Source organism: Thamnophis sirtalis, unplaced genomic scaffold (genome assembly GCF_051295495.1).
Source record: "Thamnophis sirtalis isolate CommonGarterSnake01/CBP01778 unplaced genomic scaffold, rThaSir2_p1.2 scaffold_15, whole genome shotgun sequence".
In the NCBI taxonomy this organism is placed as follows: domain Eukaryota; kingdom Metazoa; phylum Chordata; class Lepidosauria; order Squamata; family Natricidae; genus Thamnophis; species Thamnophis sirtalis.
Window position 1 is genome coordinate 15,018,576 of NW_028261395.1, and position 72,089 is coordinate 15,090,664.

Consider the following 72,089-nt stretch of genomic DNA (forward strand, 5'->3'; position numbering starts at 1 on the left):
AGAAACTATATGAACCGGACAAAATTAGTGAACAAGACATCAGAAAATACCTAATAGAACAGAAACTTCCAGTCTTGCCGGAGGAGATGAGAGAGATGCTTGATAAGGAAATTACACAAGAGGAATTGAAAAAGGCCATTCAAATACAAAAAAACAATAAAACACCTGGTCCAGATGGGCTTCCGTCGGAAATCTATAAAAAACTCCAAAATACCGTAGAAGACAAATTATTAGAATTATTTAATGAGGCACTGCAAAACGGTAAGGTTCCAAAATCATGGGGGGAAGCTTTCATTACCCTAATACCAAAGGAAGAGGCGGATAGTAGTAAAATTCAAAACTATAGACCTACATCCTTGTTAAATGCGGATTACAAAATTTTTATATCAATTTTGGCGGAAAGATTAAAAATAATATTAAATCAAAATATCCATTCGGACCAAAACGGCTTTCTCCCTAAAAGACACATTCGGAACAATACAAGAATAATAATTAACACCTTGGAATTTTATGAAACAAGATCTGAGAAACAATTAGCATTAATTTTTGTCGATGCGCAGAAAGCATTCGATAATTTAGATTGGAATTTTATAATCACACAACTAAAAATGATGAAATTCGGCGACAAATTTATTAAGATTATAGAAACTATATATTCACAGCAATCAGCAAACATTATAATTAATGGAGAATTAACAGAGAGGGTACGAATCGGAAAGGGTGTTAGACAAGGGTGTCCGCTCTCCCCATTACTATTTATTATGTCGTTAGAGGTTCTCCTAAATCAGATAAGATTAAATCAGGAAATTAGGGGTTTGACCATAAAAAAAGAACAATATAAAACACAGGCCTTCGCGGACGACATGGTCTTTATTGTGGAAGACCCTCTAATCTCAGGACCGAAATTAATGAAGGACATTGAGGACTTTGGGCGTGTGGCCGGATTAAAAATAAATAAGGAAAAAACAAAAATGATTATAAAGAACTTTCCCAAAAAACAGATAGAAGAACTAGAGAAAGCAATGGAATTAAAGTAAGGTGACCAGACGTCTTGCTTTTGGCGGGACACACCCGTCTTCCAATGCATTTTCCCGCGTCCCGCCCGCCTTTTTAAAAGGCATGCTTTTTTTGGCGCTCGCAGCTCCCGCCCATCAGCTGCTAGCTTGCTGGGCTGGCTCATCGTTCTGTTCTCTATCCTACCAGATGAGCCAGCCCAGCAAGCTAGCAGCTGATGGGCGGAAGCTGCGAGCGCCAAAAAAAGGCGTGCTTTTAGCCTTTTACCTACTACCTACAAATTTAAGCCAGCCCAGCCTCCCGCTCAATGATTGGATTGGCCTGGACTCCAGCCAATCAGTGAGCTGGCTGGGATGGGAAATTTTCAGCACGCTTGCGCGAATTTCCATTTCCTTTCTACAAAAGACGAAAGAGGTTGCAGCTGCGCTGACTGGTGAGTAATCTAATTCTAATCGAATTTTCCGCTCGCCGCAGCAGGAGGAGAGGGTGGGGGCAGCTGCAGCCGCCCGCGGCAGAGAAGTTCCACGCAGTGCAGGGGCTCCCGCCACCCGGCAGAAGCCCCTGAACCGCGTGCGGGCGGATGCCCCCTCCTCCTCCCTGTCCTCCTGCGGCCGCGAGGAGTAGTCCGTTCGTGCAGAAATTGCCCGCCCTGGCTGAGTGAATTGGGATCGCCTGCGGCCGCGAGGAATACTCTGTTCGTGCAGGATTCCTCGCGGCCGCAGGCGATCCCAATTGAATTCACTCTGTGCGGGCGGCTCGGCTGCCCCCCCTCCTCCCTCTCCTGCGGCCGCGAGGAGTAGTCCGTTCGTGCAGAAATTGCCCGCCCTGGCTGAGTGAATTGGGATCGCCTGCGGCCGCGAGGAATACTCCGTTCGTGCAGGAGTCGGACGGCTCGGCTGCCCCCTCCTCCTCCCTCTCCTGCGGCCGCGAGGAGTAGTCCATTCGTGCAGAAATTGCCCGCCCTGGCTGAGTGAATTGGGATCGCCTGCGGCCGTGAGGAATCCATTTGTGCAGGGGTCCTCGCGGCCGCAGGCGATCCCAATTAAATTCACTCTGTGCGGGCGGCAGGCGCTGCGCCCACGAGGAGCTGCCTCTTCGTGAATGGGATCGCCGCCTCCGAGAGCATGGGCGCAGCGGCTGCCGCCCGCACAGAACGTCGTGCGGGGGTCCCGCCGCCCAGCAGAAGCCCCGGGACCCAGTGCAAATTCGCTGCGCGAGGTGAAACGGCCGGCAGCAGCCTCGCTCTCCTGCTGCGGCTTCTGTTTCAGTAGGGAAGAAAACTTCCTTTCGCTTCCCGGGCTTCTGCCGCCCGGCAGAAGCCCCGGGACCCAGTCAAATTCGGGAAGCGAAAGGAAGTTTTCTTCCCTACTGAAACAGAAGCTGCAGCAGGAGAGTGAGGCTGCTGCCGGCCGTTTCACCTTCAAGGTGAAACGGCTGGCAGCAGCCTCGCTCTCCTGTGGCCAGCGTCCGTTTCAGTCGCTTCCCTTGTCCGTCTTGATTGCTGGAAGCAGTAACAAACGGCGCGTCCTCTCCGCATCGCCCTGACAACCACCCCAGCCGGCGGCTACCGGGCCTCGCTGGAGTCAATTGAAAACTGCGTTCAGCGCTTTGAGGACCTGAGGCATCTTGGGAAATGTAGTTCCCTATCAGAAAGAATGGAGTAGCTGCGAATTTGTAACAACATAATATAACTTGGTGCTTCGCAGGTTACGAAAATCTCGTTTGATTTGCACACTGTTTTTTAAAAGTTAGATAAAGAAATTATGCTGTGAAAGCGACTAGATAGCCCCCCTCCCCTTCCTGTGTGTGAGAAAGGGAAGGAGAGGAAGGAAGGAGGGAGGGGGGAGGAAAAGAAGAAGGGAGGGGGGAGAAGATGGAAGGAGAAAAGATGGATGGAAGGAGAAAGAATGGAAGGAGAAGGAGGAAGATGGAAGAAGAAAGGAAGAAAAAGAAGAAGGGAGGGAGAAGGAAGGAGGTAGGAAGAAAAGGGGAAGAGAGGGAAAGAGCAGAAAGACAAAGAGGATGAAGTTGATAGGCAAGAGGAAGGGGGAAGGAAGGGAAAAAAGAGGGAGAGAGGAAAGAAGAAAGGATGGAACTAGAAAGGAAAGAAGGGAAGGAGGGAGGAAAGGGGAAGACAGGGAAAGAGCAGAAAGACAGAGAAGGTGAAGGTAGATAGGCAGAAGGAAGGAAGAAGCAAGAAATAGGAAAGGAGGGAAGGAGAAAGGAACAAAAGCAAAGAGGAAGGGAGAAATGGAAAGAGCAGAAAGACAGAGAAGGTAGATAGGCAAAAGAAATGAAGCTGAAAGAATGGAAGGAGGAAGGAAGAGAAAAAAGGAAGAAGAGAGTGAGTGAGGAAAGGAGATGATGGAAGGAGAAAGGAAGGAAGAGAGGGAAAGAGCAGAAGATGGATATGTTGGCATGAAAGGGATCCGGGCACAATCTCACCTGTTCCAAGTAAAGTTGCCTTTTGCAATTGGCTACCGGTAATCCTCGACTTACGACCAGGATTGATCCCCCAATTTCTGTTGCTAAGGGAGACGTTTGTTAAATGATTTTTGCCTCATTTTGCGACCTTTTATTGCCACGTTAAGTGAATCATGGTGGTTGTTAAGTCAGGAACATGGCTGTTTAGTGACCAAAATTACACTGGCATTGAAAAAAGTGACTGATGACCATTTTTCACACTTAGCGACCATTTTCACACTTAGCGACCGTTGTGGCATCCTCATGGTTACGCGATCAAAATGTTGATGTTTGGCAACAGATTCGTATTTCTGATGATAGTTTGAAATGGTGACAGTATAAATTATTGCTGGTGTAATACTTAACAATGGTTTTTAAGGATTTCTTTTATTTATAGAATACCTTTTTTATTATTTTGGGGGGATTTTTACTTTTAAATTGTTTATAAAATGTATTTACTACAAGAAATGTTCCTTTTTGCAAATGTGATCTTTGCACATCTTTGTGATGCAATATGTTCAAACCAGGTTTATGTGTCTCAAAGTGGCTGCTATTCTATGGGCAGGCCAGGTTGGTGCAAGGCAGCTTTGCCAGATTTTGTGTGTTTCACCCTCATTGAATTTTATATCGTATAAAGAATGGAAGGAGGAAGGAAGAGAAAAAAGGAGGAAGGGAGTGAGTGAGGAAAGAAGAGGATGGAAGGAGGGAGGAAGGAAGGAAGAGAGGGAAAGAGCAGAAGACAGATAAGGTGAAGGTAGATAAGCAAGAGGAATGAAGGAAGAAGTGAGGAGTCTCGAGGAGGGGGAAAACATTTAGTGACCAAAGTTACAATGGCATTGAAAAAAGTGACTGATGACCATTTTTCACACTTAGCGACCGTTGCGACCATTTTTCACACTTAGCGACCATTGCAGCATCCTCATGGTCACGTGATCAAAATTTTGTTTGGCAACAGATTCGTATTTATTCTGGTTTCAGTGTCCTGGGGTGACCTTTTGACAAAAAAAGTTTTTTTAATCAAGCCCCCCCCCCCCCCCCAGTCAAGGGTGTCCCTCTTTTCCAATCTGAAAATCTGGTCACCTTAAATTAAAGGTAACTAAAAAGGTCAAATACTTAGGGATTTGGCTATCTGTGAAATGCTCTTCTATAAAAGAAGATAACTCTCTAGGCTGTGTTTTGAATCCAGGTTTGGTTGAGTTCTCAAATACCATTTGGCGAGTTGGGTAAAAGAACCAATATTATCAAGCCTTAATCCCATCACTCTGGAGCTGAAGGGGAAAACTCTTTATTATATAAAGTGGACTAACTCAGGCTTTAATGGCTCATTGACAAAGGGGGATGGGCAGGAAGCTGCAGGCAGCTATTATGTCTTATAAAACATGTTTCTTTCTTTTCACATCCAGAGAAATATTCTGCCCTTTCAATATTTCCGAAGATATTTCATTTTTCTGGGAGAGAGCTGGGTGATAACTTCCTACAATTTTAAGGAGGTAAGAAAAGATCTGATGGACCAGAAGAAGATGGGTCTAAGATTCACAGGGACCACACAGAGGCCACTGGTTCCCCAACAAGCAGAAAGCTGCAGAGACTTATGGCTTTGCTCAACATGGAACAGATATTTTTGCACAATTTCACTTTCTTCCATCACACACCACAATATTGGACACTCGGACATCTCACACTCCAATTCTCTTATCGCAAATTAATCTGAGAAAATATTTCCAACTTTCACAGCCCCATTTAATAAGAACTGTGGGAAGTTATCATCCAGCCCTCTCCCAGAAAAAATGAAATATCCTAGGAAATATTGAAAAGGAAGAATATTTCTCTGGATGTGAAAAGAAAGAAACATGTTTTAAAAGACAGAATAGTTGCCTGTAGCTTCCTGTCCACCCCCACTTTGTCAATAGGCCCATTAAAACTAGCCAGGCTAGCCCACTTTACATAATAAAGACTTCAGCAGCAGCTACAGAAAGGCATGATAATATTGGCCTTTTACTCAACTCTCCACATGGCATCTAAGAACTCATACCTAGATTCAAAACAGCCTAGAGAGTAGCCCCCTGCATGGCACCATGGTAGTCTGAGGAACAGGAAACAGAGAGGTGGGACTAAACAGGGTATAAAAAGCCTAGCAAGCCCCTTCCTCAGCCCTTTTCTCTTCTTCTCCATCAACATTGAAACATGTGATCACTTTTTCTGTTCAGGGCTCAAGCCATATGGCCCTGTCCAACAATAAACCATCTTTCCAAGCAGCTTCCATGTCTCCAGTGTCTTCTTCCCCACTTGGAGCTGAATCCAGAAGGACATTTCTTTCATCACCACCCCTGGGACAATTATTTTTCATAAGTTGTCTGGTTCATTGGTAGTTGCTGAATATTACATTCCTCTGAATGACTTTCACAGAGTTCTCTTTAGCAAGATTTATTGGGTTGAATAGGGAGATACAAGAAGTACAGCCATTCAATCATTTCCCATTCTGAAGCAAGTAGATTTGATTTTCTTTGGCTCCTGCCTACTATCTAAGTGGAAAGAATATATCCTTTCAAATAAAAGAAACATTAACAATTCTTCCAATATCATAATGGTGTTATATCTCATGTTTTTACATTTATTTACCTTCAAATAAAAGCCAAAGTTCTAATCCTCCCTTAGGCATGAAAACTTCCTGGGGAACTTTGGGCCAATCACCAGGAGACTCCTGAGTTCCAGTCCCACCTTAGTTCTTATTGAATGGGGCTGTGAAAGTTGGAAATATTTTCTCAGATTAATTTGGGATACGAGAATTGGGGATTCCTAGAGTGTGAGATGTCCGAGTGTCCAATATTGTGGTGTGTGATGGAAGAAAGTGAAATTGTGCAAAAATGTCCGTTCCATGTTGAGCAAAGCCATAAGTCTCTGCCGCCTTCTGCTTGTGGGAGAACCAGAGGCCTCTGTGTAGTCCCTGTAAATCTTACACTGACCTTCTTCTGGTCCATCAGTTCTTTTCTTACCACCTTAAAATGAAATTGCAAAGGGATCCTATTCCCAATTAGGAGTCATTCATAGACCTAAACATTGATTACCAACTGATCAGCAATCTCTGTGATGGGGAGCAGAGCAGCTTCCATGGGTGCCTCATCCTAGAAACCTCAAAGTCCCCCACCCCCTAATTCAGCCCCTTCTTGGACCTGGATGGATATTATACAGCATTGAAGGTTTGTGACCTGGTCAATAGCAGTTAGCAATAGCAATAGCAGTTAGACTTATATACCGCTTCATAGGGCTTTCAGCCCTCTCTAAGCGGTTTACAGAGTCAGCATATCGCCCCCACAGTCTGGGTCCTCATTTCACCCACCTCGGAAGGATGGAAGGCTGAGTCAACCTTGAGCCGGTGAGATTAGAACCGCTGAACTGCAGATAACAGTCAGCTGTAGTGGCCTTCAGTACTGCACCCTAACCACTGCGCCACCTCGGCTCTATGTCAATGATGTGGCTGCCTTTAGACAGGATCCCTTCAACCTCCTCCTGGGGAGAGTCTCAAGGTCCACTTTCGCTGGACATCTTCTCCAGCCCTTCACAGACAAGACAAGCTAGGAAGAGGACCAGAGAAAATGCTTTAGGTAGAAATTGTAGAGTGGGAAATTAAAGGGTGTGAAAACTGCTATTTTAATTCTCTGGTTGATCAAAGAAAAAAAAATACAGTGAAAATTTTACACATTTTTTTATTTTCTTTCTTTTTTTTTTTTTGGTGTGAAGTTCATACCAAAACAAAAACAATCCCAAACTGAAATCCCAGACAGCTGTTCTGCTGAACCCTTTCTGCAAAGGAGTTTTTATCAGGAAATCAAAAAAGAATTATATATTCGATTTCCCCCCCCCAACTGACAGCCAGTCAAACATGGGATTTCACATCATTCTGGCATTCTCAGGGAGAGGGTGAGGCAACCAGGCTGGTTCTTGGTTCCCACAGCTTCTTCCTGAACTCTTTTCTTCTCTTCTCTTCTCTTCTCTCTCTCTCTCTCTCTCTCTCTCTCTCTCTCTCTCTCTCACACACACACACACACACACACACACACACACACAAACAAACAAACAAACAAACAAACAAACAAACACAGACATACTTTTAGCTGTAGGAACAAGTGCCTGAATTATTTTTAAAAGGTGTCAAATTCAGTAGCTGTTGCTGAACAGCAAATTCCTCTGAATGACTTTCAGCAAGGTTTATTAAGTTGAAAGGGAAGGGAGCTAAAACAATTCAATAATTTCCTATTTTGAAACATATGAATATTTTCTTTGACTCCTGCATATTGTCTAAATGGAAAGAATATCTCCTTTCAAATAAAATAAACATTAACAATTCTTCCAATATCATAAAGGTATTATATATCATGCTTTTACATTTATTCTGGCTGTGAGATGCTCCTTTGTGTTCAGGTCTGGCCTCAGAAGGATAATGTAGCACTTGGGGATGAAGATGCAGACCAGCAGACCAGCACTGGAGGCCAGGATGGAGAAGACCTGAACAGCCACCATGTATTTCCCTTTGGTGCTCAGGTAGGTGGGCACAAAAGTCACCCAGACACTGCAGAAGACCAGCATGCTGAAGGTGATCAGCTTGGCTTCATTGAAAGCCCCAGGCAGATTCCTGGCCAGGAAAGCCACAGTGAAGCAGATGGCAGCCAGGAAGCCCATGTAACTGAGGGTGATGTAGAACATGACAACAGCCCCTTCATTGCATTGCAGGATGATCTCTCCAGGCTGGGAGTGGAGGTCAGAGTCAGGGAATGGAGCAGAAACTCCCAGCCAGATGGAACAGATGACAAGTTGGACAGCAGATGAAGAAAGGATGATGGAGTTAGCCAAGCTCTTCCCCAACCATCTCTTCACTCGATTTCCGGGTTTTGTGGCCAGGAAAGCCAACACCACCGTGATGGTTTTGGCCAAGACAGAAGAAATGGCAACTGAGAAAATGATGCTGAAAACCGTTTGTCGGAGAAGGCAGGTGGCTTTCCTTGGTTGACCAATGAAGAGAGTAGGAGACAAGAAGCAAAGCAGGAGGGAGACCAGGAGGATGTAGGAGAGGTCCCGGTTGTTGGCTTTGACAAGGGGAGTTTCTCCATCTTTAATGAAGATAATTAAAACAATGACTGTAGTTAGGAAGAAGAGCAGGGCAAAAGAGACCAGTATGATGCCCAGAAGTTCTTCATAAGACAGGAAGGCTATAACTTTGGGGATACACTGGACTCTGGCTTCATTTGGATATTTGTCATCTGAACACTTGATGCATTTTTCTGCATCTGAGAAATCAAAAATCGATTTTCTTTAATATTTTGTTCCTTTTATTTTTCATTAAAAATAGCATAAGAAGGATGTAATTTTTTGAAAAAGTAGCTACAGTAGGCATATGAAGTTGAGGAAAGTCCTACTGTGTTAATTATTTCCGGTGCAATGTGTAGTGTAATTCATAGGAAGCTACATTATTACATGTTAATAATAAATTTCCTCCTAAATATTTAGCTGGCCTCCAGAAGTTGTGGATGCTTCAACATTGGATGTTTTTAAGAAGAGACTGGACAGTCACGTGTCTAAAATGGTATCAGGTCTCCTGCTTGAGCAGGGGGTAGCACTAGAAGACCTCCAAGGTCCTTTCCTGCTCTACTCTGATTGATTGATTGATTGATTGATTGATTGATTGATTGATTGATTGATCTACATGACTGGCAGAATATTTGTGCAATGAGTTGCCCCCATAACTATCCACAGCACCACATTATGGACCAGTGACACCTTTTCAGAGAACCTCAAGGGGAGGATCCAATATACAGTGAATTGCAAGGTCTTTCAGAAGGTAGACCTAAAACAATTCATCAAGTTTCAAAGAATTCAGATCTTCCGAGAAAGGTGAACTTAGCAGCACATATGCAGACTAGAAAGCACGAGAGATATTTCTGCTGTTAGTAAAACTTGCTCATTCTACCATCCCCTCCTCCCATCTCTTCCCAGCCCCCACTTCAAAGACCTTTTGATTTACTTCCTTTTAGATAAGAAATTGTGCATGTCAAAAATTAAAAAGGTGAGCTTGTGTCTTTTAACTTGCACTTTCATGAAAAGGTTCTGGATGGATCCAGTTCAGTGTGACCCACCTTCCTGAGTGGAGAAGGTCCCCTCCGGACAAGGAACGCAGTCATAGCAGCAAACTGGCTCTCCTTCTCGAGCCCTCTTGACAAATCCAGGACGACAATTTTCCGCACAGTTGGACTGAGGCAGGGACTGAGCAGAAAAATGAAGAATGCCAAAGAAAATGTGTTAGTAGTCAACATTCATGGAAAATAGAGATAGACACGGACATTAGCCAAATAGCCTCTGGTCTTCATGTAAGTAAATATGAAATACCTGACTACTACTAAGAAGATGCAGGAAGTATAACTAACTACTGGCAGATTCTTCATTTAGTTCCTCCCTTTTGCTTTTGGCATTTAACATTACAATAAAGGACTTTTCTACTTAATAAACTCAGCGGAGATGGAATTGAAAAAAAAGATTTACATATGATGATATATTCATATTAAAACAGAGAATAAAATTTATTGTAAAAGATTTAGGAAATTTCTATCCCATTGGATTTTTCAATAAAGAATACAACTGTGATGAAGAAAGAAACCTCTGACCAGTAAGATCTTGAAAGATTTCCATAAAACATGGCAAAGCCCCTCCACTCACTGTAGGTCCCGTCTGTTGAAGAACTACAATCAGATAACACCAACTGGCATGGGATGCCAACCACCCTGGAGACTCTCGGCTTTGCCCACTTGAAATGGGACCTCAGTCTTTGGAAAACAGAGAAACGACACCAAAATTTATCTCACCTTATTGAGAAACTTTAGCCCTGAAAGAACATCTTGTTTGATAGAAAGTCTCTCTTTTTGAAAATATGCCAGAGTCTCTTCCCTGGGATCCTCCTTGGGGAGAACCAAGAAGCCATCAATGCTCAGATCTGCTTTTATCTCTCCATTTTGGCCCAAGTACAGTTTAATATCAGAAATATTCCAAAAATCATTCTTCTTCAGAAAGGGATGAAACTAGAATGGGAACATCCAGGAATTTGAAAAGCAGAAAACTTTGTTTCTTATCCCACATTGAATCTTTCTTCTACAATTGTCTAATCTCCAAATATTGTTAAATATTAAATCCTACCATTGTCTTCATAAGTAAATGAAAAAGTTGGAGAAAAAATTGTCAATCATTTAGTGACAAAATATAAAGAAAATATAATTGACACAATTGGTCAATTATTGGGAACATTCTAGAGCAAATGGCAAAGAAAATGAACAGAGAAAAAAAAGATGATCCAGAAACTCTTTGAAAACAACAGGTTTCCCAGAAAGCATGGGTTGATCAAGAAGAAAGTTGTCAACTTCTCTCTGGTCATCCTGATGGAAAACTTCTCTAAATGTGCTAATTCTACTTGATTGTAATACGATATTAAAAAAATTTTTTGCAGATCCGAAAGAACAAATCTCCCACCAGCTCTTTTCTCAGTCTGAAAAGTTAGTGAGGATCCTGAGTTTCTTTCTCTCCCATTATGCAGCTGCAGGATTCTCCCCTCTTCTCTGATCCTTCCCTAGGCAGCCTCTCTTCCCCTCATCCCAAAAATAATTCTCACACATCATTACACTTCCTAAATAGATTATGGGGACTCAGGTGATAGAACTGGATTTCAGTAAAGGACTCTGAAATAATTTTGCGATAGGATTAGAAACCTGAGGAGTGGATGGTATTATAACTAAGTGGATTAAAACTGTCTTCAAAATGATACTCAAATAATTTTTAACCCTTTTTAATCTTTCTTATGAAACCTAAAAGTGATGGATACAAATTTGCCTTTGGTCATCAATTATTCTATGTTGTCATTAATACGGTAATTAATAGGATCTTAGAGTAAGCTAATTTGATGTGATTTAAAGAATATCAAGTCTTTCAATTTAGAAGCCTTATTTGAAACTTCATTTTAAAAGTTTGATAAAATAACAATGGATTTAAATCAACTTAAAGGCGATAATCAGAAGCAAGCAACAATTGTTGAATCAGATGGATTGGAAGGATGGACTGGAACTTAACTTGCTGCTGGCATCCCTGAAGGAGGAGTCTGGTTTGAAGGCAGGCTGCTTGGAGATGGCTGGAGAGGCCATGGATCCTGAAGACTCAAAGTGGACAGAACGATGACTGATGAAATGGATTCTTTCAAGAAGAGTGAGGGAGATTGGAGAATGGACTTGTCCTATTTAACTGGAAAACAAGTCTTAAGAGTTGTCTTTGCATTTACAGGACATCCTATAACTTTGGGGAATGGAAAGCAGTTGTTGGGAAAGATTCTAATTAAAATTTTAAGGAAATGTATTTTTATTATAAGAATCAAACAAAGATGTTTATCCCTGGACAGATTATGAATGTATCAGAGGTAGTGATTGTGTTGGTCTGTGATAGAAATTTTCTGTGAGTTAAATACAATAGCAGATAACAGACAAATTTGAAGTTTTGAAATTTAACTTTATTGTTGGATTGCCTGTTAACTATGTTTTTTGTATAGATAGTTTTATTTTCCATTTTCATTTTCGTACAGTCACACATATACTGTACAGAACCAGGGCCATATAACATTAAACAATAAACACAGCCATTCCTCTTGTCAATAATACCCCCAAAATAGAAACCCAATGTACCTCTTCGACCCTCCATGCACCCTTTCTTTCGCCCCCCTCCAACTTTCCGTCTTCCCACCATCATTCCCCTCTACCCTACTTCCCCTCCCCCTCTACCACACCTCTCTCCCAATACACTCCCTCCCTTCTCACCCTCCCTCCATTCCTCTCTCCCACCCTCTCTACCCCTCTTTCTTCTATCCCTCTACTCCTCCCTTCGGTGTATTCCTACTATCTATTAATATATTCAGCTTGTCCGATTTTTACACTGGAATTAAAGAGCAACAGTATACAAGTGCAATCGTGTTACTTTAAAATCTAGCACATACTATATATCCCCCTCCCCCCTCCCCCCTAAGACCCCACCTCCCTTCCCCCCCAACTTCCCGGAGCCCATACATGGTGTAGCTTTTTAACAAACACAGTCTAAAATATATTAAGACAAAGGAAATTTTTTAAAAAAGAAAGTCAATAACATCTCTGTGTTGAACTCAGCTTCTTGCTGTTGCACAAACTTTAAGCAGTTTAAATTATTCCTAATCTTAAGCATAGGCTATCTGGAATTTCTTAGTCCCGTATTTGTTTTGTGTATAGTCAATCCATTTTTCCCAGTCTCGTTTATATCTCTCATTTGAGTGGTCTTTAAGATATGCCGATATTTTAGCCATCTCGGCTAGGTTTGTAACTTTCAATGTCCATTCTTGAGTTGTAGGCAAGTCTTCCTTCTTCCAGTATTGCGCCACCAACAGTCTTGCTGCCGTTATTAGGTGCAGAACCAAGTTGGTCTCTACCGCTGTAAAGTCAGTACATATACCTAGTAAAAATAACTGAGGAGTAAATTTTATCCTTCTTTTAAAGATATTTTGCATGATCCACCACATTTTTATCCAAAATGCCTTAACCTTTTGACAAGTCCACCATATATGAAAATATGTAGCATCGAGAGAACCACATCTCCAACATTTAGGCTGTACATTCGGATACATAGAAGCCAGCTTTTTAGGATCTAAATGCCATCTATAAAACATCTTATAAAAATTTTCTCTCAGGTTTTGTGCTTGTGTAAATTTCACATTTCTTACCCATATTCTTTCCCACGTGTCCAACATTATTGGTTCTTCAATATTCTGAGCCCACTTTATCATACAATCTTTAACCAATTCCGTTGCCGAATCCATCTGTATTAGTACATTATATATCCTCTTTATATGCATTAAGCTTTGATCTCTTATTTGTTTAAACAAATTATCCTCAACTTGGATAAAACCAGCTTTTTGGTCTATTTTCCACCTGGCCTGTAATTGGCCATACTGAAACCATGTTTGAACTACCTTCTCCTCTTTCAATACCTCTAAAGATTTTAGTTGTAGAACCCCCCTTTCCAAAGTGAGAAGTTGTCTGTAAGTGGTTCTATCGTGTTTTTGTTCTATATTCATATTTTCACTTGCATGTCTAGGAATTGCCCACATGGGTAACTTATCATTTAGTTTATGTTGATATTTTTTCCAGACCCGCAATAAAGCATTTCTTAAGATATGACTTTTAAAGTTCTTATCCAATTTTTTATTGAATAACAAGTAAGCATGCCAACCATATAGCAGATCATGTCCCTCGATATTCAGTATTCTATCATTGGTTAAATGGGTCCAATTACTAATTGCGGATAGCGCCACTGCATCATAATATAATTTTAGGTTAGGTAATTTCAAGCCTCCTCTCTCGCGCACATCTTGCATTATTTTCATCTTTACCCTCGGCTTCTTTCCAGCCCATACAAATTTGTTGATACCCTTCTGCCATTCTAAAAGATTCGCATCTTTTTTAAGTATAGGTAGCATTTGAAAAAGAAATAAAAATTTTGGTAAAATGTTCATTTTCACTGCTGCTATCCTACCCAGCAAAGATAAGTGCAATTTCTCCCATTTTTTCATCTCTATCTGTATACTCCGCCAAAGTGGTTCATAATTATGCTTATATAGTTTCCCATTTGAGGCTAAAATATTGACCCCAAGATATTTGACTTTTTTAACTACCTCACATCCTAGCATCCCTCCTAGTTCTTCCTTTTGTTTAGTATTCATATTTATAGCTAATATTTTGGTTTTTCCTAAATTTATTTTAAAACCAGACACTTGACCATATTGATTAATCATGTTCATTAAAACCATACTAGATTCCTGCGGTTTTTTACAATATTATGACCAAATCATCCGCAAAAGCGCAGACTCTGTATTCTTGCTGCCTAATCTTGATCCCTTTTAGACCATCCATGCCCCATATTTTATTCAATAATACTTCCAAACTTATAATGAACAATAGTGGGGACAAAGGACAGCCCTGTCTTGTACCTTTTCTGATTTGAAAAGATTCTGTTAAGCTTTTGTTAACTATGATTTGAGCTGTTTGCTGTTGGTATATTGCTTTAATTGACCGTAAAAAGCTATCTCCAATCTGCATTTTTTGCAATATCTTCAACAGAAATTGCCAATTAACTCGATCGAAGGCCTTCTCAGCATCCAGAAATATGAATGCAGCAGGGATTTGGTTGTTCTTCCCCAAATATTCTAATGCATTAATGATTAGTCTAACATTACTCTTCATCTGTCTCCCCTGTATAAAACCTGTTTGGTTGGTATGTATCAATTGTTGAATAACCACCATTAACCTATTTGCTAGTATTTTAGTAAAAATTTTATAATCTACATTAAGTAATGAGATAGGTCTATAATTTTTTGATTGGATAATATCTTGATCATCTTTGGGTATCAACGATATAAACGCTGTCTTCCAAGATAGGGGCACTTTACCTTCTGTTTGAATTTTATTAAATAATTCTCTAAGAGGTTCTACCATTTCTAACTGTAAGTTTTTATAGTAAACCACTGTCAAGCCATCTGTGCCTGGCGCTTTCCCTAACTTTAGTTGTTTGATTACCTGCAAGATTTCCCCTGAGGTTATTGGTTGGTTCAACTTTTGTCTGTACTCTTCTCTAACTAGGGGTATTTTCTCTTTATCTAAGTATTTGTCTATGTCTAAACCCTTAATTTTGTCCCCTTTGTACAGTTCTGTAAAAAATTCCCGAAATACCTTTTGAATCTCCTCCTGTTGAAACACCTCCTTCCCTCTATAACTCAATTTGGTTACATTTCGAATTTTCCTTTTTTTCCTAATCTGATAAGCTAACCATCTGCCCGGTTTATTTGCATTACAAAAAGTATTGTGTTTTGCATATAATAAACTAGTGGCTACCTGGTCAGAGATCAACATATCAAATTAGGATTTTAATATGGTGATTGCTTCCTTAGCCTTTGTATCACCTGGATTCAATGTTAATTCCAACTCTTTCCCTTTAATTTCCTCTTCCAATTCTTTTTGTTTTTGCCCTTGTTTATGTCTATGTGTTTTGTTTATATTCATCAGTACTCCTCTCATATACTCTTTGCTTGCATCCCATACAAATTCCATAGATGTACCCTTATTCATATTCAGAACAAAGTATTCAGATAACAATTTTTTACAATCATTAATGTACTTTTCATATCTGAATAAGTTTTCATTCAGCCTCCAAGACCTTCTTGCCTGCACTACCCTTCCCAATTCCATCCAAACTGGGTTATGATCCGAAAGGACCCTCGCCGCAATCTTTGTCTTCTTCACCCTAGAAAGTAAATCACTAGTGATTAGTATAAAATCAATCCTTGAAAGGGATTGATGCCTATCAGAAAAAAAGGTGAAGTCATATTCCTCTGCGTTTCTTTCTCACCAAACATCTCTCAATTCGAAGTCGTCCATCATGTCAAAAAAAGGTTTGGGTAACTCAGCTCGGATTTTAGTATTTGGGCGAGAGGTCTTTTTATCTCTTTTAGTGTCAATCACGCCATTCCAGTCACCCAATAGTATACAAGACTTAAAGTCCCACTGTACTAATTTAGCATGAAGGTTTCTATAGAATCCATCTTGCTGTTGATTAGGAGCATAAATTCCCAAAAGTAATGTCTTTTTCCCTTCTAAGATTAGGTCTAGCGCGATATATCTTCCAAAGGCATCTGCTTCAATTAGTTCAGCCTTAATGTCTTTTCTTAAGTATACAACGATACCATTTTTCTTTTCCGTAGCAGAGGTCACAAAATGTTGACCAAGTTTGGGGTTCAACAAATATTTTTGATCAGTTGATTTGATATGAGTTTCTTGCAGACAAATTATATCATTCTTGAACTGTTTGAGATAGTGAAATATTTTCTTTCTCTTCTGTGGAGAGTTCAGTCCATTGACATTCCATGTCAAAATCTTAGTTGCCATTTTTGGTTGCCTGAAGCTTTTTTAGAGCCTCCCGCATGGCCTGTTTAACCTTTGGCCTAGCTCCTCCCATGGCTTCTGACCTTGTTGCTGTAACTCCTTGATCAATGGCCGGTGATTGTTGAGGTTGTTGCATTGTAGCTTGTTTTTCCATTCGTCTGGTAGTCATACGGCTAGGTCTTTGTTCCATGACCCCTTGCCCTTCCTGGAGGAGGAAATGGTGCGTTTTGTCTGATAGTTGTGTGGTTTGCTGTCTATCTTGTCCTTCTCGTGGTCTTTCTCCAGATCCAGATGATTCAGGGTGTCCCACCTTCAGAATCTTGTGATAGAAATCTCGAGCTTTCCATACAGAGTTGAGACAATATCTTTGCTTGTCAAATGTAATTATAATACCAAATGGCACATCCCATCTATACTGTATCTGACGGTTTCTGAGTTCTTCCACTAGAAAAGCATAATCTCTCCTGGCTCTTAGCATTTGAGGTGGTATTTCTTTCAAGGCAATCAAATCCTGTCCACCAATTTGAAGCCTGGTGTTATAGGACTCTTGCAGTATCATGTTTCTGAACTCTCTTGTGGCAAAGTATATAACTACATCTCGGGGGAGTTGCTTCTGTTTTTCTGCCCAAGAATTAACGCGATAAATTTTATCGATCTGCCAGTCAAAGTTGGACCCCGGTCTTCCCACCAGATGGTCAAAAGCCTCTGAAAAAATCTGCTTCAAGTTCTCCTGCTTGTCTTCGCGCAGCCCCCTGACTCTTAATGCAAGTTCCATCTGTCTGTACTGTATCATAATAATTTGTTTTTCAGCGTTTTCAACTTTTTGTTGCACCACTTCAGTTTTGGATGTGAAATTGGTGTTAGCTTCATTAAGAACCTCTAGATTATCTTCCATTCCAGAAACATGTTCTGTCAATACAGTTACAAGTCCCAGCATATCATCATTTATTTTGGCAATCCTAGTATCAAGCTTATCATATAAGTCCGCCTTAAACTCTTTCATCTCGTTCTTTATCTCCTCTCTGAATTCTCTGAAAGTTTCTAAGTTCTGCTCTCTAAATTCTCTAAAAGTTTCCAAAAAAAGTTCTTTCGTTAGCAAATCTCCAATAGGGGGCATAGACGGTGGAAGCTGCAACTTTGTGCCAGGTATGGGGGATGTGCTCCTAGGAGGAAGTTTCGGCCCAGGATTTAATTTTGATGCCATTATATCTTTTCTTCAAGCAATTAATCAAACTCTACTGGCCCGCTGTGCAGCTTACGAGAAAAAAAGTATTAAGTCACCCCTTTATTTGTTCTTAGGGGTTTTTCAAAAGGTTTCAGAAAAGGACGTTGTAACAAGCAGCTCGGCATATTCAGTGCTATTTTGGACTTCTCTATATCAAATATATATATATTAGCAAAGTTAATAAGAGGAAAGTCTTGTAAACTCTTCAGAGAAGTGAAACTAATTAATAAGATACTGCTAGCCAACTGTTCCTCCCTTTTTGCAGAAAGTTTGCAGAAGGTTTCAAAAGATTAGCATTGTAACAAAACAGTTCAGCATATTCACCTCTGTTTGGAATGTCTCTATATTAGCAAAGAGTCTTTTAAAACTTTTAAAAGTTGATAAGAAAAAAGTCTTGTAAGCTCTTCAGAGAAGTGAAACTAATTAGTAAGAAACTGCTGGCTGGCTGTTCCTTTGATCTTTTTTATCACTGTTCTTTGCCGAAGAATTAGGAATGTGGCATTGTTACGGAGAATGCACAATCGCCATTTTAGGAGCTTATTTTTTAAGAAAAAAAACCAAGTGCACGAAGGAAGCTCTTGTAAAAAATGAAGCTAGGATTTTTTTTAAAAAGCAGATAAGGTTCTCAGGTACGGACTCTGCTTGTATTAATTTCAGATAAATAGTTCAAATATTGTCCTAAGTGGAGGTTCCTTACTTTGTGCCGTAATAAAAACAGCTAGGGATTTCCGGCACGGAGATATGATTCAGCCTCGGCTGGCCTCCCCTTCTATTCGCAGCAAAAAAAGCTGCAAACTTCAAAAGAAAAGCTCTTACCAGCTGGATCTCTCTCTCGCTCTTCTTTGCCTGAAGAATGAGGTATCTACCAGGTATCTAGGCAGATAACGCGACCAGAAACCCAGGGGCAGCTCAGTTACGCTACCACCATCAGCAAGGTCCCGCCCAGGAAGTCCCTTAACTATGTTTTTTATATACAGCAGATAGATGACAAGTCCAGTAGATATATAGTTTATAATTGTGGGCCTATTTTGCAAGTGGGAGAAACTATTATTGCTGTATTGCATTCAATTGGGGAGAGAATATGCATGTCTTTGTCTGTTTTTAATGTTTTATGTAGTTTTGTTTTGACTTTGTAATAGTTTTATTTTCTAAAACTTGTATTTTACCTTTTTGAATAAAATAAAATTTTATAAGAGGAATATCAAGTTTCCAGACACAATATTTATGATTAGCAAACAAAGAAAGGTTCGTAAGTAAAAAACAGTAGAAAAGTATCTGATTTTCATCTATTAGGACTTGATTAACAATAGAGTCTCATATAAGAACATTAATGATGGACTGGAAGAAACATGAAGGATACCAAATTTGATATGTATGTTTGTGAAAATGATCTCAAAATCGTAGTTAAGTGGGAACAGAATCTGAATCAGCAGGGTGATGTCCATGGAAAGAAGGCAAATGCAGCCATAAGAATCTGAGGAAGTGAACGTTCTGGTTTGGGGAGACCCCAACTCAAGGACCAGGTCCCCTTGCAGGCATCACACATGGAGGGAAATTTGCACAAAAACTATATGAACTTCAGGGAAGGACAAGGAACCCAAGGAAGAGTTGAAAGGAGCTGCTCTTAGCCTTGAGGAAAGACAACAAGGAGAGGAGCTGAAGATCAAGAGGAAGATCTGGGAGCCCCCTTTCCAATTGAAACAATCTCTCAGTTGGGGAAGGGAGGATACAGCCAGTGGTGGGATTCAGACGGTCTGGCCCGGTTCAAGTGAACCAGTAGTAAAAATTCTACCTGGCCACACCCTGCCCCACCACTACTTGCCTCGAGGCCTTGGCTGGTGCCTTAGAGTCATAGCTGCAGCTGCTCTTTGGCTCCCTTGCTTCGACCATGTGGCCACACAGCCCAGCCTGTTTGCCTGTCTTTGCCGTGGCCTCCTGCTCATCTTGGTCTGCTCCCGAATGCCCACCTCAGGCTGCTCCCGACCACTCCAGCAGCGACCATTCTTCACCTTTTCCCTCTTTCCTTTCCTTTCTCTTTTCCTTTTTCCTTCCCTTCCCATTCCCTCCATTTATCATCCTTTCATTCTTTCCCATTTCCTTTCAGTCCCTCTCCCATCCCTCCTTCCCTCCCTTCCTTCCTTCCTGGGGGTCTGAGGGAGAGTCAGGGGACCCCTTTCCTCCTTGACCCCCTCCCCAACATCTGCTTTGATGGCAATCATGGCTAAATAGGGCTACCCTCTCCCCCTCCCCACACCTCTTGCTGCGGAATTGGGAACTTTCAGATCTTCTCCTGCCCCACTCCTCCCCCCTGAACAGTCTCAGTTGCTGCTTGGAGGTGGGATATTTGTGGTTTTGCAGGGCTGAGAGGAAAAGGGAAAGGGTGAACAGGCCCTCCAAGGCTGCCCACCCATTTGCGTTTCTGCAGCCAAATTCTACCCCCAAACAGAGGAAAAAGCCCCCCCACCTTGAATACTGCAGAGAAGATCAGGCTGGGCCCATAACTGGGCAGCGTTTTGGGGGAGAGGCTGCAGTGACCGGAGGGAGGGAGGAAAGTTCAGCCAGGTCCAACCAGAGTGGGGCAGGATTCATCCAACCGATTTCAATCATCCCTCCTGGCTCACCCGAGCCACTCCACTTTCCCCCCTGGCCAGAGACACCTCTGTCTAAAAGCCCCTCAGTGGACACCCCACACACGCTTCTCCCAAAGAAGTTCTGGGAACCCCCCCCCCCAACTCCCTGCAGCCCCTTCCAGAGCCCAGAAAATTCCCAGGCAAAGCAGCACTGCCTCGCTCTCAGGAGTGGGGGAGGGAATGGATGGGAGGAAAGAAAAACTTGAGGAAGAGGGAGGGAGATTCAGAGGAAACAGGGAGAGGCCCTCGCCCCATTTCCGTCTCCTCCCAGGCGGCCCACAAGGTTGAAAAGCTTCTGATTCCTCACTCTCACTCTCTTTTTCTTTTTTCTTCCCCCCCCTCTCTTTTGGAAGCCATCTAGTCCAACCCCCTGCTCCAGCTGGAGACCTTATATCCTCTGGATTATTTTAGTGCGTCTAACAGAGAGGAAAATTGCCAGAAAAGGGAAGGTGTTTACTAGGACAAGGCTGACATGCAGAGGAAGGCAGAGACAGTCCTTGACTTATGACAATTGAGCCCAACATTTTGGTTGCTAAGCAAGAGCATTGTTAAGTGAGCTTTGCCACATTTTATTCAATCCATAACTTCTCCTGGCTCTAACAGTCATGTGCAGGCTAGGGAAGAACATCTTAAGGCCTGTGTAATGTTCTAATGTGCAGAAGTGATAGTTAAATGTGTGGCAGAAAGTGAACTCTGGGTGTGTTTTTCCAAACACAATAAGTGAGGTTGAATGTGTATAGTTTTAGAAGAACTCTCTCTCTCTGTGTGTACATACACATACAGTGTATAAAGTAGATAATATAGATAATGTAGATAAAGTAGACAATTGGTGAAGGGGGGGGCTTTGGGAGGCAAAAAATGCTGTATTCGATGTATAAGACACCCAGATTTTCAGCCTCGTTTTTGAGGGGAAAGGGTGTGTCTTATATTCCAAAAAATACGGTAACTGTTGTGCTGTTGTTGCTCTAGCCCCACCTAGTGGCCAGGGGCAGATAAGCCTATAAGGTCTGAAGCCAGACTCCATTTTCTGTCAGCCTTTGGAGAAGACAGAAGCAGCCATTGTGATTGAGACCCCTCGTCATCCGGAGACAGCTTCCGTCCCTAACATGGAGCATCGCTGGAGAGGTTCCAGCTGCTTCTTTGCTGGCTGTTAGTTAATGCTGCCTATCTCATCCTTCTATTTGATTTCCACTATTTGCATCTCCTCAGTTTCACCTGCCCTCTTCTCCCAATAAAGCATCCAGACCCACGCCAGGCTCCCTTTCATTGGAGGAGAATAGGGGGGCTTAGCTGCCTGTCCAGCTGCACACAGACCCACGTGCAATGGGGACAGAAGAAAGGTGGAATTCCACCAGGCTAATCACAAACTCACAAATAAAGGAATTTATTTTAAAAAGAATACAGCATTTCCCAATTAGCAGTGCTAAATATAAAAAAATGCCATGGTATCTACTCTTTGGAACCATTAATTCCTTGAGTAATTAAATTGGCCAGATCTGTTGAGATGGTTCCCCTCCTTCTCCTCTGGATTCCTTCTCCAAAGGACCTAAGTTTAATAGATCCATATTGGGACCCCATACCTGCCATGGCTGCAGCATTGGAGACCCCAAGATCTTTTCATCCACCTTCCTTCCCCTTCTCGATCTGGAGGAATATGCAGCACTCAGGGCCTGGGCCAGAGTCTTTGTGAGACTGTAATAATGGTAGTAATTTGTGGCCCTTTTTCTGTCCCTTTTCTCCTGGGTCTCCAGTGGGGTTTTCTGGGTGCATCTTCTACGGCCTTTGACCGAAAAGACATTCTTTGAAAGAGAACAATGAAAATAATGATCTTGAAACTTTACTTCCACAAAGAAATAGGGTTTAAAGGCATCATCTATTGGTCTTTCTTTTGGCAGATAACCAAAGTTCCAAATACTATGGATGTATTTGAGAAATCTGTGCTTCTTTATTTGATATGCTGCAAAATTTGTGAAGATCCAGACTTTCCCCTCAATGGGTCCTGGCAGATGCAGAAGTGTTAAATGGAAAGGAAGAATTCTGTCTGAAATGGAATCAAATTCTATGAAGTGAACAAAGACGTTGACTTGTCTCCACGTAGAGAGGAAATTCCTGAGGGCTGCTGTATGTCCAGTTGTTGATAACAGTTGTGATATAATCACACAAATTCCATTCCTGACAAGCATAGGAGTAAAAGTCCTCATGAAATTCTCTCCCTTCTCTGTGTCTGAAGCAAAGAGGCCAATCAGGGTCCATCTGAAGTGGAGGAGCAGCTGGACAATTGCTGGGTACTGGATTCCTTCTTTGAGGTTCATCTGGTGGAAAAAGGGGAATTTGCTTTTATCACTCAGAGCCTCTGAAGCTGTTAAATAATTGATCTGAAAAAGAATTGAAAGGATTAGAGCCGTGATAGGGAACCTGTGGCATGCAGAGCGTCCCCTCCCGGCACGCCAGCCACCCCAGCCCAGCTCCACTAGGATTCACATGCAGGCACACCTCCTGTTGGCCAGCTGGTTTTCGGGCCTTTGTGGAGGGCCAGGGTGGGGGATGCATGAATATGCAGTGGGGGTGGGGGGCGCTCACATTGTGCAGGAAACTCCGGCTGGCTGGAAGTGAGTGTGAATGGCCTGTCCTCCAACCACCAGTGCTTCCTGGCTCAGTTGGAGGCTTCCTTCAGCCTTCAAACAGTTGCAGGCTTTTTTTTTGGGGGGGGGGTGCTTCCAGGTTGGTGCAGGAGCCTTTCCAGGGCCAAAATGGGGCTTGGAAAGCACAGGGGTTTTTCCCCCTATTATTCCCGAATTGTGAGCTTTTAGGCAAGTATCCCCTCCTTGTGGGTTGATAACAGTGGTGGGTTTCAAACATTTTTAGAACCTCTTCTGTAGGTGTGGCCTGCTTTGTGGGAGTGGCTTGCCAGCTATGTGACCGGGTGGAAATGGCTTGGCAGTTCATTTGACTGAATGGGAGTGGCTCGGCAGTCATGTGACGGGGAGGGAGTGGCCAAGATGATATCAGCATTCCCAGTCAAGATAGAGGTATAAATACACCGAAAAAAAGAGGCATCTATACATCTGAATTTAAGTTCAAAGCAGTGGCAACAATTTAAATTCTTTAAATAATAATGTTTGTTAGGGCTATGCACTGTTTTTGAAAATATAGGAATGGAAAGCCCACAGCATCTACTTGGTACTTTTTAAAGCAGTGGCACCTTTTTCCTGGATTCATGAAATATCTATTTTAAAGAGTTGTGGCTGGGTACTATATTTACAGTCTTGAATTCTCTTCAGAACTTTGTTTGGACCAGAATCCAAAGTACCATGCAGTCCTAGCATTTGTACTAAAGCTAGGCAAGTTATTTTACAGGGCTCTGAACACTCCTCCAGATCTGGTCAATGAAGCAGATGTACTCCCACAACTTTCCAATGCTTTGAAATCCCACCAAACAATTTATACAAGCCTATTTCATACTTTCTTCTATATGGAAATCAGGATGGTTTTACATATGGTTCACAGGTGGTCTATTTTCCAAGTACTTAGAGGGCCAAGAACAGAATTTCCAAGATTACAGCTTTAGCTTCCTTGAATGTTAACACACCTTCAGGCCATTCAAATATAGACTAGCTCTGATCCTGGAACCATATCACATGCTTTATATATTCATATCATATTCAATGTAATCATTATTGCTAAAAAAACAGGCAGCAGTTAGAGTCGTTTGTAACAAAACTTGGGCAATAAACAAGAAATTGATTCACTACCACCACCCCTATTTTAGCTTGTTTCTGTCTTATATAATATTTTCCTGCAATTCTTCCATAATCCAGACTACTAAAAAGAGTTCCACATAATTAGCCTTTTAAAATAAGCTTGATGTCCAACAGATTTCCTACTTATTAATATGAACAGGTTCTGGCCTGTTGCTTAAAAAAATAAATTCATCCCACAATCTACAGGAAAATGGAGTCTGTAAATATAATTTCTTTGGTGCTACTACTAACACCACTAAACATAAAGACCATACAAAAGGCTAGTAAGATTATTTGCAGAACAGTGTGCTCTCTCACACTTGCCTTTGTTATTTAAACCACGTTGTAGAGTATAATATACAATATACTGTGTATGTAGAGGGGAAACTACTTGGATTGGTCACCCTCTTAAGATCTTGGGCTTAGAATTATGTGCACCAGAAACAATACCTATTTGTTTCAGAATATTTTCATATTGACAGGCTGTCATGTGCTGAACTACCTGTTCTTTGTTTTGTGTACACAAACAAAAAGTACAAACGGTGCAACTGTTAATTCTTTATACTGTATATAATCTCTGAAAATGTAAAATAGAGAAAACATAGGACTCCCCAGTCTGTCCCAACCGCATTTCAGCTTCTGCAACTTCCCTCCACCCTCAAAATCCAGGGCCAATAAGTTATATTCCAATCTTACACAACAGAAACAACCCCCCCAAACACACACACATACACACACAAACACACACAGACACTGTTTCCATTTCTTTGAAGGATTTATCAGCACCTGACCCTGCATAAAGAGGCTCAAGGAAAGATAATCAATTTCTTATTGGACTTGGAAGTACTTAGAAGTAGCAAAAGTTCCCACTGCTTTCCAGTGTCTCAAAAGCCCATCATAAAGGCGAGAGTCCATCTGTCTGCTTCTCAGTGCAGAAATCCCTAATATGTTCCAGTAGATTTCAAAAGCATCACTTGGAAGTAGAAACAGCCAATGTGGACCCTCAAGAGTAGTCACTGCTATATAAGGTTTCTTTAGTGCTGTGAGTATACCTCTGAGTAAACAGGTATTTTGCTTATGGCATTTGTACTTTACTGAAACACGCAAGCACTCGCCCTCTAAATAAGTTAGGCAGTCTTAATATTAAAACTTGATAAGTGTTCTTAACAAGAAATTCACAATGGTAGCATCACACATACATTCCAAAAATACTTATGATATTTGCACAACCACCTGCTTTGCAGTTCTTGTCTTCTTAATTGATGAGAGACTGAAACCCAATAAATATATCCCCAATAAAAAAGAATAGTATGTCAGAGTACTAAAACACTCAGTCAAATGGGATAATGCAAAGAAAAAATATTGGACTTCCTGCTAAGAAGTAACTTTGAACTTTGAACTTTAATAAAATTTGTATGTCGCCCACTTCCTTGGGACTCTGGGCGGCTCACAACAAAGTAAAAACATTTAAAATATTTAAAAATACAACATTAAAAAATTAAGACAACATTCATTCCATCAGGTGGGGCTGGAAATTAATCAACAGCCCCAGGACTGCCGGAACAGCCAGGTCTTAGTCGCTTTATGGAAGGCCAGGAGAGTGGTGAGGGTCCGGATCTCTGCGTGTAGCTCGTTCCACAAGGCCGGTGCAGCTGCAAAGAAGGCCCTCCCTCGGGGAGCCGCCAGCCGACATTGTCCGGTCGACGGCACCTGGAGGAGGCCCAACCTGTGTGATCTTATTGGTCATTGGGAGGTGGGTAAAATGAGGACCCGGATTGTTGTTGGGGGCAATATGCTGACTCTGTAAACCGCTTAGAGAGGGCTGAAAGCCCTATGAAGCGGTATATAAGTCTAACTGCTATTGCTATTGCTATTGCTATTGAATGGCAGGAGGCGGTCTCTCAGGTAGCCAGGTCCAATACCATGTAGGGCTTTAAAAGTAACGACTAGCACCTTGAAGCAGGTCCAGAGACCTATGGGAAGCCAGTGCAGCTCGCGGAGGATAGGTGTAACATGGGTGTATCTAGTTACACCCATTATTGCTCGCGCGGCTGCATTCTGGACCAGCTGTAGTCTTCGGACACTCTTCAGGGGCTGCCCCATGTAGAGTGCATTACAGTAATCCAGTCTTGAGGTGACGAGGGCGTGAGTGACCATTCGAAGTGCCTCCTGGTCCAGATAGGGCCGCAACTGGTGCACCAGGCGAACCTGGGCAAAGGCCCCCTGGTCACAGCCGACAAATGATGTTCTAACGTCAGCTGTGGATCCAGGAGGACACCCAAATTGCGAGCCCTCTCTGAGGGATGAATAACTTCACCCCCCAGGCTAAGAGATGGTATGTCGGGACCATCTTTGGGAGGCAACATCAATACCCACTCGGTCTTGTCTGGATTGAGTGCAAGCTTGTTTGCTTCCATCCAGACCCTAACAGCCTCCAGGCACTGGCACATCACTTCAACTGCTTCACTGAGTTGGCAGGGCGGACAGATACAATTGGGTATTGTCCGCATATTGATGATATTTAATCCTGTGCCGACATATGATTTCACCCAGCGGCTTCATGTAGATATTGAACAGGAGGGGGGATAGGACCGAACCCTGCGGCACCCCATATTTGAGTGGCCTAGGGGTCAATCTCTGTCCCCCAACCAACACCGACTGCAACCTGTCCAAGAGGTAGGAGGAGAACCACCTTAGAATGGTGCCTCCCACTCCCACCTCCCATAACCGTTGCAGAAGGATACCATGGTCGATGGTATCAAAGGCTGCTGAGAGGTCAAGAAGCACTAGGATAGAGGAATGGCCTCTATCCCTGGCCTGCCAGAGATCATCGGTCAGCGCGACCAAGGCAGTTTCGGTGCCGTAACTAGGCCTGAAACCTGACTGAAAGGGATCCAGGTAATCTGTTTCATCCAAGGTCCGTCGGAGTTGAAAGGCCACCACCTTCTCAGCAACCTTTCCCACAAATGGGAGGTTGGAGACTGGGTGATAGTTGTTCAAAATGGCTGGATCCAGGGAAGGTTTCTTAAGGAGGGGTCTCACCACCGCATCCTTTAAGGGGTGCAGGAAGGATCCCTCCTGAAGAGAGGTGTTAACAATTCTCTGGAGCCAGCCACTTGTCACCTCCCTGCTGGCGGAGACCAGACAGGAGGGACACGGGTCCAGTAAACAGGTGGAGGCACTCACCGCTCCCAACAATTTATATACAATTTTTTTAGTTAAATTATTGCTGAACAATTTATAATAGCTCCATCAAAATATTATTCTAAGATATTTGTCACTACTACTCTACTTCCTAGATGTTCACCATTGTCTCCACCCACTCCAGATTTAAGGGCATGTGAAATAGTTTTGATGAAAGTTGCATGCTATGAAACATCTCTCCTTTGAAATGTTTGGTTTTAATTCTCCAATGAATCAAAAGGAATGTTTCACCTTCCTTGTTACACAACATTTGTTTTAGCTTTCCATAGCTCTCCCCAAAACCAAGCAATGAAGATAAAACCAAAGATATCTAATACTGTTGTGCATGGCTTTGCACTAAATTATCGGTATAGTAAGCCAAAATAGTTTAAGATTATAATTAGCCCACTTGTTTCCTCCATTAACATGCAAATACATTTTTCTTGTTCAGAGACTGCATGAGAGATTTCCCAATCCTTGCAAAATATCACATTAAATCCATATAACTACTCAAGTTTGTTTTCAGTATGCGCAAGGAAGGAGCAGGCACTATCTTTCAACACTTAGAAGTCCAACAATAAGCTTTTATTCTTACATCAAGTTGAGCTGACTTGCCCTTTCCAGAGCTAAGGTGTATTGTTTTACCCAAGCAAACAGGAATGCTTTGTAAGGTGAATTATTATGCCACCAACACAGCATACCATACTCACATTCCTCTCCTCCAAGGGTTGCTAACTTATATTTGCTTTCAATCAAGTGCAGATTTTCCTCTTCCCCCCAACCTTTAAAAAAAAATACTTCCTCACTCAAGATTTGTGGGCATTCAGAATAAATCTTCCCAGTTTCCACAACTCACAGAAAACCGAACTTTACTTAGGAATATACCCAGCTGGTTTCAGGTCTTTGTATCTTGTACTTTTCAAGTAAGGTGCAACCACACAACTCTATGCATGTTTATCCATGTTTAACTATTGAGAGAATTTTCTCCCCCAAAAGTTCAGCCAGGCTTGCCATTCCCAGTCAAACAACTGCAAAGGCAAAGGGACTCTTCTCCTCACCCTCCTGAGGGCAGCTGGTCACCGCCTCCATAAAACCCATCATCCCCAGAGTTCCCCTAAGTGAAGCACTGACCTCTTAGTCAGGTGAGTTTGTTTTTTTTAAAGGAAGGGGGAACTACGAGCTGGAGGAACAGGAGAGCCACCTACCTCCCCCCCTGTTGAACTTTGCTAAACGGGGTGTCCCACTCCGCCTTTTGCCCCTCAGTGACAAAAAAAAGCAGAAAGAACAGCGGGTACTTACCTGGAGAGACCCACATCCCTCAGGGCCGCGCAGGTCTGACCGTCCATTTGTCTTTTAGATGGCTGGTAAACTCCAGGTTGAAGTTCAGCGGAGGCAGAAATGCAAAAAACCACGCCTACTATTCCCTTGCAAGGGGAGCAAAGGAAACTGCCTGGGTCTCTGATCCCGACTCACCTGTCTGGAGCCACTGAAATCTTTAGACTGTGGTGGCAATGTTGGTTTGCCACGACTTTGGTATCCCTGAAAGGCGACTCCACATTCTCCCTTTCCTTCTCCCCTCCTCCCTTCAAAAGCTGTGAGGTGCTTTCTTAGCACTGGTTGCCCAGCTGGCACGGCGCTATGCACTTGCCTCCTCCTCACTCCTTCTCCTCCTCCTCATTATCCAGAGTCTTCTCCTCCTTCCCGGAGCTCAGTGGGAGCCTGGCACAAGGGTTGGGAGGCTGCTTTTGAAATCACACATTGGAAAACTTCACCGGGAAGGGAGGTGGGGAACCAGTCGGGGTGGTGGTGGTGGTGAACATCCTGGAACTTGCCTAGGAGGCTGGCCGCTCTGTGCAACCTACCTGCTGATTCCCCTGTGCTTTGCTGGTGGCCAGGCCTCCTACTCCTAAACAATTTCGGAGAGGTCCTAGGAGGCCGGCCATGCCGTGCAAGCTACACCCCCCCCCCCCATGAGCTGCGACATAACTGGCAGGGGAAACGAGTGAGGGTGCTGGGGCAGGCATTCTGGTACTGTCCCACAGGACAAAGGGGTTATAAAACATACGGTAGATTTCAGGAACCTCTTCTACCATACCGATTAGAACTGGGAACAACCCACCCCTGGTTGCAAACAGCTATTTCCACTGGGGTAAACAGGACAAAGCAAGTGGGGAAAATAGTTTCCTTTGCTATATTTCCAGTCTGAATTAGACCATGGCAGGGTCCCTACGGAAGAGTTCTTTTAAGGATCATTATATGTTCTTAGTAAAGCAACTAACTTAGCTCTGTTCTTAAATGCTAAAGCTGTTTCACATAAAAAACAGAGAAGCTCTGATCAACTACCAGAGCCATCATTTTGACAGTTTTGCTGTACTGTAATCTGTCCCCATGAAATGCAAACATGGAATAAACTGAGCCTGGTTTGGGGCATCCAAGAAGGGACAGGAAAGACCAAGAAAAATAACGAAAGAGGGGAAGAGAGCAAGGAGCAAAAAGAAGGAAAGAATGGAAGAAAGAATGAAGAAGGAAGGAAAAAGGGAAGGAAGGAGATTATAATGAGAGTGAGGGTGTGAGGTAAATCCTGCCTTAGTACTTGATCTTCAGCAGCCCTGGTGCCTTTTACCATCCCCTTGTCCTCTCCTCCTGACCTCTCCTGGTGGTCTCCCATCCTATCATTGAGTATGCTTTGGTTACAAAGCTAGGTCTCGTAAGGAGAGAGAGTGCTGCTCCCTCTGACCCACATACTGTGCCCTCCTGCACACACAATGGGCAACCAAGGAGAGTGAGCACAGCAGCAGTGAGAGCACACACACCATGGCCTCCGAAGTCACAATGGGGCCCTCATTGAAATTGAGGTTGACACCCCTGGAGGAACAGATGATCTGAGTGCTGCATGCGTTGCTCTCAAATTTACAAAATATGAGTCAAGGTTAGAAAAATTATCAGTTTACATTCAACAGCAAAAGTCACATTAATCAAAAGCATGCCAAATGCAAACGTTTACCTTTCAATAAAAAGGTGTTTTTATCATTGAAAGTGTTGTTATTGTGTGTTGTTTTTCAGAGAAGAGACCTTAATCACGTATGAGTTCTTTTTCTAAACTAAAACCTCATTATTCAGGTTAAATTGCCATATTGGCACTCTGAGATAAATAAGTGGGTTTTGGGTTGCAGTTTGGGCATTCAGTATCTAAAAGGTTTGCCATCACTGGATTAGAGCATACACAGAGTATAACCTAATTCAGCTTTTGTTAAATTGCTGTTGAGAGAAGCTCCATTGTAACCTAAGGTGCCAACTCCATAGATAAAACTTCTAGGCAAATTGCCATGCTTAGCCTAGCAAAGTAACTTCTTGTGAAAAGTAGAAGGTGGATTCTGCCAAGTAGCCTTGCTTGTAACTTGAAATGTCTGTTGAGCATTCCCCAGCAAAGCTCTGAGTTATATGCCAGAAAATGTATTTCTTTTCCCTTCTAAAGTCTGTTGTTTTCAGAGCACTAAAATCATGAAATCTGTGTGATATCAAATTATGTTTCTTTAGCAATGACGTTCTGTGCAAACTGTGTGAGCTGTAAGATGTTTGGGAAAGTTTTTGGCGTGGGCTTCTTTTTCTCTCTCTCTGCCTGCTCTGTTAAGGTGGGAGACAAAAAGGTCGTCCAGTCTTTTGCTTTCTGCAGAAATAAAAGCTGATAATCCGTAGCCTCATCTTCAGAGTTTCACTGGACTTATCAGATTATGAGCTGCATTCAAAAACCTTACACAATGATGAATGCTGTGATATATTTGGGGTCTGATCAAGTCCACAATATTAGATTTTAATAAATCCAATCTTGTTTGAGACATTTTTTTTTGAGACATTTATTACGATTTATAGGCCACCCTTCTCCCTGAGGGGACTCAGGGCGGCTTACAATCACGGGAGGGGGGTGCAATAATACAAGACAAACAGTGAGTAAACAAAATGAATTATAAAACACCAACTTGCATTCAACAGTCAAGCAACACTCGGGCGGGTAATTTTTGAAACTTATCCCCAGGCCTGCTGGGAGAGCCAGGTCTTAAGGGCTGCGCGGAAGGTCTGGATGGTGGTGAGGGTACGAATCTCAACGGGGAGTTCGTTCCACAGGGTCGGAGCTGCAACAGAAAAGGCTCTCCTCCGTGTAGTCGCCAGTCGGCATTGACTGGCGGATGGAATCCGGAGGAGGCCCAATCTGTGCGATCTAATTGGTCGAAGGGAGGTAATCGGCAGAAGGCGGTCTCTCAAGTACCCAGATCCACTACCATGGAGTGCTTTAAAGGTGGTCATCAATACCCTGAAGCGCACCCGGAGATCGACAGGTAGCCAGTGCAGCTCGCGGAGGATAGGTGTAATGTGGGCGAACCGCGGTGCGCCCACTATCACTCGCGCGGCTGCATTCTGGACTAACTGCAGTCGCCGGATGCACTTCAAGGGCAACCCCATGTAGAGCCCATTGCAGTATTCCAGCCTAGAGATCACAAGGGCTCGAGTGACTGTTGTGAGCGCCTCCCGGTCCAGGTAGGGCCGTAACTGGCGGACCAGGCGAACCTGGGCAAATGCCCCCCTGGTCACAGCCGACAACTGATGGTTAAAAGTCAGCTGTGGATCCAGGAGGACTCCTAGATTACGGACCCTATCTGAGGGGTGTAAAATTTGACCCCCCAGCCTTGTTCTCATGAAAGCATTAGAATCATTTGTTAATAAGACATTGTTTAAAATATTAAAGACAGAATATTAGCAAATTGTATTATAAAAGTGGAAAATAATAAATAAATTAAAAAAGTATAAAGAATGTAAATCAAATTACTGTATCTCACCACTAAAATTTATTTCAATTAGATTAACATGTGCAAATGCCAACTGAAGTTTTCTATTCCAATAAACAGCCTATTATAATTTTGAGGATTGCTGCATATTTTAATGATTCTATGGCCCAGATTCTTTGTGGAGGAATCTTTTTAGCTTCTTGTTGTACAAGACACAGGGAGACCTCAGTTCCTAATGCAATTTGTCAGTAATACAATCCAAAATTGGTCTTTAATTGAAGTTTGTCTGTTCTAACAGCCACAATTTTTGGAGTCTGTCGGTTTCCATAGATTAAATTTAATGTCAATACCCATATTTTCTGATTTTAGAGAAAGCAGAAATTGTGTAAATTCCCAAATCAGCTCTGAGGGGCAGCAGCCGGAGTCCTTTTGTCCACCCCAAGATACTCCTCAGTGGCTGGGATTGGGTTGGTTCTGCTGGTGGTTTCTCTCTGAAGCCCCAAACATCAGATTGATGTTTAGTTTAGTTTAGTTTCCCTTTGTTTGTATGCCGCCCTTTTCCCTGGGGGGACTCAGGGCGGCTCACAGTTCAAAAAGGGGGGGGGGGGGAAGGACAAAGAATTTTCCAACATGAAGACAATACAACATATTAAAAAGAAAATACAACAGTCACACAATTCGGGTGGGGTTAGAATCTTAACCCCAGGCCAGCCGGGACAGCCAGATCTTTAAAGCGACGCGGAAGGACTGGAGGGTGGTGAGGGTCCGAATCTCCACGGGGAGTTCGTTCCAGAGGATCGGAGCAGCCACCGAGAAGGCTCTCCTCTGGGTAGTTGCCAGTCTGCACTGGCTGGATGATGGAATTCGGAGGAGGCCTAATCGATGCGATCGTATCGGTCTAGTGGAGGTAATTGGCAGTAGGCGGTCTCTCAAGTACCCAGGTCCACTACCATGATGGGCTTTGTAGGTGATAAGTAGCACCTTGAAGCGTACCCAGAGATCAACAGGCAGCCAGTGCAGCTCGCGGAGGATAGGTGTTACGTGGGTGAAGCGAGGTGCACCCACGATCGCTCGTGCGGCCGCATTCTGGACTAGCTGAAGTCACCGAATGCTCTTCAGGGGCAGCCCCATGTAGAGCACATTGCAGTATTCCAGCCTAGAGGTCACAAGGGCACGAGTGACTGTTGTGAGGGCCTCCCGGTTCAGATGGGGACGCAACTGGTGCACCAGGCGAACCTGGGCAAATGCCCCCCTGGTCACAGCTGACAAATGATGTTCGAAGGTCAGCTGTGGGTCCAGGAGGACTCCCAAGTTGCGAACCCTGTCTGAGGGGCGTACAGTTTGACCCCCCCAGCCTGAGAGATGGAACACTTGGCCAATTCGCGGGAGGGAAACACAGCAGCCACTCGGTCTTTTCTGGATTGAGCACAAGTTTGTTGTCCCCCATCCAGTCTTTAACAGCCTCAAGACCCTGGCTCATCACATCCATCGCTTCGTTGAGTTGGCACGGGGCGGACAGATACAACTGAGTATCGTCCGCATACTGGTGGTATTTTATCCCGTGCCGTCGAATGATCTCACCCAGCGGTTTCATGTAGATGTTGAAAAGAAGGGGGGACAGGACCGAACCCTGCGGCACCCCATACGTTAGGGGCCTAGGGGTCGATCTCTGCCCCCCAACTAACACCGACTGCGACCTGTCCGAGAGGTAAGAGGAGAACCACTGTAAAACAGCGCCTCCCACCCCCACCTCCCGCAGTCGTCGCAGAAGGATACCATGGTCGATGGTATCGAAAGCTGCCGAGAGGTCAAGGAGCACCAGGATGGTGGCATGGCCTCCATCCCTGGCTCTCCAGAGATCATCGGTCAACGCGACCAAAGTGGTTTCTGTGCTGCAGCCAGGTCTGAAGCCTGACTGGAAAGGATCAAGATAACTGGCTTCCTCCAAGGATCGCTGGAGCTGAAAGGCCACGACCTTCTCAACAACCTTCCCCACAAAGGGGAGGTTGGAGACCGGACGATAGTTATTTAAAACAGCTGGATCCAAGGATGGTTTCTTCAGGAGGGGTCTCACCACCGCCGCCTTTAGAGCGGGGGGAAAGACCCCCTCCCGTAGAGAGGCGGTAACAACTGCCTGGATCCAGCCTCGTGTCACCTCTCTGCTGTTTACAACCAGCCAGGAGGGGCACGGGTCCAGCACACATGTGGAGGCTCCTACAGCTCTCATTGCCTTGTCCACATCCACAGGGGTAACAGCTTGAAACTCAACCCAGCGATGGCTTACCAGATCATCCCTTAGTGCCTTGGCTGGTTCTGCAGAATTGGAGCCCAGGTCCGCCTGGAACCGAGCAACCTTGTCTGCGAGGAATTGGATGTAATCCTCAGCCCTGCCCTGCAGCGGATCGCCCGTATCCCTCCTATTTAGGAGGGAACGGGTTATCCTAAACAGGGCGGCTGGGCGCGACTCAGCAGATGCAACCAGAGAGGCAATATGTGTTCTCTTAGCCATCCTAATTGCTCAAATGTACTCTCTGGTGCAGGTTGTTAAACGTGCTCGGTTCGGTTTGGATTTACTGGACCTCCATAAGTGCTCTAGGCGTCTCCTTTGGCGCTTCCTCTCCCGGAGTTCCTCAGTAAACCAAGGAGCCCTCCGGGATCCACTGCCTCGGAGTGGCCGTAGAGGCGCAATCCGGTTGAGAGACTTTGTCGCTGCCAGGTTCCAGGCAGCAACCAGAGTGTCCGCCGGACTGTGGGCGAGAGTATCAGGAATAACCCCAAGTTCCGTCTGGAACCCCAAAGGGTCCATAAGTCACCTGGGGCAGAACCACCTGGTCGGCTCCTCCTCCCTACAGTGGGGGTTTGGTCTCCGAAAGTCAAGCCTCAATAGGTAGTGGTCTGACCATGACAGGGGCAAGATCTCACTACCCCTCAGACCAAGGTCACAATTCCACTGCTCCGAGAGGAATACGAGGTCAAGCGTGTGACCCGCTGAGTGGGTCGGTCCTCGGATTACTTGGGTCAAGCCCATGGTTGTCATGGAAGCCATGAACTTCTGCGCTCCGTCAGAGTGATCACCGAGCGAAGGCAGATTGAAATCCCCCAGAACCATAAGTCTGGGGAACTCAACTACCAGCTCGGCTATCGACTCGAGGAGCGAGGGGAGGGCTGCTGCAACGCAGTTAGGAGGCAGGTACGTCAGCAGCAGACCCACTTGACCCTTGAGGTCCAACTTCACCAGCAGGGACTCACACCTGACAAGCTCCGGAGCAGGGATCCTACGAGGTGCTAGAGACTCTCGGATAACAATGGCCACACCCCCACCCCTTCTCTGAGCTCTCAGCTGATGGAGCACCTGAAAACCTTCTGGGCACATCTCTACGAGGGGGACTCCTCCCTCCGGGCCCAGCCAGGTCTCAGTAATACATGCCAGGTCTGCCCTCTCGTGTAAAATTAAGTCCCAAACGAGAGGAGCTTTATGAACCACAGACCTGGCATTTAGCGCCGGCAGCCTGAGGCCAGGGTCCTGATTACTCACACCACCTGGCCTTGGAGTGGGACTCGTAGGGCCGGAAGGAGGGATCTCTGTGACGTAGCGAGCCCTCCTTCCCCGGTAATGGCCAGCCCTAAAGTCCCCACCATATCTGCCCCTCCCTGTTAAGACCGTAATGCTCCGGCCCACTCCCGTGTCCGTAATTCCCCCAGCCACCCCTATGGCTCCTGCGTTCCTCGACAGGCCTTCCGAATCAAACACACTCATTTGTTCACCCAAGCAGTCCCCACGTAACAATTTAAAAACACATAAAATACAATAATAATGGGATAATAAAAAGTGGGATCATTCACTCAATCGCACACATATCCCATACACTCACCATACAAGTTAAAAATTGTGCAACTGTGCAAGTTCGTACGAGGATTGTGCTAGTATGAGGGAGGAGGTCTTAATGTTCTTAGTCTTCTCCTCTGCAGTGTGCTATTCAAGATGGCGTTAGTACTCCCAGAGCAATTGCAACTCATAATAGTCAAAACAGCTAAAATAGCTGCGATAGCAAGGCCAAGAGTCCTGGTATTGTGGTTAGATAAGGACTTGTTGTTTAGAGGCCCAGCTGGAGAAGATAATGATGACAACAATTGGGGCTGAAAAAGCCAGTCCAGATGCCCCAGGCATATAGTTGAGGAGAGACAGATAGTCAGAGCCCAGAATAACAAGAGGCCAATATTGCTTAAAAAGCCAGCAGGAGATGGTATATAGGGGGTATCTTGTATTCCCCCTCTCCTATAGGCCTGGGAGGGACCAGAAGTCCGGGGGAGCTGAGGAGTGGCAGAAGGCCCCCCTGTTTGCTGTAAATACCCCCACTCGTCCAAAGTCTCAAGCACCGTAATATAATAAATTAGACAAGTATTGTCTGAGATGATATTCCAAGAACAGTGGCAGGAGGCTATGAGCAACACAGCTGGGACTGAAACAGCAGGTCCGGGGGCAAATCCAGGGGCCTTAGGGTTGCAATTGAAAGAGGCTAGATATTCAAAAACCAGGCTAAAGACCAGGCTAAAAGGGAGCCAGATGTCAGGCAGAGGGAAACAGGACAGCAAAGGTGGTCTGGAGGAGAAGTTCGCCAGGATGAAAAGTCCAGACAAAAGTCCAGTCGAGCAAGATGTAACAAATGAAGGAAGCCGCGCTGAGGAAAAGGCCAAGCCGAACAGAGAGGGGGGGGAGGGGGCATCCGGAAGCGGTATGGCGACTGTAACACAGCCAGCCGCCCACTTCACGCAGTCCCAGCAGTCACCCAGATCATTCCCCTTTCTCTGGGGCAATGGGCCATTCACTGACGTCCTCAGGGGCTCTCTCAGGGGCTCACCAGGTCGGTCGGGTAGCACCAGGAACACCCAGGCATCGGAAATGGTAACAACGCCAGCAACCGCCAGCGCACCGCCGCCCTCAAGCAGCCGGGTGGTTCAAAGGCTGCTGATGTTATGAGGGCTGGAGTCTTCCGAAGATGGTAACCTCCCAGCTGTCTGGATTCTTCAGGTCCCGCAGATCTCAAACACTCCCAGGGACCCTTTCCAAAAAGTTTTGCAGTCCGTTTGGAAGGCTTCCCGGCTCTCTTTCGCCAAGTTTGAGCGGAGCGAAAGAGCCCGGTTGCCATTCACAAACCCGCACATGTAAGAATATGAGGGAATCTTGGCCTCAGCTATTTCAATAATTGGGGCTGAGGAAACTGGAGAGCTATGAGGTTCTCTTTTAAGCACCACTTTCACTCATGTCTTTGATCTAACTGAGCTCCTTTGATGATGAGGGAGCCAAGATTTGGTCTCAGATAAAACAACCCCAGGTAAGAAAAGTATCACTTGCTCTATTGGCTGACCATCTATGGCTATTAGGTCATTTCCCAAAAACCATAACTTTTGGAATTTATTAATTATCAGATAATTATTATGACAAAAGAACCCTAAGTCTTCTTTACAGGGTATATAATCCAATGTGTAAGTATGATACTATTACAGTGTAAATCAGCATGTTCCAATAGATATTTAGCATGCTAAACATATGTACATAAAACAGAACCTATAACAAAATAAAAGGGTTGGAAAGGACCTTTGAGGTCTTCTAGTCCAACCCTCTGCTCAAGAAGGAGACCCTATACCAGGGGTCCTCAAACTATGGCTCATAGGCCAGATATAGCCCACTGAAGCCATTAATCCGGCCCACATGAGACCACCCGAATCACCCCACCCACCCTCCAGCCCCCACCCACCAGCTGAGCGCAGGCCTTACCTTCGCAGGCCCCATGGACTGAAGCTGCAAAGTAAGAGCAAAGTTTTTGGCCGGCATAGTACTTCTGGGGACTGGGGAAGCCAAAAACGGGATGCACAGAGGTCCCAAGACGGGAAAATGACACCCTCTGCTTCAGCTTGTTAGCTTGGACTGAGTGGAAGGCAGAGCCATGTCACCTGGTACGCGTGGCCTTGCCCGTTGCTCTTCCGGGTTTCTGGTGCGCATGTGTGTGCAACAATCAGCTGGCCTCTGTATGTATAGTAGTGCCAGGAAGTGGAAGAGCTGGTCTTCCGGTTTCTGTGAGTGCATGCGCACCAGCCAGCTGATTGTCATGTGGGTGCGTGCCAGAAACCGGAAGAAGGAGCTGCCTGGTGCAAATATACTCACTGGCATGTACACTGGGCAACTCCTCTTCCAGTTACGTCCCTGACAAGAACACTTGGTGCTCAAAAGGTTCTCCATCCATGCACTATTCCATGGGTGGATTTTCCATGACATTATAAAGCGGTACCAATACTTCACGTGATTTGGATTCTCTCCTTCTGTTGATGCAGCCTAGGATTGCAATGGCTTTTTTTGGCTGCCGCCACACATTGTTGGCTCACATTTGAGAGATTGTCTACTAAGAATCCAAGATCCCTCTAACAGTTACTGCTATGGAGTCAGGTTTCACCTAATCTGTACCTGTACATTTGGTTTTTCTAGCCTCAGTGAAAGACTTTACTTTTCTCTACATTGAATTTCCTTTTGTTAGATAGGCCCAGGGTTCAAGTCTATCTAGATCCATCTGGATCTTCAGCTTATCTTCTGGGGTGTTGGCTATTCCTGCCACTTACTGTCATCTGTAAATTTGATGAGTTCCCTATCTATCCCTCATCCAAATCATTGATGAAGTTGTTGAAAAGTACTGGGCTTAAAATAGAACCTTGGGGTTCCACTGCTTCTTTCCCTTCATTTAGACGTAGTTCCATTGAGGACCACAGGCTGAGTCCATCTGGGGTTCATTCTGTCTATCCCACATATTTTTAGCTTTTGAAGAAGTAGATGGTCATTTACTTTATCAAAGCCTTTCTAAAATCCAAGTATTGTATATTAAGTGCACTGTATTTCGCTTGTCCATTAATTTAGTAATTTTTGTCAAAGAATGAAATAGCATTTATTTATTTATTTTTTAAAATAATCTTTATTGGTTATACATGTTTTTAATAAGACATACAAATACAGCTTTAAACATACAAACCCTCCCTCACCCCCATGACAGTCATTCACAGCCCAACATTCTTTTCTTCCTCATTGTTTAGTCTCTAATCAGAATCTTCTTGTTACAAAATTCAGGGATCTACTACAATACCCACATTCACTTTTAGTTCCCATTGTTAACAGCTGCTATTTAACTTTTCCAGTTTTAAGTCCCTGCTGTTCTCTTTGTCACCCACATATACCATAGGTTCCAGCTAAGATAATGTTCCATTTCTCCTTTGTCTCTCAGTCAACCCGTCATTCTGTCCATTTCTGCACATTCATAAATCTTTTTAATTATGGCATCTTCTGATGGTATGGTAGTTGATTTCCAAAATTGTGCATAGCTTATTTTTGCGGCCACAATTGTATGTAGGCTCAAATGCCATATAGATTTACTCATGTTTTCTGGTTTTATGTTCAGTAAAAAAGTCTCAGGTTTCCATTCCATACTTGCCCTGGTAACCTCTCTTAGCCAGTTTTGAATCTTTCTCCAGTATTTCGTGGCCTCAATACAGGACCACTAGACATGTAGAATGTGCCATCCCTTCTTCCACATTTCCAACACAGTGGGGATAACCCAGGAAACATTTTGGCTAATCTCGTTGGGGAAAAATGCCATCTATGTATATATTTTCTTCTATATATTTTCTTTAAACGCTGTAGATATCGTGAGTTTAATAGTCTTACTCCATAGATCCCACCATTTACCCATTTCAATCTCATAGTCAAAATTTCTCTCCCATGCTATTAGGAGGCTTTATCCATCTCTTCTTGGCAGGTCAAAAATTGATAGATCTTCGACAACATTTTCTTATCTCCGAAACAAAATCTTATCCAACTCCTGAAGGTTTGGGTAAATCCCAAACCGTTCCTTATCATTTTTAAACCTATTTCTGATCTGATATTCCCACCATTCCAGATTCCTGCCCTGCTGCTCTAATTCCATCTTTGTTTTAAAGTTGCCATCTTCTGTCATAATGTCTTTATATATTATGTTTCTTGTCCAATTGAATACACTGGGATGCGTTAAGGTCTCCAACGGTGCCAACCAGCACAGAACCCTAAGATAGCACTTTTTCCTCATCTTTTCCCACACCCCCATCAAAATCTTCCGAATATAATGTCCCATGAAATACCTGTGGGGGGATATCTCTTTCTTGCCAGAGGGAGGCATGCCATCCCTGTGGGAGGTCATGTCCCTCTATAGCCAATAAGCGCCTTCTACTCAATGTCGCCCAATCCTTCACCCATGTCTTAATTGCTGCACTATAATATGCTTCCCAGTTGGGTACTCCAAAGCCTCCCAGCTCTTTATGTTTTTGCAACATTTGGGCTTTAATTTGTGCTTTCTTGCCTTGCCATATAAATCGAGCCACGATTATCTCCAAGGATTAAAAAAAAATCTTTTTACAACATAAATGCTGGAGTTGTGATTCTGTGGACGCTACATATTTTCATATATGGTGAACTTGGAAAAAGGTTAAGGCATTTTGGATAAAAATAATGTGGATTATGCAAAATGTTCTTTAAAAAAGGATAAAGTTTACCCCCCCCCCCAGTTATTTTTGTTAGGTATAATTACCAATTGTACAGCTGTAGAGATTAACTTGATTTTGCACTTAATAACTGCAGCTAGATTGTTGGTGGCACAATACTGGAAGAAGGAAGATTTGCCTACTATCCAAGAATAGACATTGAAAGTTACAAATTTAGCTGAGATGGCTAAAATATCTGCATATCTTAAGGACTACTCAAACAAGAGATATAAACGAGACTGGAAAAAATGGATTAATTATACTCAAAATAAATATGGGACTAAGAAATTCCAGATAGCTTATGATTAAGATCAGGAATGATATAAACTGCTTAGCAAGGATGAGCTAAATTCAAATTAAAGATGTAATTAATTTCCTACTCTTTTTTCAAATATATTTTAGATTGTTTTTGTTAAAGATTTATACTGTGTATTGGTTCTGGGAAGTCAGGGGAGGGAAGGGTGGGGGGTCTGGGGGGAAGGGTGGGAGGGAAGTATATTAGGCTTGAGGAGGGGTGTAAGGCTTTAAAGTAATATGATTATACATGTATACTGTCTTCTGTTATTTTTTTCTTTAAAACTAAGATATGTTATGTATATTGAAATGGGAGTATAAATACCATCAACACAGAATGGAGTTTGCTCAGAAGCTGAAATATACCAAGTGAATGAGAGGAAGCAGAGGAGAGAAGAAAGATAGGAAGAGAGGGATAGGAGAGAGGGCAAGGGGGGGAAGATGAGGAGAATAAGGAGGAATGGAAAGAGGAGAGAGGAGAAGGAGAAAGGAAGGGGAAGTAGAGTGAAAAGGATGATGGAGGGAGGAAAGGAAGTAGGGAGGGGGAGGAGAGAGGCAGAAGAAAGTGGTGGATAAGACATAAATATGGTGTATGGAGAGCAAAAGAGCCAATAATTGGTCTTTATTTTTATTTATTTTTTCTGGGAGTTGATGGCAAGATGAACTGATGTAATTAATATTCAACACAATATGATATTGGCTATGTAATAGTATACATGTGATTATATGTAATGAAAATGGAAAATAAAAAGTTTATCTGTAAAAAAAAATCTTTTTGTCCAATTTAGTCGGTTCTGTTTGAAACAAAAACAGAAATTTCGGTAGTACGTGTGTCTTAACTGTCACAATCCTGTCCATCAAAGACAGTTGTTTACCACTCCAATTAATCATATCCTTAGATACCTATTGTAATAGTTTCATATAATTATCTGCTTTGATAGAGCAACATCTCTCCGTAAGCCAAATTCCCAGATATTGTACTTTATGGGCCATGTTAATCCCTAACAAGCTTTGTACTCCCCTTTTCTGGTTCAAAGTCATATTCTTAATTAACAGTTTTGTCTTCTCTTTATTTATACGTAACCCCGCTATCATACCATACTCCTCTATTTTACTTAAAAGCTGTATCCCAGAAACCATAGGATCCTCTAAAATAAAAACAAGGTCATCGGCGAAAGCCAGGACCTTAAATTCCTGAGCTTTAGCTCATAACCCTTTAATTTGTATATCACTCCTCACTGTTCTAAGAAGGGGTTCTAATGTAAGGATAAACAGTAAAGGAGATAACGGGCATCCTTATCTTGTGCCTTTGCCAATCTCAATATCACCCGCCTCTTCTCCATTTACCAATAATGTCGCGGTTTGTCTTACATAAATTGCCCAAACTGCGTTTAGAAAGTTTTGTCCAAACTTCATATTTTCTAACTGTGACAACATAAACTTCCAATTTACCCGACTGAATGCCTTCTGTGCGGTGGTGGGTTTCAAAAATTGTTCAAACCTACTCTGTGGGTGTGGCCTCCTTTGTGGGAGTGGCTTGCTGCCCATGTGACCGGATATAAAGATGCCGATGACACTTGTCAGAACCACCTTAAATTACCTCACACACAGTACTGGCCTGCATAAGAATATGATGTAAACTTGTTTTTTAAAAGGCATCTTTGGTTTGCATTAAAACAACTTCAACACACGCAATGTTCTGATTGCACCACAAACGCAGTAGTCATCCTTACCTTTCACAGAGGCACTGAGTTTTATAAATATGAGCATGATAGTTAAGGTGACCAGATTTTCAGATTGGTAAAGAGGGACACCATTGACCGGGGGGAGGGGGGGCTGATTAAAAATTTTATATTTTGTCAAACATGACCCCAGGACACTGAAACCATCATAAATACAAATCTGTTGCCAAACATCAAAATTTTGATCACGTGACCATGAGGATGCTGCAACGGTTGCTAAGTGTGAAAATGGTCATCAGACACTTTTTTCAATGCCATTGTAATTTTGGTCACTAAATGAACTGTTTGAGGCTTGCATTATAATGCCTTATGCCAGCTTACATTTTCAAGAGAGAGAAGCTAAACTCCTTGTTAGAATTGAAATAGAAATGAATAGAGTAGAGTAAAATAGAATAGAATAGTTTATTAGCCAAGTGTGATTGGACACACAAGGAATTTGTCTTTGGTGAATATGCTCTCAGTGTACATAAAGAAAAATAAAATAGTAAGATAGTGGGATCCTTGCTGCACCAAGCCTTCACTAATCCTCTCACTTTCATCAAAAACAGTAAAAATCAATCATGCTTTTTTATTTCTATTTATTATTTTGCTATGGCCACATATGAATATATATGCACATTCCAAACAGATTTTCTTACTAAACAGCCACCATTCTCATCCATAGGCCACTAAATGCCTCACCAACCTTTTCTGTATTCTTTCATTTCCTTCCATCCATTTTATTTATTTAATACAGAGTAGATTAGGCTGTCAGCCTTAGTCATTCTTCTAACATGACAACAATTCTTACCAACAAGGATGGTATTGGCACATTTTAGCTAATGCAACCTAAACATAACCAAAGCCTATTTCACTTCAAGTATGCTAGCTTTATTCTATGCCTTCCCACGCATTACATGGCTTGAACATTCGCGGATCGCCACCAAATTGCACAGGTGGTTGTTTTACCAGATGGACATCCTTACTTTTTCTCGAAAATGAGAGAGAGGCTGCCTTTCCTAGTCTAGCCCCGTAACAACAACCCTATGAGGTAGGCTGGGTTAAAAAAAAAGCGAGTGTTGGGGAATTCTGCGACTGCACCACCTCTTCACTGCTCTCGCTTCCCAGGGAGCCCCCTTTCCTCTCGCCGAGCAGCCCGTTCTCGGAACAAAATGCCTCCCTGCCACCGCTGTCCTTTCACTAAAATGGAGGGAGAGAGCTTGCACGGTCCGCCGCACGCTGCCCTTTCCCAGCGCAAGCCCCTCTCGGCACCGTCCCCACCGACCGCCAGGCGTATCCGCCTCTGAGCCTCTCTGCACAGTCACCCCCTTCCCCATCGTGCCCCCCACCCCAAAAACAAACCACCAGTGCTCCTCCCGCTCCCCCACTCCCCAGGCCTGCAGTGCCTTTTCTTCCCGTTCGGCTCCAAGCCACCGTCACGGACTTCTTTTGGCTCCACTTTGGGCACCAGCTGCCGTGCCGCCGTCCTCCCCTCCATCATTCCCCCTCCTCCCAGAGCACCACCAGAAACACGCCAACCTCAATATGGATGCAAAGGCATCACATCGCCGCCACCCATGTTCACGAGGCGCCGGGCATCGCAGGGCGCAGAGGAATCCAGCGAACAGACAGGAGACCAGGGGGGGGGGGAGGAAGAGATCCCATCCAGGGTAAAAAGTGGAGAGCCTACCCTGGACGGGATCTCTTCCTCCCCCCCGGTCTCCCGTCTGTCTGCTGGGTTCCTCTGTGCTCTGTGATGCCCGTCTGGGTTGGCTTCCTTGGACACTCAGCCTTCACCTCCACCATCACCTTCCCTCCGACCAACTATCAGTTATTCTTCGCTACAAACAAAACACGGGGAAGCCGGCATCGAGTTTTCGGTGACTCCAAGGTGCGCTAATTGAAATGCGGTTTTCCTTCAGTCTCTGCTTGGAGCCTCTGGGATGATCGTTGGCGGGTGGAGGAAGCGAGGGCGGAGCCTAGCCGGGGAGGCAGAGATGAGAAGTGAAGGCTAAATGCAAAGCGCGCCGAAGAGAGCAAGCAAAGCATCCCCAAAGCGAAGAACGGGCGGGAAGCGCTTGACCAGCAGGTGAAAAGGCAGGCTGGAAGTGGCCGCGGGCACACCTGCGTTGGGGAGGCAGAAGGGAAAAAAGGCAGCCACGTGTATCGGTTCTCCTTGTGGTAGATAAGGGAGGTTCGTAGCAAGGGTCCGCCAGCAGGTAGGCTTGGGTGGGGCGAAGGCCTCAGGTCGAGGGAGCGAGAATGGGTGGGGAGGAAACGGAGATGGCCGAGCCCGGGGAAAGCACCGGGGAAAGAAGAGATCCCGTCCAGGGTAGGCTCTCCGCTTTTCCCTCTTTTTACCCTGGACAGGATCTCTTCCTCCCCCCCCCCCGGTCTCCCGTCTGTCTGCTGGCTTCCTTTGTGCCCTGCAATGCCCGGCGCCTCGTGAACATGGGTGGTGGCGATGTGACGCCTTTGCAGGTGCCTCAGTTGCCCCAATTCGTGGGCAGATCTCCATTGACGAGGAACTCAATAATCCTGGCACATAAAGCTTTTTTCCCCCCTCGGAAACTGAAGCTCGTTTAAAGAAAAAGGGAAGGGCGGGCAGCTTCATGTGAGTGAGTAACTCCAGCAGTGGAAATCGGGAGGCTTCGGGTGGGCGGCGGCGCTTCCCTTGCAAATGGGGATCAGCGCACTCGCCGCCTCCCCCTCCCCTGGGAGGAGCTCTGCAGCTGGACAGACGAATGGAGGGGGAGCTTGCTCCTTCCTCCTCCAAGCCCCCAAACCCCATCTTCCATGGCCTGCACACCTGCGCCCAGGCTCCTTTGGGTTTGGGGGTAATCCAAATGGGTGGAGTGGGGGATCCCTGGGGCAGAGGCCTCCCGGTGCAACGGTCTTCCGCAGCTCCGGAGCAAACCTTCGCCTTCCCCGCCCAGGATTGCAAGGCTGGAGGCCTCGGCAGCAGCCACCACCAACCCAGCCGGCCAACCCTCGCCCGTACCATGAGTTTACTGGCCAGGTATCCATTGAGCTGGAGGGCAGGCACCGTGGCTTCCTCGCCGCTAGTCTTACTGCTTTCCCTGGGCTCGGCAATCTCCATTTCCTCCCCGCCCATTCTCGCTCCCCTGACCTGAGGCCTTCGCCCTGCCCAAGCCTACCTGCCGGCGGACCCTTGCTACGAACCTCCCTTATCTACCACAAGGAGAACCGATACACGTGGCCGCCTCTTTTCCCTTCCGCCTCCCCAACGCAGGTGTGCCCGCGGCCACTTCCAGCCTGCCTTCTCACATGCTGGTCAAGCGCTTCCCGCCCATCCTTCGCTTTGGGGATGCTTCGCTTGCTCTCTTTGGTGCACTTTGCATTTAGCCCTCACTTCTCATCTCTGCCTCCCCGGCTCAGCTCCACCCTCGCTTCCCCCACCCACCAATGATCATCCCAGAGGCTCCAAGCAGAGACTGAAGGAAGACCACATTTCAGTTAGCGCACCTCGGAGTCACCGAAAACTCGATGCCGGCTTCCCCGCTGCGACTGGCAGGGACGGCGATGAAAGCTTGGGCTTCGCTCCTCCGTCTGGGGCTGCGGCTAACGGGGGCAGCCAAGCACTTTCCTCAAAAACCCCGCCTTACACACACACACAGCTTCCAAAATCTGGGGAGTTGCGGGGAGGAACGATCTTCTTCCCCTCTCTCAGGTTGCCCGGTTCCCCCCCCAGTTCCTCTCATGAGTAGCTCGCAGGGGAAGGCCTTCCCTTCCCTTGCTAAAGGCTGCCGCCACCCACCCGAAGCGGCAAAGCCTCCTGATTCCCACCAGCACCACCGGAGTTACTCACCAGGGCAGTGCAGCAAAAGCAAACGGCGAAGGCGAAATGAAATGGAGACTCGTGAGAGTCGAGACTTGCGCGGTGTGCTTAAGCGGACTCCAGCCAATCAGTGAGCTGGCTGGGATGGAAAATTTTAAGCACGCCGCGTGCGTGCTTAAAGTTTTCCATCCCAGCCAGCTCACTGATTGGCTGGAGTCCAGGACAATCAGTGAGTGGCAGGCTGGGCTGGCTTAGATTTTTAGTGTAGATAGAATAGATGGGGGAACGGAACGAGCGAGCTAGCGGCAGCTGATGGGCAGGGGAGCCAGTGAGCGCCAAAATAAAGCAGGGGTTTTCGAGAACGGCCCAGGACGTGGGAAAAATTATGAAAAGGCGTGCCTGTCCCACCAGATGTGGGACTTCTGGTCACCCTAATCATCCACCTTCTCTTCCTCCCCTGCCTTCCTCCTTTCCACATCAATAAGAGTGGATTATGATCAGCCTAGGTATTAACCTCAATCACTACTTCTTTAATCAGGTCCCCAATTTCTGGTGAGATCCAAGCCATGTCGATCCTAGAGCAGGATTGATGTCTATGTAAAAAGAAGGTAAATTGTTGTTTCTGTGGGTGGAATTCACGCCATACATCCTTTAATTCATATTCCTCCCTCACGTGTTCAAAAGTTTTGGGGAGGGCCCTCCTCCTTTCTCTTAATCCCCCCCACTTTGGATGTTTCCTGGGTTATAGTCCATTGTCCTATCTGCCACAGTGTTATAATCACCAACCACACATATGTGGTCATAGCCTAACTGCAATTTTTTGATGCAACTTTCTAAAAAAGGTACTCTGATTATCGTTTGGTGTGTATATGGCCACCAGCAAAATTCTATATCAACCAAATTTCAATTCAACCATTAAAAGCCTCCCCTCCCCATCAGTATACACCAATTTAGAATCGATATGATCTTTAACATACAGCACATTGCCCCCTTTTTTTTCATCTGCTAAACTTGTGTGTGTTATATCCAGCAAGGGGTAATGCAACACATTTTGCTGATGGTTCACTATGTGTACTTCTTGCAGGCACGTCAGATCACAATTCTTTTTCTGTAAAGAATTCAGTATTTTATTTCTCTTTCTTAGTGAATTCAAACCATTTATGTTTAAAGAAATTAAGCGGAGTTCATCCGCCATGTTTATTTATGTAGGGCTTTGGATTTTGTTGGCTGCCTTGTCTGCAGTCTCTCATCTCTGTTTTGACTCTCATTTCCCCCTTCCTTATCTCCCGGGACACTATTCTTTCGCTCCTCTCCTCAGCTCTTGTTATCCAATTCTCCATCATTACTCTGGGTTCCCCTCTTCAACTGACTTTCCATAAAGTCTTGTGCATCTTGCAATGATTCAATCCGAAACCTCTGGCCTTGCCAGAAGAAAGACACGCCTTCTGGGAAAAGCCACCTGTACATCACCTGAAGTTTCCTCAATTGAGTTGTTAGGTCCTGATATTTCTTCCTCCTTTCCCTCACTCTTCTTGATATCTGTTTTAGTACTGTTACCATCTCCCCTGCGTATATGGTATTTCCTTTGCGTATATGGTATTTCCCCTGCGTATATGGTATTTCTTCTCTCAGAGATCATTTGCTAAACCTCAGGTGCACTTCACGTCACAGTTTCTGTCTCCTAGTATAGGAAGTATAGACTCTATAGACATCATCAATATCACTCTGTATCATCAGTTTATCTTTCTGGGCGATCCCTGAAATCATCTCAACCATAATTTTCTTCAATTCCTCCCCTCTTTCCTCTGGAATATTTTGAAATCTGAGAAAGAAGGCTGTCCTTTCTAATTCCAACATAACAATCTCATCTTCCAATCTTCTATTGATATGAAGCTGCCTCATCTCCCACCTCACCATGTTCCCTTCACTTTCCTTCATTTTTACTCCTAAATCTTGAATTTGACCCTCCTGTTTCTCCATTTTTGCCCAGATCTCCTTTTGCTGTGAATACAGCTGTTTCATTTCTCCCCTCATGTCTCCCATTTCATTTTTAATGTCAGCCAGGGATTTTTCGGTGACCTCTTGATTCCTAGCCATATTATTTTGTATCGATAGCAAAGTCGTCTGTATATTTTGCAATGTAGGTGCTTTCTCTACCCCAGCCATATTGTCTAAAATTTTGTGTGATGTTGGAGGAGTTGTAGATGGGGACGACTGAGTAAATGGTGCCGAGATCTTCCCCCCCCCTTTGCCCAGCTCATATCAATTAGGTTAAGAAGCTTCTGCCACTGTTTCCTAAGCTATCTGCTACCAGTTTAAGCAATATTCCGACTTATTTTACTGCAATCTATAAGGAAAAATACATTAATATAATCAGTTAAAGGTACAGTCCCATATAAATATATATGAATATAGTCCCATATGGAGATCTTAAAAAAAAACACAAGAGGAGGCTCATATCAGAAAAAAAAGGAAAGAAGGGAGAGAAGCAAATACATCAACACAAAAAAAGAATCAAACCTCAAGTGTCCAATTCCAGCTCCAAAAACAAAAAACAAAAAACGATGCACACAATGAATAGGATGTTGTCTGTCTCAAATAGAATCTTAAGTCTCTTAGAGCAGCACACAAAGTTCTCCAAATATCTTGAGGGCAGGCAGGGCAAGTCCACTGATTCACCAGCTGTGCCTCAGGGTAAAACTCCACTCTCCCTCCTCTGTTCCCACTACCTGGGCCGCCTTCAACAACTCTTTATGTTGCTAATCCTTCTTCAATTGTTTGTTTGTTTGCTCCTCTTTGTCATAATCGCTCTTGCTTACCACTGCTGCTAAAAGTCCCATCAAAGAAGAAAAAAACCTGCCAGAGATAACCAGATAGCAAATCCAACTTACTCTACAAGAAACTTGAGGGGATCCAGATTCACACCAAAAGCTCTACGCCAAACAAAAGTGCTGCATCATGGCTTTGGGGCGGACATGCGTCCTCTTCAGACGTCTGGGATCAGGGCTAAGCCTCTGCGTCACTGAGGAGATCACACATCACCTCACCTGTAGAAAAAACGCCCTCCCCCCCGTCATCGCTGAGTCCTTCCGAGACCAACAAATGGCCGCTCTTTATGCCGCCAGACCCCTGATTAGTCAGCTAAGCTTTGAAGCAATCTCCGAGCCTGCCGCTATCGCCAATGACGATGTGTCTATCCCACATATTTTTAGCTTACCAAGAAGTAGATGGTGGTTTACTTTGTCAAAGCCTTTCAAAAATCCGAGTACTGTATACTATGTGCACTGCATTTTGCTGGTCCACTAATTTAGCATTTTTTGTCAAAGAATGAAATAACATTTATTTATGATCTGTGTTTGGATCCTTCATTCGTTGAGCTAAGTTGTCAATATCTAGACTAATTAGCAAGGGTTCAAATATGCATCCTTCCCTTCCTCCTTGGTAAGTATCAATCCTTATTCTCATGGCTCAATTGAGCCCAAACCTCCTTCTTGAACAAGGACCTGGAGAAAGAGCTTGGATCAGGGCCAACAGGCTGAGTTCCATTTTGAGGGCAATCAATTTCCTATATAATATTTCTCTGTTTGTTATGACAAATGCACTAACATCTAGAAAGGCGTCAAACAGTGTTTTACTTTGCTGATATAGATGAAATATTTTAAGACAAATTTGTTACCAATATTAGATTATTAACATGCAATATTTATTATAAAATATATATAGCTGTTCACTACCTAAAACCTTCTGATTCTTCTGCAAGGAATGCATTTTTCTCAACTTTAACTAAGAGGATCATGGCATAAATTTTAGCCACAATATATGCTAGTCTACTTGGACTATAATTTCTAGAGTCCTTTTTATTCCCCTTTTTAGACAGATAAAATGCTACCACTGCCAACTTCAATCCGACTGGATAGGGTAGACATTTTTTATATGTGAAAATGAAGATGCCAATAGAGGCCCCAAAAACCAAGGATATATTTTGATCAATTAAATAGTTGGTAGAATGTCTTCTCCAGGGAATGTATTGCTTGCATTTCAGGTCTTTTATGATTAATTTCAACATGGATATAATGGGGTAAAATATCAACATTTTTGCTAATATGGAGAAAAGCAGCTCTTGAATTCCACGGAGAAGACATGATTGCATCTATTGCTCACCCACCACCACCCACCCCTCACTTTACCAGATGGAGAAAAACACACACAAACCTGTGGGACTTTGTAGGTGCCTCCTAATGTTGACATCTGGATGGAGATCTCCCTGCTAGCTGCATCAAGAAGAGCCAGAAGGTTGTCCTTCCTTCCACAGCCGTAGTTGGGGACATTGGCTTCTCCAGTGGAGAGAATGTCCAGCAAGGCATCGGAAGTGCAGAAAGTGCTCCAAGAGTTGTCATGGATGTTGTAGCCCAGTGTGAGATTGTGCAGCAGTTGGGAATTCTTGTTGACCACTTGAATGTTGAAAATGTACCGTAAGCAATTTGGAAAACCATAAATGTCCCTATTGTAAAAAAAAAAGTGTTATTATAATCAACAGCAACAACAAATCCTTTTTTTAAATATATAATCCTCCAGAAGCCTACTGAGCCTTAAGCCAACATTGATCCAAAAGCAATGATCAGTTATACAAATATAGAAATTGGCTGAATTACGACAACTACAACTGATTTCACCACTACTTTAAATATGACTAATTATTCAAGTGATAAATTAAAGATTGCACTGAGAGAGGAAAATAATCGGCAGCCCTTTCAGGTTTTTTTCAGACTCATTTCTGGATTTGAGTCTCTTTCACAAAATCAGACAAAAGAGAGAAGCCATGGAAATCAAAATCATTCAGGAAATTAGACATATCCCCCAATATAGGAATAAAAGGGGGGGAAAACAGAAAATAAGGAGAGTGTTAGAATGGAGGGAGTGCAACTCCATCACCCTGAATGACTTACAAATCATGGAAAACAAACTGATCAGAAGGAACCACATTGAAAAGCAACTTTGTACGCGTTGTTTCCTTTCCAGTGGTGACTATACCAATGAGATGGTGTCCTGGGCTGTAAAAGCTCTGTGGTTGTTTTCCATCCTGGTGCTTTAAACTCTGCGGGCATTTCATTCTCAGCTTCCCAGAGACTGGATGGGACAAAAGCAGCATCAGAAGCAGAAGCAGGAGTTCCATCATTCATGGGGCGAATCAATCAATCATCTTCTTGTTTCTAAAGAAGAATTAGAAGAATTCAAAGGACTCTCACAAGGTGGAATATGATCCAGTTGCTTTCCTGATTCAAACACAGAGAAACACTCAGCTTTATCTGGAAAGGAGAGAGATGTACATTCAAGAGCACAGACCCTGCCTGTCCCTAAACTCCATATTTCTCTGCCCAAGTCTCCCCTGGAAGATTCGGCCAAAGAGCAGAGCTGAAACGTTTATCATAATTCTCCCTCTCAGGAGGGATCCCTAGATAATTCAACCAGTTCTTGGACTGAAAAGTTATTGGGAAATTCTCTGGAGGGAAATGAAAGGGAAATAATCCCCATGTGATTCATAATAACAGGGACAGAGATTGAATTAAATCCATCATCTAGAATTGAGAGATTTGGACTCTCCATGCTTGAAAGTGGCCCCAGAGGGAATACACAGCACCTGTGGCTGAAGACAAAAAGAAACGTGAGAGTGAAAAAGTAGTTACCAGAAGTTTGCAGAGTTAAAAAAAAATCACACATACACAAACGCACACAAAAAAGATCAGAGGTTAGGAAAAAAACAAGTGAAAGAGATGGAGAAATCAAGGCTGCCCCTCACCCCACATGAGGAGGGGAGGGGTGAAGGGGAGCTCAGGACTCTAGTGTTACAGATGAAAAAGCTGATGTACAAAATCCAACTTCCATCCCAGGAATGCAGAAGCTCATATCCCATGTTCCCCTGCCACCCTTTCCCATGCAGAGGCCAGGCAAGGGAGCTCTTGCAGGATGCCAGACTCTGCCCGGCTGAATGGGGAGCTCCACTTAGGAGGAAGAAGCTGGGGAACCTCGTGTTGGGAAAGGGAAGCAGATCTGCAAAATCCCCCTCCAGGTTCCATCTTCTGAGTCTTGGGAAGGGGGAGACCATATCCCATGTTGCACGGCCACCTCTTTCTACATATGGGCACCCAGGGGAAAGCAAAGCCCAGACTCACAGAGAAAGCCCGGGATGGCCAGGAAGGAGGAGGGGATGTGGGGCATTCCTGGGATGAGACCAACCTAGTTTATGGATCCCAGGGTTGAATGTTGGGGGTTTCTCCCGCCTCGCTTGGGCTCCATATCTTTCCAGGAGAAGCTCCTGTCGGGGAGAAGCCATGCAGGGCTGGGTCTTCCAAGGGGGATCTGGGGTTGTCCAGGAGGAAAAGGAAGCCAGCCTCACTCTGGAGGGGACCCTCTGTGACACTGAGGAAGATGGGGGTCCCTGTGGCCCCTGCAGAGCCCCCACATCCCCCAGCTGAGGAGACCTTCTTCATTGCCTTCTTCATGGGCTCATTAAGAGCCGAGGTGGCGCAGTGGTTAGTACTGCAAGCCACTTTAGCTGACTGTGATCTGCAGTTCAGCAGTTCAAATCTCACCAGCTCAAGGTCAACTCAGCCTTCCATCCTTCCGAGGTGGGTGAAATGAGGACCCGGACTGTGGGGGCAAGTGGCTGACTCAATTTGCTAAAAAATTTGTAAACCGCTTAGAGAGGACTGAAAGCCCTATGAAGCGGTATATAAGTCTAATAAATAATAAATAAATAAATAAATAATTGCAGCCTTTTCTGTGGAGCTAAACTAGTTATAGTGTTAACATTACTTTCTGCTCTGGTTGAAAGAATTTAGAATTTCTCTTTAATTTAAAAAAAATGTGTAACCTTTCCTATTTGTGGAATAAAAGTCTCACCCCAGCCATTGAAGGGAGAGATAAATATCCAAATCAAATTCAAGCTTCTAGTGCTTTGTGAGTATGGAGTCTGGTATGTCATTAATGTGGGATGGGTGGCTCTATAAATCATTTAAAATAGACAGATTTCTGGGACTGGAGCAGAAAGTCCACAATCTCCAACTGCCTGTTCAGCCCAGACTGACCTCACATTGATCTAAGCTAATTCAGTTGCGTTATATGAATGTGTCTCCTTCTCCTTTTCTTCTCCTGGCTTATGAGGGTTAGAAGGAGCCATTTGTCCGTTCCAGAGCAAAATCGAGAGCAAGGCGATTTTTGTTTGTGCCGGAGCACGGCTGAAATGCTTGCATTGACAAGTTCACATAATGTGTGTCACAGGGGTGACCTGCCCATTCTCAGAGTGGCTGGCATGGCAAGTTGGGTCAACTGTAAAACCCTCATTTATCCACAAAGAAAGAGAGGAAGTTCTTCCCAATCGCTTCTTCTTACCAGGCCCTTTATGGTTTTTATCCATTTTACACCCCCATTTTCAATTGAGGCAAACCCACTCCCTGCAGAGACTTCCAAAGAGAAGCCTGGGTTGAAGCCATCTCCCCTCTTTTGGTAACAATGACTAGGAGGCCCATTGTTTAAACCAAGACATGAATTCCAGAGGCTTTGCTTTCCAATACTAACTGCCCATTTCTTTAAAAACCCATAAAACTAAGGCATCTGGGGCAATGGGTTAAATGGATGTAAAACATGATACACCCACAGCTTTCTTCCCCTGCTGGATCTTTAGTGACCAACAAAGAGTCCCCCAAAATCCCAGGCAGAAGTTTCTTTCTCAACCTGTAGAAAACAAGACCCCTTCACAAGTGTTGAAGGTGTTGGGGTTTTCTCTGCAAGGTCCCCTTTCTTCCCTCGTGGGCGGGGGGCTTCTGCCTCCTCATCCAGACCACCTTCCCCAGGATTCCTAAGGCTCTCCAAGGGCCCCTCATCACACAAGCCTTCAGAAAAGGCTCCCCCGTTTTGGAACTCAGCCCCATCTCAGACTCTGCAGGGCCCATAGATGAAGCCAGGTCTCTGGGCAACTCTGGGAAGGCCAGTCGGACAAACTTCTCAAGCTGTTTCCCTCGCACATGGACAATGGATCCAATTTCCCCTTTGCAACCGGGAAGCCATCCTGATGAGATCATAATGGAAGCTGGAGATGGAGACCCTCCTGATACACACAGGGACTGTGCTGTCCCAACAGTATATAGCTAATATAGGAATTAAGAACTGTCTCCTTTAAGAAACTACCTCATGGGAAATGTAACTACCTTATGGGAAATGTAGTTCCATAACATGTGACCACATCTGTGCTCCCTGATTGGGCAGTGGGGTACTCTGCCTGGGAAAATTGATTTATTACTGACCACTGACTGAATCGCCTTCTGTTCTACCAGAAAAGCAGCTTTGCACCAGCAGCATGGGTTAGAGGATATTAATGTCTTTTTACACTACGTGATGGGACAGATCATGAAAGGTCAGAAGTATCTTAACATTGATCTGTAAGTTTTGCTATTAACAATGCCTGATAATAAACGTGATCTGAAAGAGATTCCTAAGCGTGGAGTTAAACTGCATGCCTCGAGCAAGCCTAAAACCCCCGGGGCAGAACAGTAAAAAGACATTAATATCCTCTAACCCATGCTGCTGGTGCAAAGCTGCTTTTCTGGTAGAACAGATTTCCCCACCTGTCATGCGGGAGACCGGGGTTCGATTCCCCAACGGGGAGCCAGGAAGTCAACGGATTCTTCATAGAAGTGTTAGATGGGAGTGCACAGTTTCCACTGCCATCATTACTAGAATGGGATGGTCTACCAGATGATCACAGTCAGATTGGGACACCAGAGTTAGCAAGCAACATAAATCACCTGAGACACATGGCTAATCACTTTCCTACCCTAGACCTTGAAGCCAAAATCCTGCTCTTGTTGGGAATGGAAGCCCCTGATGCTTTCGCTAGCCATGGAATGGTCAGAGGCCCCAAAGCTCCCCACTTGCCTTCAACACAGAACTTGGATGGGTCATTGCAGGAATGGTTTGTGTCGATTGGCTGCAGGCCTCAACCCAGGCGAATGTCTTCACAAGTTCCACTTTCAGTAATGGGAGAATTTCCCACTTAAAACCATCCCATGAACATTTCACGACCTCATCAATCAAGCCAGTTTTAGGAGCAACAGCATTCCAGACCAGCAAAGAAGACAATGACTTAGCCTTGTCGACCATTGTTGACCATCCGTCCAAACCACAACTCCACGAGTGGGTGATCCGTCTGTGAAAATTGTTAATGCTTCAGGAAGAGGAGAACGAGTAAAAATAGAAGAAAATGAAAGATTCAATGTATTTGTAATAACTATTCTAGCATCTTTAGGTAAAAAATATTGAATATCACCAAGGTAATGTGAAAAAGCAATTTGATATGAATCAGAAACAGTCATCAAATGTTCATGTTCAAGTTTAGTACGAGTGAAAGCTATTCCATCCAGGTCATGACCTATTAATTGCAAAGATCTTCATCGTGCTTTCATAATCAATTCTTCTAAAGCCTGTTGATAAGGAAAAATGTTTCTAGGAGAAGCAGACAAATTCAACCATTCATGAATATGAATCACTTTTTCATCCAAAATAGAATAAAGACAACCAGTAGGTAAAGGTGACGTAGGAAGAATTGCTAACCATAACTTCTTAGCTATAGAAACAATTCTATCAACATATCCCAATTTAAGTTTATTTAGAATGTCTTGGAGACATTTCTTTTTCAAAACAGTAAGTGAAACCAAATCGCCAGGTTTTTTGGAACCTTTTAATAGAGAGAAAAGACAATAAGCAAAACCATGTTACCTCTTTTTCTTTATCCTGTGACTGTAAAGGAAAATTAAAACAAACACATCCTGTTTAAGAACAGGCAACCAATAGTCAACCACCACTAGATTGTCGTTGAACAACACTTTCTGAAAATGACCTGATTTTCCACATTTAAAACAGTTTCCTGACTGCTTTCTCCCTTTTTGAATCGCTGCAGCCAACAAATTCATTTTGTATGATTGAGAACCTACATCCTGACAAACATGGAGCATATCTGCTAATGTATATTGATTTGTAGCTTTTAAAGGCTGCAAAGCACGTTTACAGTCCACACTAGCATTTTTTTTTTTACTTTTTTTTAAAATTTTTATTTTTTTGTTACATAGACAACAATGGGAAAGGGAAAGGATGGAGAGAGAAAAAAAAAGGGGGGGGAGGGAAAACCCATCTTCACATACAATATGTCGTTTAATCACAGGTGCATCCCTACTAAGTTTATACATCCCGTATCTCTCTATTGTATATTTAATAAGCACCACAATAAGCTAGGGTTTAAAAAGCAAAAAACAACAAAGTAGAACAAGGGAGAGAGGAAGAAGAAGAAAGAAAAAGAAAAAAGAAAAAAAAAGGGGTGGGGGAAGGGGGGGAGGCCAAAAAGGACAAAAAAGAGAAGAAAAAAAAAAGTTCAAAAAGAGAAGGGGAAAAGAAAAAAAAGGGTGGGGGGAGGGGGGAAGGCCAGAAAGGACAAAAAAGGTCCAAAAAGGAAGGGGAAAAAAAAAACAAAAAACAAAAAAAACAAAAACAAAAACAAAAAAAAGAAAAAGAAAAAAACCATCGTCACATGCAGCATGTCGTTTGATTACGGTTGTTTTAACATCTACATCTTCAAATAATGTTTACCATCTCAGATATTTCCTCTAATGTAACTAAAGGTCTCATTTTCCTTCTACCATATATATTCAGTTAACATTAACATTGTTTTCCCCCAGAGAATATACTTCTATTCATTGTTAACCTTGCATTTCATACCTTCAAACAGAGATCTTATTCCTTCATTGTTCAACAAGGCATCGCTGCCTATATATACCAGTTTTCATTTGTTCCCCTACTAGAATTACCTTATCAGCAGCGAAATATCATTATAATAAATTCTTAACCTTATACATTTTATCACCAGACCTTATATTAGTACTTCCTTATATCATTGTTGAATTATTTCACAGCATAATTATATCATCATTTACTTTTTCCAATTAAAGCATAAGTATATCATTTTTCATTTCCAAAATTTTGTTCTTTTTCCCTTAGCCATTGATAAAACAGGTCCCATATCTTATAAAATTGTTCATCCTCTTGCTCTCTAATTTCAAATGTCAATTTACTCATTTCGGCACAGTCCATTATTTTTCGAATGATTTCTTCCTCTTTTGGTATTGTTTCATTTTTCCAGTTTTTTGCAAATACAATTCTGGCTGCTGTTACAACATTTACAATCAAATATTTTAAGTCTTTGTTGTAGGTTTCTGGTAAAATTCCCAATAAAAAGACCTCTGGTTTAAAGTCTATTTGTTTATGTATCATTTTCTCCAACCACATGTGGATTTTAGTCCAGTATCTTTTAGCTTCAGTGCAAGTCCACCACATGTGGTAGTATGAGCCAGGTATCTGGTGACATTTCCAACACTTTTCTGATTTATTCTTAAACATTCTTGCGATTCTGGTCGGGGGTAGATGCCACCTATAAAACATCTTATACAAGTTTTCTCTATATGCAGTAAATTCTCTAAATCAATCCCATACTTAAAATTTTTCCCCCACGCAATCAGAAGAAGGCGGGGCTTAGCAGTGAGAAGACGGACTTTCAGGCACTTCCTGAATGACCATCTACACCGGAGTCTTTTTTGGAGGATTCTTTTGAATCTAAGCTGTCCCGAAGAGACAGTGACGTGGGGCGGAACTCCATGGTCCCAGAGGTATCCGCAAAACCTCTGGGAACCTAAGGAAAGCCTTCCCAATCCAGTGGCTTCCGGATCGGCTAAACAATGCCGACTGCAACTGCGAAGACCCAGAGAGAGAGCAGAATATGAGCAGGCCGTTTGATGTGAGTCTTAAATCCTTTTTTTTGTTGGAAAGAGAGCACCCTAAATTTGGAAACTTAGTTTAAAATAAGGCTGAGAAGTGAGAAAAGCGGCGGAGATAAATGTTTGCCATTTGGAAGTTTATTTTTCTGTTCCTTTTTTCTAATTCCTAAGCCGGGCTGGACTTTCCTGTAATTTGAATCGGCTTTTCGCATTCCTTTTTCTTGTTGTCGACACCTTTAACTTTGAATTTATTGGGGCACTAAATCTTAAACTTAAAGTGCTTTGAAGATTGGTTTTTTTTTCCTTTGGCTTGCTTTTCTTCGTTGCCTTTTACCCCTTTTGAGGTTTGTCTTTTTTTTTCTCACAATTAGTAATTAACAAACGGAATGGACTAAAACAAGCTGTAAATTACAAACTACAAGCCAACACTGCCATCTTGTGGACTTGAACTTTGTTATTAAAATCCCCCCTGTAATGTATTTGATTCACGTGTTTATGCAGCTGGCAAACTGAGATAAAACAGCAAAGCTGACCGTGACCTTGAAGAGACTCTTATCTTAGGGGGGGATAAAAAGAGTCCGGGAAAATCATTTGTTTTAGCCTGTTGGCATCCTTTCATCCCCCAACATCATTCTCATATTACCGGCTGTGGAGATATTGACACCAAGTTTTTCTTTTTTGATCATTACCATCGACCTTTTGATTTTTTACATTTTTTACATTTTTTTTTCTTCTTTGTTTTGATTTCTTTTTTTTTCAACCTCTAGATCACCTCTTGACTATCTATATTTTTTCTGCTTCTTTCTTTTCTCACTTGTAACTGAAGCACCCCTTCTCCCCTTTTTGGAGGGGGGGTACCTTCCTTTTTTTTTATTATTATTATTATTATTTTAATTACTATTTCATACTCTCTTACTTATATATATATATTTTATTGCACTCTACTGCATTTCATCCTTGAAACAAAAACAAAAAAAAGCCTCCTCTCCTTTCCTTCCTTTTCTTTCCCTTCTCTCTCTTCCTTCCTCTTTTCCCTCCCCCCTTTTCTTATTTCCCCTTTCCCTCTTCTGTGTACTTTACGTACTTAATCCACTATACTTATAACCCTCTATCCTCTAATACTAATTGGCTATGAGTAGAAAAGCAGTTGCCCCTGGCTTTACATCAACCCCTGCCCCCTCACCTGCGGGAGGCCAGAGGACAACACAGATGACGTCTCATCAGGAAAAAGAGAAGGAAGCCAACTTTGAAACACTCATACAAATGATGCAGAAAATGCAAGCAGGAAACGATACCCTTGTAAAAAAAATGGAGGCAATGGAATTACAAAATCAAAGTATTGTACAAAAGGTTGATAATATGGAAGGAAAAGTAGAAAGTATACACAACTGGATGCTGAAATATGAAAATAGGATTCAAAAAGTTGAAAATAAGATTCAAGAAGGAGAGAAGAAAACTGAAAAGCTAGAGATTAGACTAAGCGATGTAGAAAGAGAGAGCAGTGGAATATTAAGATGGGAGATGGACAGGTCTGATTTTTTTTTAAGATTCCAAAATATAGAAGAAGAAAAAGGAGAGGACTTAGTTCAGATAATTTCAAATATTTTGATAGATGTTCTGGGGATGTCCCAGGACCAAATAAAAGAAACAATTGATGAGACTTTTAGAGTATATACAAGGTATGCAATGAGAAATGCTCTTCCAAGGGAAGTGCATGTAAGATTTACTAAGAAAACACACTAGCATTTTCAATAGCTCACTGCCGAAGCAACTCTGCAGCTGCTTCCTGATTATCCAACTGTTGATGCAAAGCTTTTGAAAGTCTCCACAAAATCAGCATAAGGTTCATTCACTCCCTGACGTATGTTAGAAAAACTAACTTTAGGTTCTCCGGCTTGAGGAACTTTGAGAAAAGCCCTGAATGCACATTCAGAAACCACCACCAAAGTTGCAGGAGGAAGTAAAACCTGATTAGGAATATCTGAAAACTGACCTGATCCAAACAATTGTTCTGCTGTGTAAACTCCACCACTATCTATAGCAGCTGCCTGAGAATGACGCAAATACTCACTTTCCCAAACAACATACTGCATAGAAGTCAAAATCATTGTAAGCAATTGTTTCCAATCCTGCGGAATCATGGTATAGCCATTTTTAATTCCTTCCAAAAGACCTCTAGTAAAATTTCAAGTAATACCATAATCAGAAATAGCCTTTTTTAACTACCTTAAAATCTGAAATGGCAAACCTTCCCATTCAGCAATCTGCTGACCTGGTTGTAGCCCTGGTTGGTACTGAACTGGACACACACACACAACAATTCAGCTAACTCGTCTCCAGAAATATTAACATCCGATTTACAATTTTCTACCATTTTCTGAAAAGCAGACCTTGGAAGAATATTAGCAGAAGGATGGGGAATTGGAGGAAGAGAAAGAGGAGGGGGGATAGGAGGAGGGGGAGGAGGCTTTAACACAATGTCAGAAGAAGCAGAAGAAAGTGTTATTTCAGACTTAGACTTAAGATCAAAAGACAAAATTTCTTTTTCAGACAATGGAGGAAAAATCACAGTAGTAGAATGTTGAGAAGGAGGGGATGATAAGAAAGAAACAGAATCTTCTTTCTGACCAAATATTTCTACAGCATAACGACACAAATGTCAAGCATGCAAAACATCTATATCTTTCCTAGGCTCAGAATGCAAAACCTTGCCAACCTTTTCCCAGTCTGACAACTTCAGAGAGCCTTGTACAGGATAGAAAGGACAACTTAAAGCAATTTCACCGACCAGCCGAAAAAGAGCCTTTTGTGAAACAGATAACTCAGACTTCTTAAGAAGATAACCCAACTCATTAACATTCTGTAAGTAAGATTACAGAAATCTTATAAAGTAAGATTGTAGAGCTCTTGAGCTGACGACGTCTGTCCTTCCCTGGACGAAGTATGGGTCCCTGTTCGGGCACCAAAATGTAGCATTTAGGGTTCCCGAGGCTGAAGATGAAAGGAATGTCCACTCACGCATAGCTGAATCAACCAAAGTTTATTGAGCATCCAGAATTAACATGAGAATCAACAGCAAAATTATTAATCATTCTTATAGTGTTTTCAGCTTCTTTGAACTCCTATGACTTCTCTCAACTTCAAATACCTAGTTAATTTTATCTGTCTGTCGGTCTGTCTATCTATTTATCTATCTATCTATCCATCTATCTATCTATCATCTATCTATCCATCTATCTATCTATCTATCATCTATCTATCTATCATCTATCTATCAATCTAATCTTCTGGTGCTCTTTTTAATTAAATCGTTAAGAAATACTTCTTGGAAAATGCCTGTGGTATCAGCTGTTATCCAAAGAAGGAATTTCTTGTAGGATAAAAGGACATAATATTAAAGAAAGTTGCTTTTTGTTTTCTCAGATGCAGAAAAATGCACCAAATGTCCAGATGATAAATACCCTAATGTGGACAGAGTCCAATGTATCCGCAAAGTTATAGCCTTCCTGTCTTATGAAGAACTTTTGGGAATAGTCCTCGTCTCTTTTGCCCTACTCTTCTTCTTAAGCACAGGCCTTGTTTTAATCATCTTCATTAAACACCGAGAAACTCCCCTTGTCAAAGCCAACAATCGGAACCTCTCCTACATCCTCTTGGTCTCCCTTCTGCTTTGCTTCTTGTCTCCTTCTCTCTTCATTGGTCAACCAAGGAAAGCCACCTGCCTTCTCAGACAAACTGTCTTCAGCATCATCTTCTCAGCTGCCATTTCTTCTCTCTTGGCCAAAACCATCACGGTGGTGCTGGCTTTTCTGGCCACAAAACCAGGAAACCGAGCAAAGAGATGGTTGGGGAAGAGTTTGGCCAACTCCATCATCCTTTCTTCTTCTGCTCTCCAAATTATCACCTGCTCCATCTGGCTGGGAGTTTCTCCCCCATTCCCTGACTCTGATCTCCACTCCCAGCCTGGAGAGATCATCCTGCAATGCAACGAAGGGGCTGTTGTCATGTTCTACGTCACCCTCAGCTACATGGGCTTCCTGGCTGCCATCTGCTTCACAGTAGCTTTCCTGGCGAGGAATCTGCCTGGGGCCTTCAACGAAGCCAAGCTGATCACCTTCAGCATGCTGGTCTTTTGCAGTGTCTGGGTGACTTTTGTGCCCACTTACCTGAGCACCAAAGGGAAATACATGGTGGCTGTTCAGGTCTTCTCCATCCTGGCCTCCAGTGCTGGTCTGCTGGTCTGCATCTTCATCCCCAAGTGCTACATTATCCTTCTGAGGTCAGACCTGAACACAAAGGAACAGCTTACAGCCAGAACAAATATAAAAGCATGATATAACACCATTATAATGATGAAAGAATTGTTAAGTTTTCTTTTATTTGAAAGAAAATATTATTTCTACTTAGATAGTATGCAGGAATCCAAGAAGAATATATGTCTATGTGTCTTTAATCCCTTTCCCTTTCAGCTCAATAAATCTTAATAAAGAGAACTCTGTGAAGGTCATTCAGGAGAATTTGATGTTCAGCAACAGCCAATGAACCTGACTCATAAAAATAATTTGAGGTTTTCCTACTGAGAGAATGTCTGTGTGTCTGTGTGTGAGAGAAAAGCCTAAGTAGGAAAAATGGCAATATGGAAGCTGTGGGAAAGAAGCTCCAGTCATTTTGTGAAATAATCTCTGTGGGAACCCATGAAAACCCCAAATGATGTGAAATGCAGGGTTTCACCTGCTCTCCGCTTGGGAGGGAAATATGCACAACTATTCAATGGTTCCTTCTTGATGTCCTGATGAGACCTATGGTGTTCCAGAGAAAGTGTGGATCACAACAGCTGCCTGGGATTTCATTTTTGGGTCATTGTGTAGCTCTTTAGTTTTTCTTTCTGTCCTTATTCAAGAAATAAAAGAGCAATATCTGACTATGTTCAGGTCCTTTAATTGTCCACTCTACCACTTGTACCTAAAGCCTTTTTCTCTGCTCCTCTTCCAAGCTTGTCTTGTCTGTGAAGGGCTGGAAAAGATGTCCAGAGAAAGGGGACCTTGAGACTCTCCACAGAAGGAGGTTAAAGGGATCCAGCCTCAAGGCAGCAGCATCACTGACCAGGTCACAAACCTTCAACTCTGTTCTCCAACCACAGAGGTTGCTGATTAATTAGAAACCATTTTTTATGTTTCAGAACAGCTATTAATTGGGAACTGAATTCCTTTGCAAATTCCATTTTCAGAGACAAGAAAAGCTCTGATGTATCAGACCGAGGTCAGCCTAAGATTCTCAGTGACCACACAGAGGCCTCTGGTTCCCCCACAAGCAGAAGGAAGAGACTTTGCCCAACACAGAAGGGGTGTTTCCCCAGAACTGAACTTTCCTCCATTACATCAGACAATATTGGACACTCAGCCATCCCTGGGGAATCCCCAATTATGGTATCAGAACATCTGTTCGATGGTGGCTGAATGTCCAACACTGTCTGATGTGATGGGGGAAAGTTCAGTTCTGGGGAAATACAGGTTGCATGTTGGGGAAAACAATAAGTCACTAATATGAGAACATTCATAAGAGAAAATGTTTCCAAGATTCACTCTCCCAATCCCAAATCCAAAGGCAGGACTGGATATCAAAGGGCCTCCTGGCACTGGCTCAAAGTTCCCCAGGAAGTTTTTATGCCTAAGGGAGGATTAGAACTCAGAGCCAGCTGGCTTTCATGTCTAAAATAGGGCTAGAACCCAAAGTCCCCTGATGATTGGCTCCAAGTCACCCATTTGGCTTTTGTTGGAGGTGGGATTAAAACTCCCGTGATTGGCACAAAGTCCATCCGGTGGCTTTGATTCTCCATATCATCACCAGGCACAACTTATTAATTCCCACAGACGAAAGCTGCTTTCTGTTGCTTCCCCCGTGTTCCCCTCTCGCCTCTCACAGACAGTCGTGGCGCCCGCTCGTCACCTGCCCCGCTCCCTCCCACCCAGTTCGGCCAGAACCATCCTCGGCAGCCCCGCTCCGGCCTCTCGACCGGGGCTTTGCCTTCCTCCCCTGGGGCTGGGCGAACGAGCGAGAAGCGGAGCGGGTGGGAACCCGGTTGGGCTTCCTCCCAGCTTTGCCGCTTCCTGCGCCCCTTCCCCCCCCCCGGCCCACCACAGGGCTCCGTCGAGGAGAAGGGCAGAGGAGCCATGGTGGGCTTGCCCCCCCCCACCAGGTCTTAGAGCGCAAGGGGCATCCCGGGTGGGCAGGCGGGCAGCTTCTGGAGGTCTGAGTCCACGCGGAATATCTTGGGGTTTACGGGGGGGCATCCGCCTTCGCTCCCCCCCCCCGCAGAAGTCTGTAAGGTGGCAGGCGAGGGAGGCGGGCACCGGCGGAGGAGAGCGTTCTTGGGAGGAGCGGATCGGCCATCGCCGGGCTCCGGGGATGAATTTCTCTCCCTTGGGGATCGCAGCCGTTGGGCTGGGGAGACACAGCCGGAGGAAGGAGAGGCCAAGAGCAGCGGCAGCAACAGCGCAACGTTGGAAGCTCTTGGAAGGGAGGAGGGCTTGGGAGGGAAGCGGAGGTTCTTGGGAGGGGGGGAGATAAAGGTGTCAACATCCTCCCTTTTTTACCTGCATCCAGGTAAGCCTACAAGAGCAGCGGCCTCACCTGGAGCTTTTCAGCAGCTACAGATTTGAGGTCTCTCTATTCTCCCCCTTCCCATCTGAAAGAGCGCACTGACTTTCTCTCCAACCCCTTAATCCCTTCCCCGGTCTCCGTCCGACCCAGCACTCCTAGGGCGGAGGTCCTTCTCCCAGGCAGCTGCCTGCTGAGAAGACTTTGAAGAGTCAGCCCCCCTCCCCAGGAGAGAAAAGCTCCCTTTCTGCCTCTGCCTTTCCCAGCGGCTGTTGCGCTGAGGCCCCTGAAGTTCCCTCCTTCTCCCCCAGCAAGGGAGCGTGGGCGCCTCCAGGTCCTCCCTTTCCTCCAAATATTGTCTCCGGTGAGACCCAGCTGGAGACCCTCCCCACAGCAGTCCCGCCGCCCTGAAGCCCTTTTTACCACCGGATTCAGCAGCCCCCTCCTTCCCCCGGTTATTTAGTGACCCTGCCCTTTTCGGAGGGCTTTGTGCTTTGATGAGGTCACTAAACGGAAGATTGTTTCTCTAGGCGAGGGGCGTGGGGGAGAGGAGAAAATGCACGGGGGGTGTCACTTGATTGGCGTCTGAGCGTGGTGGGAGGCTGGGTGGGCGACTGCAAGAGAAGGCTCCCCTACAAGGAGCTCCGAGGGGGTTTGGCAGTGCGGGGCAAGGACTTCGGGGTCAGGGGGAGGGGGCTCGACCGGGGCTAGTGCAGCTTCTTCCTGCTCCCTCCCCCCTCCCGCGCAGCGGGGCGGCCGCGAGGGCTGTCTATAGGGGCAAGGCGAGAGGGAAGCAGGGAGGGGCAGGAGGAAGAGGTGTTTGTGTGCGATCCCATCCAACGACGCAATCAGGACTGATCCCAACGAATGGGGGATTTGCGCTAACTCTGAGTCCTTTGAGTGGAAATAGTAAAATGGAAACGGTGGCAGGAAGGGAAGGAGAAAGCAGAAGGGAGTTGGGAAAAAGAAAGGAAAGGAAAAAGGAGATGCGAATAATCCCTCCTCCTTCCCTTCAGTTTTAATTGTTTTGTAAGGGCAAATAATCGAATAACTATCAGCCTCCTCAAAACTTCAGAGATCAAACCAGTGAGAACGCTGCTTCTTCAGAAGGGACCCCAAGTTTTCTGGGCATTCCTTGGTCTCTCTGCCCCCACTCTTGTCTTTCCCTTCCACGGAGTTTTCCTCCCTCATCAACTGCCACAAAGTGCTTGGAAGAACCTATTTGTGACGTCCTCTTACACAGCAGCCCTTACGCAGCAGAGCAAAACCCAGCCAGCCAACCTTGCCTGAATAACCAACCCAAAATCCCCGGGATCCTCGATCAGCCCCGGGGAGACGGAGCTCCGCGGAAGGGCTGAATGGAAAGGGATCTAGCGGGATGAAAAGTTGGACAAGGAGGAGGAAGAGGCTCCTATGAAACTGGCGTTGAATTTGCATCAGTAAGGGCCACCTGCAGAGTCCCTGAAGGGCCCTTCAACTCCGCCCGGCTGCTTGGCTGAAGCCCGAAGGGGGCTGGGACCGGAGCGTCTCGGGGGCTGCGGGGTGGCCAAGAGAGCCTCGGTGGGGCTGAACTCTTTGGCTAATGAGCAGGAACCCCAGTCACATAGGATTATTAACTGAATTCATAAGAATATAACAATTAATACAAATATTAATCTAAAGCAGTACATTTATAGTAAGAAAGAATCCGTGGCACAACAAAACCGTGCGACGTCATCACCGCGCGTCATCACCGCGGGGACAACAGCGCGGCGACAGAAGGGCGTTCTTTGCCTCCAAAGGTAGCCCTCCTCCTCCAGCTGACAGCGGTAGTGGGCACGGGGCAAAGCGGGCTGCCCAGCAGCAGCAGCAGCCTGCGGGAAGGGTCCAGCACAGCCACGGGGGGCAGCAGGAAGCCCGTGGAGGGGCCGAGTAGGGCCGCCGACGCTGGCGGTGGAGGAGGACGCAGCAGCGGCGGCGGCTGAGGCTCTCCCGGGGCCGGCGAAGCGGGCTTGCCCGGCAGAGGCAGGCTGCCCTCTTCTTCCTCAACAACATCTCCTTGGATGGGCGGCCGCCGCCACCGGGCAAGCCCGCTTCGCCGGCCCCGGGAGAGCCTCAGCCGCCGCCCGCCCTGCCTCTTCCTCCGGGGGAGGCGCCGGCGGCGGAGGCCGCCCGTCCAAGGAAATGTTGTTGAGGAAGAAGAGGGCAGCCTGCCTCCGCCGAGCAAGCCCGCTTCGCCGGCCCGGGAGAGCCTCAGCCGCCGCCGCTGCTGCCGCGTCCTCCTCCGCTTCCTGCTGCCCCCCGCGGCTGAGCTGGACCCTTCCCGCGGGCTGCTGCTGCTGGGCAGCCCGCTTTGCCCCGTGCCCGCTGCCGCTGTCAGCTGGAGGAGGAGGGCTACCTTTGGAGGCAAAGAACGAAGCATGTAGAACGCCCTTCTGTCACCGCGCTGTTGTCGCGGCGGTAGGGTCGTTTTTTTCTTAGCGCTTCGGACCCCGCGGATTTGCCTCCGCACTTATGTCGGCGCGGATAAGGGCATAGCGGTTTTGTGGTGGAACCCCAGAAGTTATCTAATACACATTTCATTTGTTGCCAGCCATCTCTATTCCTAACTTTTAGCTGAGGTCTGCAAGTTGTCTATCCTTGTTACTTTTATCAACTTTCCAACTACCCATAATTGCTACAGCTTTACACATGCATATTTCCTGTTGAAAAGCATTCTTTGTTCTTGACAGACAGACACACACACACACCAATTACAGTCTTCCTGATTTACTTTCAAGTGTGTGCCATGACCTTGCTTTAGCAGCCAGCCCATCACATCATAGCCCATTCCACAATCAGCCCAGATTTTGTGATACATTGTGTTCTCATAATCTTTGATCCAACTGTGGAGAGATTCCCCCATAGACCCCACAGCAACTGTGCATCTTTCGGTTCCACCACAAAAGCGCGTAGGACAAAATCGCGCTCGACAAAAGCGCGCTGTGACGTCATCACAGCGCGACGAAAAAGATCGAAAAAATGTAAAAATAAAGCTAAAACCTTCCCCTAACCCCCCCAAACCTAACCCTAAACCTAACCCTAACCCTAACTCTTAACCTAACCCTAAACCTAACCCTAAACCTAACCGTTAAAGTAACGAAAAACGTAACGCTAACCCTTATCCTAACACTAACGCTAACGCTAACGCTCTAAAGCTAACCCTAACCCTTAACCTAACCCTAACCCTAACCCTAACCCTAACCCTTACCTTTATGTGAATCGGCTTGCTTTAATTTAATTTTTATTAATTTTTATTTGAATTTTTCGATCTTTTTCGTCGCGCTGTGATGACGTCAAAGGCGCGATTTTGTCGATCGCGCTTTTGCCGTCCGCGCTTTTGACGGGTCACGCATCTTTCAACATGATGAAGGGTCACAAGAGATCCTGTGAGTCCCAGGCAAAGTCTGTGGAATCAAAAGAGAAAATGGGTGTGTGTGAAAGATAGAGGAACCCCCCGCCCAAGGCTCCCATGAGAGCTGAGCCCACAGAATGTTCTCAAAGTGCTACATGATTTGTGGAGGGGTGAAAGAAGGAGGGAAGAAGGGAGAAAAGGAAGGGAAAGAGGGAGGGAGGGAGAAGGTCCTGACAGTTTAGGGGGGATTGGGAGTCATCTTGCTTGAGATGGATGCTTTTTAGGCTGTGTCTTTATGTTTTTGTTTCATTTGCTTGAATTAATAGTAAAGCTTAAAATCTCTTTATTCACTGGTTCCAATGGAATAGGTTGGGATAGGATAGGATAAGATAGGATAGGATAGGACAGGACAAAATAGAATAGAACAGGACAGAGTATGAAGGGACCTCGGAGGCCCTCAAGACCAAACACCTGTTCAAGCTGGAAGCACTAAACAATTTCAGGCAAATGCTTCTCCAATCTCTTCTTGAAAACTTCCTCAATGGAGCAGCCACAACTTCCAGGATGCAAACCTTTTCACTGGTGAATAGATTTTCACTGTCTGAAAATCTCTCCTGACTTCTAGGTTGGATCTCTCTTCGCTGAGCTTCTCTCCAGTGTTTCTTTTTCCTGCCTCCCTGATTGTGTTTTGGGATCCATCTTGATTGGTTCTGAAAACACTCTAAGCCAACCCTGAGCAAAGCCTGGGAAGCCCTGTGAATTCAGCCCCTTCCTGGCTCTTCAGACTCAGGTAGAGTTGCAAAACCTTCCCAGATTTTGAGGCTCTCAGGCCCAAAACCTCCCTGGACCAGGAATGGCTGGCAGGACCTGTTCCAGGAACATTTCCTTCGCTGTTTCTCTCCAGTTGCATCCACTGAGCCCCTGACTCCTCCTTGGGAAACATGAACCTGTCTAAACCTCTGGGTTTTGCATCTGCATAATTATCCAACCATTTCTAGCTGCATAGCTATGGCTGAGGATTATGGGAACTGAAGTCCACGCATTGGGAAAGTACAGGTGGGAAGGCTGCTTGTGGCTGTTCAGTTAATTCAGGACAGAGATTCATGAATATGACTTGGAAAAAGACTCTTGAAAGCAGCAGCGTTCATTATTTCTCCCAACGCCTGGCAGGGGAGAGACAGACAGACAGAGAGAGAGAGAGAGAGAGTTAATCCTGAGAGCTGCTGAACAATAGTTTATAACTAAATTGTGGACCCTTTTCTGCAAGGACTATATTCACAACATATTTCAACAGGGAAACATTCTTGCAGCCCCCCTGCAAGACAAAACCTGGGTGTAAGTGAAGCCTCCGGAGAGCCTGTAACAAACTACAGCCTCCCCTCTTCCTCTCCCATGGGGTCTCCCCTGGGGGAAATCCAGAAATTGGGGTGAGCTCATTTCCAATCCAGAAGGCGCATCCCCTCCGGCCACAACCCAACTTCAGTGAGACAAGCAGAGACCCTCATGGAGGAAAGCAGCCTTGTCATGCATCCGCCTGGCAGTCAAAAGCCCCAGCCTGAACCCAGAACCCCACAGGATCTGGTCTCCAGGCACTGAGAGTAGAGGCTGAGGGATGTTTAGTGGGAGAACTTTCAAGTGGTGGACCAGGGATATGGACCCAGCTCCTCTCTGTCACTCAGACCCCCAGCTCTCCTTCTAAGGTGGCCATGTTTATTAATTTCATTTATTTAAGAAAATGTATATGGCCACCCGCTAGTCTCACCATGATGGATCCAAATAAAACAGGAACAGGGAGACTCCCAGCTATACCTTCAAAGCACTTGGAAGGTTTTTGTTTTGGAAAAGCTGGGAATGTCAAAGAGGTCCCACCCACCCCTCCTCACCACCCGAGAAAGGAAGACCGGATGCCCCCCAAACTATCTTCTGGGGGGGCATGGCAAGAAATAAAGTTGCTCCATCCACAATGCTGTGGGCACCTCTACAAGCTTAGCTGCCAACCTCCCAGCCCCAAATTCAGTTAATAAACTAAGAGACTTCAAAATATAAAGGATCTCAGTGTCTTGCATGAACACGGAATGACAACACGGAAAGCATTAAGGAAAAATAAAAAGAACAATTTCTACCCACTCTATAACTTTCTCCCCATTGACCCAACAATACAGTCCAGAGGCTTTCACCTACCAGCCTCTTAGTCAGCTCTTATCCAAAAACTGACATTGCTAGAAAAGATGGGAAATGAAATTTCATGAGGCACAAACAGTGTTAAAATCAGCCCCAATTTAGGATTCATATATGGAGTTCTGATATAAGAGAAAATCACGAAGAGGCCCTGATCTTAACATTAGGGACGGTTCAAGGGTCTTGATTGCTTCTTTGGCATTATAAGACAGGCAGCACTAAAGCTATGGGACGTCCACCTGGAGTGGCACCCAACTCTGGGCTCTGGGAGACCTTCCCCAGCAGCCTCTGAAGACAAGAGGCCATGTTGAAAGAAAGCAGAAATCAATCCCTTTGTTAGTGATTCTTTTCTTCCTGCATCATCATTTTCTGGACATGTCCTGACAGGAAGGACCACAACAGAACAGTGACCACAGGGAAGTATCTGTGATTTCTCTCACACTTGTTTTTCTCTAGCCTCTCCTCTGCACATGGAGCCCAGAAGAAATTCAGGATCCCAAGAGGATAAGTTGCTTCTTACTGTAATTATGACCTTCTGGGCCTTTGAGATGTCTGTACCTTTGATGTAACTGTCATTTTGAAGCAACATTTTGAAGGGATCTTGCATCAGAAAAGGATAAAATCCTTTGGTGAAGCTCTGTGGGAAGATGTTTTAGGAGAGGCAGGGTCTGTGCTCTTGAATGTACCTTTCTCTCCTTTACAGGTGAAGCTCTGATTGTCTCTGTCTGGATCAGAAAAGCCTCTGGCGTTTCCACCTTCTGAGAATACGCTAAATTCTTCCAACTCTTGTTCATGGTTAGAAGCAGTCAGGGGATTGATTCAGCCCATGAATTATGGACCTCTGCTCCTGCTTCTGATGCTGCTGATGTCTCAGCCAGTCTCTGGGAGGCTTAGAATGAAGTGTGTGATCAGTTTGGATCACCAGAGTGGACAAAATCTATGGACCTATCACAAGCCAGGAGATCATCTTGTTAATGTGATCACAACTACAAAAACAACATTCCCCATAATGTTGCCTTTCAACAGGGCTCCTGCTACTCAGTCTGATTTGTAAGTCATCTGCATTCCCTCCATCTGCACTTCTAACTCTCTCCTTTTCCTTCTTATTTCATTTATCCTTATCTTGCATGATGTGTCTGATTTCCTGAATAATTTAAATTTCCACGGCTTCCCTCTTTGGTCTTACCTTGAGGAAGAGACTCAGAATCAAAGATGGGACTGAAAAAATCCTGAAAGTATTCCAGATTATTTTCCTTTCCCAGTTCAATCCTCAATTCATCACCTGTAGTCTGACTTTTGTTTAAAGTAGTGACAGAAACAGTTGTAGTTGCCTCAGACCAGCCTATTTCAATACTTTTATAATTGATCAGAAAGAGGTTTGCCTTTTTTTTTTTTTTTAAAAAAAGCACATTTTGTTACTCTTGAAGATAATGATGGACATTTTTTTACAGTAAGGATTCTTTTGGTTTTTTAAAAACCTTACACTTCATTTTCAACATTCAAGAAATCAATAAGAATCCTCAGCTCCTGCACAACCTCACACTGGGCTACAATATCCATGACAACAATCTGAACACTTTACGTACTTCAGATGCCTTGCTGGACATGCTCTCCACTGGAGAAGCCAACGTCCCCAACTACAGCTGTGGAAGGAAGGAGAACCTTCTGGCTCTTTTTGATGGAGCTGACAGGGAAATCTCCATCCAGGTGTCAACATTAGCAGACACCTACAAAGTCCCACA

The 72,089-nt window shown here is 44.4% G+C and overlaps 1 protein-coding gene across 1 annotated transcript; it reads right to left on the reverse strand.

Annotated features, from left to right (window-relative positions):
* Nucleotides 1-6,996: 6,996 nt before the first annotated feature.
* On the reverse strand, nt 6,997-51,556 carry LOC148042499 (vomeronasal type-2 receptor 26-like). Its single transcript, XM_087702412.1, has 6 exons — nt 51,330-51,556; nt 50,596-50,884; nt 21,893-22,687; nt 10,329-10,541; nt 9,606-9,732; nt 6,997-7,049 (listed from the first exon to the last, which is right to left on the reverse strand). Exons 1-6 carry the CDS (start codon nt 51,554-51,556, stop codon nt 6,997-6,999), a joined length of 1,704 nt encoding a protein of 567 aa, XP_087558538.1.
* Nucleotides 51,557-72,089: the final 20,533 nt, after the last annotated feature.

What these genes read in the sequence shown, in the direction of transcription:
- LOC148042499 (XM_087702412.1), bottom strand. Translation starts at nt 51,556, where the DNA reads ATGGAACTCCTGCTTCTGCTTCTGATGCTGCTTTTGTCCCATCCAGTC. An exon ending in CAGTTTGTTTTCCATGATTT is followed by an intron (nt 50,885 to 51,329) that starts GTAAGTCATTCA and finishes TTTTTACAATAG; the next exon opens with GGACATTTATGGTTTTCCAA. An exon ending in CAATGCTGCAGCCATGGCAG is followed by an intron (nt 10,542 to 21,892) that starts GTATGGGGTCCC and finishes TTCCCATTCTAG; the next exon opens with TTTCATCCCTTTCTGAAGAA.